This window comes from Notothenia rossii (assembly GCF_949606895.1).
Source record: "Notothenia rossii genome assembly, chromosome: 9".
Taxonomy (NCBI): Eukaryota; Metazoa; Chordata; class Actinopteri; order Perciformes; family Nototheniidae; genus Notothenia; species Notothenia rossii.
In genome coordinates, this window is record NC_136907.1 from 5,954,424 (window position 1) to 6,025,681 (window position 71,258).

General features: G+C 40.1%; 4 protein-coding genes and 1 long non-coding RNA gene across 12 annotated transcripts; 3 read left to right on the forward strand and 2 right to left on the reverse strand.

The window, feature by feature from the left end:
• Nucleotides 1–1,273: 1,273 nt before the first annotated feature.
• On the reverse strand, nt 1,274–6,147 carry gpr119 (G protein-coupled receptor 119). The gene is made up of 3 exons (XM_079652598.1): nt 5,800–6,147; nt 4,877–5,083; nt 1,274–2,403 (listed from the first exon to the last, which is right to left on the reverse strand). Exons 1-3 carry the CDS (start codon nt 6,140–6,142, stop codon nt 1,730–1,732), a joined length of 1,224 nt encoding a protein of 407 aa, XP_079508724.1. The 5' UTR covers nt 6,143–6,147; the 3' UTR covers nt 1,274–1,729.
• A 6,622-nt stretch (nt 6,148–12,769) lies between these two features.
• LOC307017686 (NACHT, LRR and PYD domains-containing protein 12-like) lies at nt 12,770–33,396 on the reverse strand. Of its 7 annotated transcripts, XM_079647378.1 has the most exons (14): nt 32,736–32,765; nt 32,470–32,566; nt 32,166–32,241; nt 30,100–30,195; nt 28,269–28,504; nt 25,913–27,695; nt 24,306–24,479; nt 23,705–23,878; nt 21,322–21,498; nt 20,866–20,906; nt 20,630–20,670; nt 20,210–20,256; nt 19,101–19,225; nt 12,770–16,543 (listed from the first exon to the last, which is right to left on the reverse strand). In XM_079647378.1, exons 3-14 carry the CDS (start codon nt 32,189–32,191, stop codon nt 16,119–16,121), a joined length of 3,345 nt encoding a protein of 1,114 aa, XP_079503504.1. In that variant the 5' UTR covers nt 32,192–32,241; nt 32,470–32,566; nt 32,736–32,765; the 3' UTR covers nt 12,770–16,118. The 7 variants fall into 7 exon arrangements, with proteins under 7 accessions (XP_079503504.1, XP_079503506.1, XP_079503505.1 ...); XM_079647380.1 differs by lacking the exon at nt 32,470–32,566 and having other exon boundaries at nt 30,100–30,215; nt 32,736–33,394; XM_079647379.1 differs by lacking the exon at nt 32,470–32,566 and having other exon boundaries at nt 30,100–30,218; nt 32,736–33,394.
• Nucleotides 33,397–34,486: 1,090 nt separating this feature from the next.
• LOC307020240 lies at nt 34,487–37,076 on the forward strand. Its single transcript, XR_013802814.1, has 3 exons — nt 34,487–35,169; nt 35,889–36,005; nt 36,462–37,076. It is a non-coding gene; the product is annotated as an uncharacterized lncRNA (long non-coding RNA).
• A 567-nt stretch (nt 37,077–37,643) lies between these two features.
• slc25a14 (solute carrier family 25 member 14) lies at nt 37,644–59,913 on the forward strand. 2 transcript variants are annotated; one of them, XM_079650261.1, is made up of 9 exons: nt 37,644–37,787; nt 38,755–38,859; nt 43,161–43,299; nt 44,663–44,757; nt 48,869–48,954; nt 50,329–50,424; nt 51,410–51,534; nt 53,106–53,319; nt 54,069–59,913. In XM_079650261.1, the coding sequence occupies exons 2-9, from the start codon at nt 38,796–38,798 to the stop codon at nt 54,108–54,110; spliced, it is 861 nt and encodes a 286-aa protein (XP_079506387.1). In that variant the 5' UTR covers nt 37,644–37,787; nt 38,755–38,795; the 3' UTR covers nt 54,111–59,913. The 2 variants fall into 2 exon arrangements, with proteins under 2 accessions (XP_079506387.1, XP_079506386.1); XM_079650260.1 differs by lacking the exon at nt 37,644–37,787 and having other exon boundaries at nt 38,542–38,859.
• Nucleotides 59,914–63,310: 3,397 nt separating this feature from the next.
• btg4 (B-cell translocation gene 4) lies at nt 63,311–67,500 on the forward strand. Its single transcript, XM_079650262.1, has 4 exons — nt 63,311–63,817; nt 64,743–64,877; nt 66,444–66,720; nt 66,960–67,500. Exons 1-4 carry the CDS (start codon nt 63,645–63,647, stop codon nt 67,167–67,169), a joined length of 795 nt encoding a protein of 264 aa, XP_079506388.1. The 5' UTR covers nt 63,311–63,644; the 3' UTR covers nt 67,170–67,500.
• The last annotated feature ends 3,758 nt before the right edge of the window (nt 67,501–71,258 follow it).

Sequence of the window (71,258 nt, forward strand, 5' to 3'; positions counted from 1 at the left end):
AGCTATCATCGTCATCCATCAATGTAGTCCTACATCCGGCTACGTATGTGCTACTCTGATATAGAAGGAACATTCAGTATTTTCCCAACAACAACCCTGTGAAACTATTCAACCCTTGCCTCTTCCGTTACTGCCACTGACCTCTGAACCATCAGTAAACAAAAAATACAATGTTCGTACTTTGCTTCCTTCATTAAACCCACTGGATTCCTGACATGGCATCACAGGAAATGCAGAGAGATTTAGGTAAGGTCTAAATTTCAGCAACAACATTGCTTTAGATATAATCAGATTTAGTGTTTAATGAATTGGTGCTTACTTATCATCTTGGAATTATTCGTTATTCTTGCGTCCCAGGAGAGAAGCCTGAAAAGTAAGAGATCAATGGAGTCTCTGGCATAAGGTTCAAATGGGTACTTTAATTAAAATGGCGCGGTAATGTTACAGACAGAAGATGGTTCTGAGAGAACACCTGTGTTCTCCGGTGTCTGCTCGCGAAGGAGAGCGAGCCCAAACACGCACGTCGGCTCGTTCCATACCCTTCGTTGGCCCCTCCTCATGTGCCGGTTGGCGTAGTAGGGGGTCCTCCCGCCTCTGGTCTTCAATGTCCGTTGTTGCGCATAAGAGGATTCAGACATTGTACATTCAATACATAACTAAACACGCCTTTTCTCCTCGTAGCCTATACTCTCTTTCATGACTTTTTATTTATTGCATTTTAACAGCTGTAATCGTTACTTTTAGTAATACTGGAAGTACTTTACGGCAGTTATCATTTACGGTAGACCCGGATGTAGTCATAGATACATACATCTGTAAACAAAACTTATTAAAATAAACTTATTAAAATAAACTGTACCTTCATTTAATATTCATCAATAATAATATCTCGACGTCTATAGATGTAGTGTTAAAATCAGTAGGTTTTGGTGTGCACCACTCCGTGTCATTTTCACTTCTACATTCACATCTCTAGAAAAAGGAATATTAGCCACATGCTAAATGCTAACCGGAGATGAAGGATTTTCAGAATAAAAGCTTGGCATTAAGATTGTGCGAGAACTTCAGTTTTTTTCAGAATAAAACAGCTTTCAAGCTGACGGTATGTTTAAATTAAATTATGCCATAAAAAATTGATTTTAATTTCTAACACTATCTCATATGCTGTATCTCAATTTGATTACTTCTCTTAGTACACTTTTGCAGTGCGTGAATTTCCACCATGTAGCCTACTGTTGTGTCAAATCACAATAGCCGTTGTTAGCTAGCTAGCAGCAATTGTTAATGGTAGCACATCATCACAGACTGCTCAATTAACCCTATCAAAATCACGGCGGATTCCTTTTGGAACCAGTATAGGGGTCTTTTACTTAAATAGTGAAACAAATAATATTTATGTTACTCTTATTTGTATAGGGCTTTATTTCCAAGGGAACCTCAATCACTGCTCGTCTTACAACTTCCTTTAAATAGCCAAAATGGCGTTTTTTAAGTGTGTCATGTGTGCAGCGTCCCACACTCATTTATTTGACTGTTTTGAGAGCACAATCCAGGTTCTTAGAGCATTTTGACATACTTTGCATTGGGACTCACTTACACACTCAAACCAGCAAGCCAAAGAACAGTAGTACTACGCAATTTGAAACACATCAATAGTTTCCATTATCTGAAATTAACAATGACTCTCTGTCTAGCCATGTTTTTGTTGCCACCTTTTCACTGGTTCCTTTCACAATCCGGTGGAGGCAGATAGTGGCACAGTTTGAGCCTTGTCGTTGACTGAAATCGCCCGCAACAACGACGGGTTGAGGTTTTCTCCTGCAGGTGCACCAGCTTGATTCAGCACAGGAGGCTGGGGGTCACATCTCTCTGTGAAACATGGAGGCCTAGCAGCCAACGCCCTAAAGCAGGAACACAAGGAGGCTAACTGCAGTCGCACCTCCCTTTGCCAGAAGGCGTACACCAGGGGGTTGATCAGAGAGTTCGACAGTCCCAACAACCACAAATAATTCTCTAAGACGCCTTTGAGTTGGCAGCTTTCACACAGAAGATGCACAATGCATGCCACAAAGAAGGGGCACCAGAGGACCAAGAAGCAGCCCACCAACACCCCCACTGTCCTCAATGCCTTGACGTGGCTCCAGTAGTGGCTCCTCAGCTGCTGGTTGGGATGGTTCTCGTAATCTTGGCGGTCACCCGTCCTCGAACCGGCCTGCCTAACTTGGCAGATCTGCTTCTGGTGGCTGCAGGCGATTTTCAGGATATCCAGGTAGATGTAAACAAATACAGAGAGCACGGGGAAGAAGCACGCGCTGAACAACATGATTATGCCAATGTGGTTAATGACGGAGAAAAAGGCACAGAAGCCGCCGTAATCCTTCGCCTGGAGCTGCCGCACCATCACTGAGGAACAGAGACAAAAAGATGATTGGCCATGTGACACTTCTCATAGTCAATATGCCACCAGAACATTTGGTAAAAAAAACTTCAAAAACCATTTTTATAATTTCTTCTTTCCAAGTAACCTTTTGCGTCACTTCCAACTTCTTATAAATAGCTTGATTCGGCTCGTTACATGCATACATCAAAATGGGTTGCTAAGTTTAGCTTTACAACACAATGACTTGCTTAGGTTAAGGAAAAGAGGTAACAACAGTTAAACAAGAACCCCTAAATCAATGTTTATACGATAGGCAAAAACAGTGTGCCTGGATGAAAGCCCTGTGCTTATTTGACTCGCCCAACCAACTCTTGAACCTAGATCAGATGCTCTGACTGTCTAAAAACGCTGTTAATGAGTTGACATTGTAGTTATTTGGTGCGTCTCATAAAAACACAATCAGTCTTCAGTAGGGATGTCCCGATCACCTTTTTTTGCTCCCGATCCGATTCCGATCATTTGATTTTAACAATTTGCCGATACCGATTTTTCCCGATCCGATCTTTATGCAATGCATTAAGAGAAAAAAAAGAAAAAAAGCATTCAAGTTGTCCCTTAAGGTTATTTTTTTATTTAAATTGGATATTCTATCCAACATGGATATAGCTTATTTTTTTCACATCAGCATTGGATCAGTTCAGTTGTGCAGCATTGGATCAAAACAAAATAAAGCTTTCAGTACTCGTTAGCTTACTGCTACAATTAGACACTGCGCCCTGCCCACTCTGTTGCCAGATTTGAGAGAAATAAGCAACCAGGTCTATGAAAACAAGCCCCAAAGAAGCAACACATACATGATGTTGTGTAATTTGAAACCAAAACTAAGGCCTCAGGATGACTTTAAGACTTGAACATGGTCCTTTTTGTTTTGTAACATTGAATACAAAAAAAAATAGAAGTATTTATAAAAAGATTTTTTTTTTAAAATCCCAATCCCTGATTTTTTTCTCCCGATTCCGATCCTTTGAAAATCACGTGATCGGCTCCGATCCCCGATCACGTGATCGGATCAGGACATCTCTAGTCTTCAGCAACTCCAAGCCTACAAACACACATCCTAGTCATCATAGTATGACGAAGATGTACTATTTTCTGTCTGTCTTTAATCCCATCAATTCCTATATTTTCTACATCTCACCTGGCAAGAACCCCAGGGTGAGGGAGCTGAAGGAACATATATGTGAATGTATCTTATTCTGTGTAGAAAGCAGCATTACGTGAACAATTGGAATCTGAACGTCTGACGATTATATCAGGAAACACCTTAAAGCCTCTTAACTTAAGCCCCACGGACCCGTATCCAGGGCCGAAATTGCGTCATTTGCAGGAAACAACGTCTAAGGAACCTTCATATTTAATAAACTATGAATGTTTTATATCCATATGACGGAAAAAAAATCATTTAACTGATCTTTTTAATTAATAAATTTTTAAAAACTCAAAATGCTAACAATGACCCTCTGAATTAGCCCAGAGCGAAAAATGCTAACCTATTACTTCACCGAAAATCACTCCTAGCACCCTTATTACTTATCCTAGCTGCACATCCAACACATCCTTTATGATCGTAAGGAGACACAGAATCTATTGGTACCCACCTCAACACTCAAAGATGACAAATTAGCGGAGAAAATAACAAAACCTACATCAAAACATGTCGCGCTAGATAGCCAAAAACGCTAACATGGCTTACCTTGGTCTTTATCTGGTCTTCAATGTCATTCAAACGATAAAAACGATGGTGTAGTTAATCCATAGGTTAATCCAATGTGTCTGTGTCCCTTTGAAATGTTCTGATAATCCATAAGCAATAAAACTGCTTTTCCGTTTCCAGATATCAGAGCAGGGATATTCCTATGCTCTGCAAAAGCTTGCATGTGCAAAGACGCCTAAATCTGTCTAAAAAGGTAACATATCACTTGTTTTGCCTCAATCTTGATACAGGGTACTTATTATCTGTTGTACTTTGGATTCCTAAAGCTTTTAGTCTACTAACCCATCATCCAAAGTTAGTTTTCACTATAAGTAGGCTAAAAAATATATTTTGGACGGAAACTATAATTTATAGTTTTTTACCATGTTCAATCTCAATTTCCTTTGAAATAAAAAAACATCTATATTGATTCTGACTTTTCCACATCCAACTCACAGGTTTATCATTACTTTGAGAATTTTTTTTAATTAATTTAACCCTTTTAGAAGGGAAGATATGGTAATTTGTTCTGTGAATGTCATTTTCGAGCCTGAAACCTGTAAAACAGGCTTGGGGCCTAACAGGTAACCTCTCAAGGTACAGAAAAACAAGCCAATCAGCTGTAGCCGTGAGCAGGAAGTAACACAAAATAAAGTAACTGTGCCTTTTAGAACTACATGCATGATCAGAGTGAGGACGATTTCTTTAATCCCACATACATTTTTATATTTTCTTCATCTCACCTGGCAAGAACCCCAGGGTGAAGGAGCTGATCCAGAGAGCCAGCAGGGACCCGACCGCTGTCCCCTTCCCCGCCAGCTGGGAGTATCTCAGGGGCATCTTGATGGCTGCGTAGCGATCCAGCGAGATGAGGAACATGGACATGATGGATGCTGTGCAGGGCGACGTGACAAAGGCCATTCGCATCAAACACCTGATTTTTCCCTGAGCTGGAGGCAGAGATGGCAAAAGTACACACATCCTTTACTCAAGTAGAAGTACAGATACTTGTGTTTAAAAATACTCTGGTAAAAGTAAAGAAGTGTGGGCTTAGAAATGTAGTTAAAGGTGGGGGAGGTAAGTTTGAGAAACCGGCTCGAGATACACTTTTTGTTATATTCCATGGAATGCTCTTAACATCCCGATAGCAATGAATATCTGAAGTGCTTTGACAATAAATCCATTAAAGAAAAATTCATCTGTGGAAGCCGTAGTACTGTAAAAAGCACGACCAATCATTTTCGCCGGCCCAGCTAAAATAATTGGATGGCCTACCTGCCTGTCAGCCTTCCATCTGTGCACAAACTTATATCGTGCCCTCATTGGTCATGTTCGTGTGTGTTGGAGGAGGGGCTCTCTAAGGAAGTCTGAAGGAAGTGGCAGATTTTTTCCGGCTGTGCATTTTCAAATTCTAGCGCACTCGAGCTGGTTTCTCCAAAATGACCTACCCCACCTTTAAGTCAAAAATACCCATGACTAGCAGCTGTTTTAAAGAGTACCTGACCTCCCTTTATATTAATAGAACAATAATGTCATTGTTAGCTAATGAATGTTTCCAGGCTGAATAACGGCAACATGACAACGTTTTCATTGGTCCCTCTTCTTTAGAGAAGACCAGGAAATGATGGATTCACGGATCGTGTTCAAATCAATAGGTACTTCCCACCTCTGGCTGGAGGCTCTGAGTTTGTTGGAGGATCAGAAGTGACGCTGTTGACGTTGAAGTCCTCGGTGGCGAGGCCGGTGATGGCCACTCCCACCAGGGCATCGGCTAGTGCTAAATTGAGGACGAAGACCCAGCTCTGGCTCCTCTTCTTCAGGAGCAGCTTCAGGAGAGCGGCCGCCACCAGCAGGTTGGTGGAGATGATGAGGCCAGAAGCGATGCTGAGGATGAAACCCATCACTCGAGGCCGCATGATGCTTTCTGTCGGTGGTTCATGGGAGTTCATGCTCTCAGGAGAAATGCTAACGGCCGCCTCAGTGCTCGCATGTCCACTTAAATATGACATTTTCAGGGAGTTACTTTGAAAAGCAAATCTTTGCAATCCAACAATAATTTCCCCGTAGAAGAAGTATTTTAACAGAACTATTTCAATTGGGAGAAATCAAGGTTGTTAACTAAAGCTGCTCAACTATCACATTGTTGATTTTTATTTGACACAAAATTATACCTGAATGTGATGAGGAATCAGATGGCAAAAAAAATGCCCCTACTGTAAGTCATACACACAAAGATATCTCTCTAACAAATAATATTTAACCTTTATCCAAAGAAAAGGTGTGCAGGGATGGTCAAATGTAGTTCCAACATTTCAAGTTTATTAACATAAACGTTGTTACTACCCATCTCCGTCTATTAATAATCTTGAAAAAAACTATTACAATTTAAAATCCATAAAGCTGATATTGTTGCAAATGTGTTATTTGCACAATTAGAAAATAAACTGAGATTTGCACAGATGCTAAAAAACAAATGGTAAGACCTCCTATAAGTGACAACGCCATGCCATGTTTGATCAACAAAAGATGAAAAAGCTGATATTGTCCCGATGCGTTAATCCAATCTCACGTCATGTTTAAGAAAGATAGCCGGTTCTTAAAACATCTGTCCAATTTCACCGGGTGTGGATCCTTTCAATCCTATCATCAAATGCAGAAGGACAGAAACACAAACAGCATTCACAGCTTGTCCAGCTCTTGTCCCCTCCCCTCACACACTCACTCACTCTCACACACACACACACACACACACACACACACACACACACACACACACACACACACACACACACACACACACACACACACACACACACACACACACACACACACACACACACACACACACACACACACACACACTTATCCCAGCCTCCTGACAGGAAGACCTATATTTGTATCATACATTTACTGTATTATTATCCCTGTATCATTTTTTGTCTGCCAAATATTATTTTGTCTAAGGCTTGGTTAGTGTTACTTTAGTTCGTCAAAGAATTCTGAAATCTTTATGAGGCTTTTTGGGGGGTTTTCTTTTCCTTTAGTTTGTTCTATAGGTTTGTGTGCATGAAATCCCTGTGTTCCCTCCAGAGGGAGTTTCTCTCGCACACACTCCCGCCCCTTTGCCCAAAACGCCTCCGCTGGACTCCTTTGTTTTTTTCTGTAAAATAAGACATCAATACGTGTACTCACGCTTCAATTGGCTAGCGCTCCAAAACATTGTACATAATAGGCTGAGGGGCGGGACACCTCTAAGTGGTTGACCAATCATAACAGAGCCGGCCAGCTAACCAATCAGAGCAGACTGGGCTCTGGTTTCAGACAAAGGGTGAAAAGAGGTGCTGCAGCACAGAATGAGAAAAATAAAGAGATTTTTGAACATTAGAGCATGGAGACATGTCCCAGTAGAGACACTACATACTGATATACACCTGAACATCAGCAGGAGAGGACTCTTTAAAGTAGAGACACTACATACTGGTATACACCTGAACATCAGCAGGAGAGGACCCTTTAAAGTAGAGACACTACATACTGATATACACCTGAACATCAGCAGGAGAGGACTCTTTAAAGTAGAGACACTACATACTGATATACACCTGAACATCAGCAGGCGAGGACTCTTTAAAGTAGAGACACTACATACTGATATACACCTGAACATCAGCAGGAGAGGACTCTTTAAAGTAGAGACAGTACATACTGATATACACCTGAACATCAGCAGGAGAGGACTCTTTAAAGTAGAGATACTACATACTGATATACACCTGAACATCAGCAGGAGAGGACTCTTTAAAGTAGAGACACTACATACTGATATACACCTGAACATCAGCAGGAGAGGACTCTTTAAAGTAGAGACACTACATACTGATATACACCTGAACATCAGCAGGCGAGGACTCTTTAAAGTAGAGACACTACATACTGATATACACCTGAACATCAGCAGGAGAGGACTCTTTAAAGTAGAGACACTACATACTGATATACACCTGAACATCAGCAGGAGAGGACTCTTTAAAGTAGAGACACTACATACTGATATACACCTGAACATCAGCAGGAGAGGACTCTTTAAAGTAGAGACACTACATACTGATATACACCTGAACATCAGCAGGAGAGGACTCTTTAAAGTAGAGACACTACATACTGATATACACATGAACATCAGCAGGAGAGGACTCTTTAAAGTAGAGACACTACATACTGATATACACCTGAACATCAGCAGGCGAGGACTCTTTAAAGTCGAGACACTACATACTAATATACACCTGAACATCAGCAGGAGAGGACTCTTTAAAGTAGAGACACTACATACTGATATACACCTGAACATCAGCAGGAGACGACTCTTTAAAGTAGAGATACTACATACTGATATACACCTGAACATCAGCAGGAGAGGACTCTTTAAAGTAGAGACACTACATACTGATATAATAATAATAATAATAATAATAACTTTTATTTATATAGCGCTTTTCAATAACCCAAAGTCGCTTACAAAAAAAATTAAAAGTACAGAAAGGGGGTGAACAGGCAGAAGACAACATATTGGACAAGAAAATTGAACATGAACATTACATGAACAGGCAGAGGACAACACAGGGGGGGAGCAAGCATAGGACAACGAGCAAAAGACAACATAATGGAAAAGAGGAAAGAAAAAGTTGATGAATGTATGAATAAGAGATGCAGCGTGGGGTGAATAAGAGATACAGCGTGGGGTGTGAGTGAAGTCAGTGGGTTGGGGGGTAGGGTAAGTTGAAGGCTTGGGAGAAGAGGTATGTTTTCAGCTGGGTTTTGAAGGTAGACAGTGTGGGAGAGTGGCGGACAGATTGGGGGAGGGAGTTCCAGAGGCGGGGTGCTGATCTGGAGAATGCTCTGTTGCCAAATGTTTTGAGTCTTGATGGTGGTACTGTGAGGGAGAGAGTGGAGGAGGATCGGAGGGCTCGGGGGGGGTTGTAGGGGATGAGGAGGTCAGAGAGGTAGGGGGGGGCTAGGTGGTGAAGGGCTTTATAGGTGAGGAGGAGTGTTTTGAAGATGATGCGTTGTTTGATGGGGAGCCAGTGAAGAGAGCGGAGAACGGGAGTGATGTGTTCACGGGTCCGGGTGTGGGTGAGGAGGCGGGCAGCAGAGTTTTGTACCATTTGGAGTCTATGGAGGGAATGGGAGGAGATGCCAGTGAGGAGGGCGTTGCAATAGTCGAGGCGGGAGGTGATGAAGGCATGGATGAGGGATTCAGCAGCACGGGGGGGGAGGTAGTGTTTGATTTTGGCAATGCGGCGGAGGTGGAAGTAGGAGATCTTGATGATGGAGCTGACATGGGGGTCAAAGGAGAGGGTGGGGTCCAGGATAACGCCAAGATTGCGTGCCAGGGGGGAGGGGGTGATGGTCGATATGAACCTGATATGAACCTGAAAATGAGAATAATACAGTATGTCCTCTTTAATCTAAGAACTTGTGGAATGCCTTTAGACCCCATGTTAAAATCCCCAACTTTACAGCAGAAATATGTTAACAAGCTTGATCCCGATTCAAGACAACTGTACCGGTTGAATCTTTATAGAACTTGTCCGTCTGGTTAAATCATACTATCACAACGGAAACCTATAGGGACGTCATGGAGAACAGGTCCATATATTAAAGTTGTGTAAGTGGCCTTAGCGATAGTAGCCTTGGTGATGTGTGTGCAAAGCATGTCCAGCCTAATTGATTGCTTTGGCTTGCATCCAAGAAATACTGTATATTGCATAATCTTTGTAAGACTTTTCCACAAGGTATCATGCACAATGAATAGATGCAACTTAGACCGGACATTAATCAACAATCTTTTTCTGCAGATATTGCATAAAAAACATAGTGATGTATTCATCATCAGGAGGGATAATATAAGTTGTTTTTGTGCTGCAGAGCTGAAAGAGCTTAGATAAACTCTAACCCTACTGGATGATGTCCCACTCCGGCCCCAGGAGAGACATCTGGCATGATGGGATGATTTTCCACTAAGATTCACACACAAACAGGTCTGCCTAATGACGCTTTCTCGCTGCACACACTCTACACATCACCTGGCATCTCACCAGCTTCATAAAGTGGTTACTGTAAAGCAAATAAATGTGACTGAAAACATCCCAACCTAAACTTAAAGGGGCCCTTTGTGCTCATTTTCAGGTTCATATTAGTATTTAGTGTCTCTACTGTGACATGCTTACATGCTTTAATGTTCAAAAAGCTCTTTATTTTTCTCATACTGCCTGTGCTGCAGCACCTCTTTTCACCCTCTGTCTGAAACCAGAGCCCAGTCTGCTCTGATTGGTTAGCTGGCCGGCTCTGTTGTGATTGGTCAACAATAGAGATGTCAATTGCATGTTTATATCTTGAGAAGTTCTTTATTAATCATGTTAAATTGAGATAATCTGACTATTCGTTGAGTCTTTTATGAATAGTCATAAAAGTCATTAAAGACTCACAGAAACACACACAGAAACTATTGTATTTGTTTTTGTTTTGATTTTTTGTAAAGCGTCTTTGAGCATTAGGAAAAGCGCTATAAAAAAAATGCAATGTATTATTATTATTTTATTAGATCAAGATTTTATATTGTCTAATACAGAATCAGAATCAGGATCAGAATACCTTTATCCTGTTAAGCCCAGGAGGACCCTAATCCGGGTCTGGCGGGTAGCTTTTTCACGAAACTGTGTCTCAGGGCTTCTTAATATTTAAAAGCCTATTAATGTGTCATACCAGATTAACGGGAAGAAACTCAGCTAACTGATGATACGAACAATTTTTACCAAAACAAAACACAAGTCTCATAAAAAGTGTCTAAATGACCCCTGAGCGAAAAAATGCTAACGCACTTGACACAGAACTCAAGGTAAAGATACCCTTATTACTTATTGTAACTGCACATACAAGATATCCGATTAAAGCTGAGATTCCACAGATTATATAGGTATTAGTATCATCACTGAGCAATCAGAACTCGCAGCAGGGGAAGCAAACACAGACATCATAACACGTAGCATTACGGAGCAAACACGGGAGATCGTCTCACCTTAGCTGTTATTCTGATCAAAAGTTGTCTTCAATGACATTAAAACGATAAAAACGCTGCTGAAGGTTAACCCATAGATTAATCCAATGTGTCTGTCACTTTGAAAAAATTATTGATAATCCATAATTCCATTTTTATGTAAAAATCGGAGAATTAAAATTAGCTGCTAATGGTAGCCACCAGAGTGTATCACAGCTTCCGGTTTTGGCTACGCGTCACTCTCACTCCTTATTTGGTTATGTGTGTGTGAATGTGGAACTTCCCCTCGATTCCATTGGCTCTAGCGTAAAAAGAAATGTCAATCATCAAAATCGATGAAGGGGGGCCAGAGATAGGTCAAATCTACCCAAATGAGCCCAGAAGTGGTTTTTTTTGCTAAATCTCTCTAAAACGGTCAAATGTCACTTGTTTTGCATCACTCTTGATACAGGGTACTTATTATATGTTATATTTTGGATTCCTAAAGCTGTTAGTCTACCATCCCATCATCCAAGGGTGGTTTTCACAATAAGTAAAAAAAAAATTGGGCGGACACTATCATTTCCATTTTTTTACTGTGTTCAATCTGAATTTACTTTAAAATAAAAACATCTATATTGATTCTGACACTTCTACAGCCAACTCACAGATGTAACCTTGCTTTGAGAAAAAATATTATTAATTTAACCCTTTTATAAGTGAAGGTATGGTCATTTGTTCTGGGAATGTCATTTTCGAGCCTGAGACCTGAAAAACAGGCTCAGGGCTTAACAGGTTATTAGTCCCACAGAGAGGACATTTAAATTGTTACAGCAGAAAAGAGCCAAAGACAGCTTAATATTACATGCATAAAAAAGTATTAAAGATAAAACAAACTTTACTTTTGAAAAGGAATCTAACTTCTATACAACCAACGTTAATATCTAGGTCGTCTCCGATACCGAGATCCGGTGCTGATATGGCTCCCGAAAACGGCCGTCCTATCTCTAGGACTAAACCCCCAAGAATCTACATGCAAGACCACCGTAATCTTCTTAGGGGGGCAATTACAGCGTGGCCTCTAACACCAGCCGCCCGTTCTATCACTTATTTCAGGCACTAAAGCGTCGGATGCCCGACCACCAGGATAGCAAAACGGAGTGCGTAGTAGGTGTTGGTGGGCTGGTAGAACCCCAGAGCAGTATCTAAACTGCCCCTGGAGGAGAAACCCTGTGTCGTTGGGAAACTCCCTAATGAAGGCAGCTTCAGGACCCACAATCCCTAACCCCCAATTTTGATCCCCAGTTACAGTATACCAATTAAAACAATGCAAATGTAATATCAAACATAGCCAGAGTCAAACATTAATATCACAGCAGTGATATTACCACATCAGCAGAGCACATGTCATATTTCAATATCAATCAAAACCACAGTAACCAATGTGAAACTATAGTTTAACCTTAGCAGGGTTTATATTCCCCTTAAACAATTTCAAATCCAAATTATCAACTAATGTCAGCCTTTTCCAAGGAAGGGTGTTCTTACCTTACTCTAAGACCAAGCATATACCGTCAGAGACCACGAGAGAGACCAGGAATTGAGTCGAAATGTACAAAGTACAAACCCGTTTTATTAAGTTTTTAAGCAAAGATAGAGGATTTACAAGAATCCAAAAAATAACAAAAGAAAGATACAAAATGGTTTTACATGGACACAAGTTCAAAGTACAAAAGCAACAGGTTCACGAGTGAACCCCTAGAGCCAAGACCCAAAATCAAGCCTAATAAAAGTCCCCCCAAGCTCTAAAGCCCCCCCTTGTTTCTCTTAACACATCAGGTGGTTTCCCCTTTTTCTATCTTTGAGGGAGAAGGAGGTCACATATGTTCAACTTTTACTTAATGAACAATTAAAAGTGTAAAGTTAAAATAAAACAAATAAAGACTTATAGTAATAATATGCAATTTTAACAAGAGGGAATATGAACATTATTCATGAAAGCAGAACACATTGTGAATGTCATGTTTACAATCAAGTTTTTTTCTTTAAACATTTCATTTCAAATATGCAAACTTTATACTCTAATTTATTAACAGAGACTTCATTTATTAACAGAGACAATAACAATAGACACAGCTTGTCTCTAAGATTCGCTGGCCCAGGAAGTTGATTCAAATATTTACATAGTCCGTCCGCATCCTGTGCTCATTGTCTTCGTCAACCATTGTAACCGTTGTCAAGGTGTCAAAAACCAACTCAGAATTGTGGTTAGAACTTTTTTTTTTCCCTTCTAGAATGCATAATGTGCATAGGTTAAGAGTTAAGGATGTTCTTTCTAGTTTCATATGTCTGGTTTCACATGTCTGATAAGACATTATTGAGACATACATCCTTTCCATCAAACCAAATTATAGCCAATTTAACAAATGTTATTAATGGTAAGCTTAATAGAGGTAGGTGAGGTCTGTCACAGCCACTTAAACGGCAGATGTGTCAACAATATCTTGAGAAGTTCTTTATTAATCATGTTCAATTGAGATAATCTGACTATTCCTTGAGTCTTTTATGAATAGTCATAGAAGTCATTAAAAAAGACACACAAAAATTATTGTATTGCTTCTGTTCTGATTTTTTGTAAAGCGTCTCAGAGCATTAGGAAAAGCGCTATAAAAATCCCATGTATTATTATTATTATTTTATCAGATCAAGATTTTATATTGTCTAATACAGAATCAGAATACCTTTATTCGTCCCACAGAGGGGACATTTACATTGTTACAGCAGAAAAGAGCCAAAGACAGCTCAATGTTACACAAAGCATGCATAACAAATTATTAAAGATAAAACAAACTTTACTTTAAATACTTTGGTTTTTGAACTAATTCTGCCTAAAATCAGCCTAAAATACACATTCCCTTTGTGCTTCTCAACTATATATTATCAAACATACCCACTAGTGAACAACAGAAGAAGACAGACGGGAATCAAACACTAAAGGGAACAGCAGAAGAAGACATAGGGGAAGTAATCACTAAAGGGAACAGCAGGAGAAGAAAAAGAGGAAGTAAACAGGAACACGGTATGGGCTCTGAGCGTGTTTAAAGACTGGTTAATGGAAAAGAAAGTCGGACAGAGTCGTGCAGTGACGAATCCTAAAACCCAGAAGTGAGTTCGCATTTGACCACTTCCTGTTCCCTCGTCTCAGAGCCAGGCCCAGCTCCAGGATGAAATTACTGAGGGAGCTGTTAAAAAATCCGAGGGGGCGTTTTTTTCTCTCTCACAACAACGAAAAATACTGGCAATGTAATGAATTGACACACCGAGCTTTTTCCTTCTCACTGCTCTCTCTTTGCTTCTTTATTTTTATTCTTTACCCCTTTCATTCTGTTATTTTCCTCTGATCTTTAATAATAGATAGTAGATAGTTGATAGATAGATGGCTGCACTTTGGTTAACAGACTAACATTGATTTCCTCAATTTATAAATGGACAGGCTCTGCAATTATACCATAACCTTTTCTCCTCTATCCCTTAACTCCTTTTCCTATACATATTTACTTACCTCTAGTCAGGTCAGGATTAAAGAAATATTAATCTGGTTGATTTTTTTATTTCCAGGATTGAATGTTCAGACCAAGGCCTAAAACCTGGCATTTCATAAGAAAGTGACTAATATATAAACCAAATGTAATATTGGATCAAACACTACACCAAATGGACAGACGCAGATTAAAATAAAGTCCCCTGGTTTGTCTCTAGAGTCTAACTGCCATGAGAAAAATCAAATCAATGTTCCAAAATCCGCCACTAGATGTCGCTCATTGTACCAATACGGTTGATATAATACATAACATTATTATTCTAGTAAAAGGGCTCGCTTTGGCAAAAACCTGATCCATACAGGCAGCCCTAAATAATAACAAGTAACCATCATGTGTGGTGCTATCTGTAGTTGTCAGTCTTATTTTGTGTTGATGTCAAACAACATGGATTTCAAGTCAATATACGAAAGTAAATTAAGAAATGAAGTGAACAAGCTGATCTTCAAGTTCCTCAAAAACACTGGTCTGAGGACAAGGATTTAATATAAACATTTAATAAATCAACAGTAGGTGGCGATATATGCTCCAAGTGGAAGCGATTCGCCATTAAAGAAAAAAGAAGAAGAATGTAGTAGAAGAAGAAGAAGAAGACGAAGAAGTAGTAGTTGAAGAAGTAGTAGAAGAAGAAAAATATGCTAACGCTACAAAAAGGCACACTGTTTTTGCTGACATGTAAAATTTGATTTCACCTTGCTCTATTTTTTTTAACGCACGTTCAAAAACGGGAACATTTTCGGGAGTTTCAACCGGGTATCAGCCACCGACAACGGGGACTCTGCCCGGAAAACGGGGACGTTTTGGTCACCCATCCGACTGTGTTTACAGCTAAGCACACACGCCAACATTAAGACTACAATCTCACTTGGGGTTGAGGCTTTTTTTACCCGTTGCTTGACTGCTTGCCCACATATCTGATCCAAACATAGTAACGTGTATTGTGGAAAATAATTATTTAAAGTTATTTAATAATTGTGACATTTATTGTACTTTTTGATGGATGAATGATGCTCAAAGTGAGGGGGCACTGTAGTTCCTTTATTGCATAACGTTAGCATTTTGCTTCTGCGATTAGATGTATGATTCGAAAATGATAAAAGTAGGGTAGACATTAGATTAGGATGAGATTATCCGGCTGAACAAAAACGTGCATTTATCAAACAGGTTCGTTTTCCACAGACCTTATTTCCAGCTATTTTTCAAAATCCTATGGAGAAATCCCATTGCTTTTTTGTCGAGGGAACCCATGCTCAGTTTATTTCCGGGTCGGCCTACAAAAATACGTCATCCCTGCACCACTCTATTTAGTCCCTGACACCCATCTCTAGTTACAGGTGCCAACATACTAAACTAGCAGGGGCTGCCCCACTTTCCACAAAGGTCTGTGTAGAGATACTTGTTTTCCTCAATGAGAGCCTTGATCAGAACCCTGCATGCTTCAGTTCCTTTGTTTAGCACCGCGTCCACCACCTCTCGTGCTCTATCAGTTTCGGATTTGGTTGGCATGCTGGCTGACGTCTTTTCAGAATCATTGATCACTCTAGAGTGTAAGAGTTTATCTATAAGGTTATTCAGGATAGGTGAAGTCACTCTTTGAACCAACTCTGGCCGAACTGAGAACAGCCACTGGTCTGCTGTGACTCTACTCTCTGCTGGGTCTCTGCCCTCTGCTGGGTCTCTGTCCTCTGCTGGGTCTCTGTCCTCTGCTGGGTCTCTGTCCTCTGCTAGGTCTCTGTCCTCTGGGACCATTTTCTGGGACATATCCTGCCTTGGACCTGGTAGATAAACAGGGAAAATACTTTTGTTGACCAACAATCACATTAAACAGATCTGTTCAAAATTAAAGTAACTCGACATTCCCAGGGGTGGTTATTCGTTCACTTATTTTATGTAACATTTCCTCATTAAAATGTCTAAAAACTACTACACCTGTGTTATTCATATTTTGTTTAATATGTAAGGTAACAGTACGTTTCATCACGGTCTCCTGTAATGCCGTCGTGTCCACTTAAGCATGAGAAGCTGAAGACTACAACTCCCATGATGCCACGCTGTTTCACCACCACACCACCCTCCAGCTTTACTGTAGATCAGGGGTTTTCAAAGTGTGGGTAGGTGAGCCTCCCCTCAGAGAACATAAGAACAGCCGCGCCCCCCCACCCAATTATTATTGCTGTTATTATTATTATTGTTGTTGTTGCTATAATGCAGGGGTATTCAATTGCATTTCAAAGAGGTCCAGTAAGAGAAAATGTAATTAAATGCTCTGTTTTCGCTGTCTACCTTCCGCCATTTGAAATTACTCCGACTGTTTCTCTCCTCTTGTCTCGTCTCTGTGTGTGTGTGTTTGAATCTATCGTGCTGACTGCACCGATTTGATTGGCTGAGTAGCGTCACCTCCTTAAAACATTAAACAATAACTTTTTAAAACCTTTTTATTTTTATGTTTTAAACATATTGTATAAAACTCCCCCACTACTTGGACTATTCCTTGCACCCCTCTAGAATAAGCCTGAATGGTCTCAACCATATTGCATCAGTAACGTGCACTTGTTATTATAACAAGATCGCAAGGACGCTGGTAGCGATCGGAAAATTGAGTGTTGTTCAGTTTGTGTGTTGTGGAACATGCGTGTCCGTGCATGAAAATATACCACACACCCAATTACAATTGCATGTTCAATTCACTACCCTGGAAGTTAATACAGTTGTTAAAGTTGGAACAGCCTGTGGACAGCCGTTCTTCCTTGCATGTCAGTCGCCGACACCTTCTTACAGAGGACAGGCACATCTAGCTGCAGCACGACCCGTATATTTCCGCACGCCGGTTCTCAAGACATATTTTTTTTAACATTTTCAACATGGTGGATAAATCCTTATATGCTCCCGGTAACACACTGAACGTCAACTTTGCCTCCTTATTACACTCACCCCTACTTTAGTGGGAACAATGAGTCTGCGTCTTTGATGCACAGAGGAATAAACGCAGATCATACTCTGGCTGCAGCCTTTACCGGTACTTGCTTTTGATCAAAGTCAATGTGGAAAACCTGCACTCACACAGGTAGGTGGAGGTGAAGGGAACTCGGTTTCCACAGACAGCCACAAATGGGCAAGTGTCACTTTACTCGTCTTTTTCTCGTTCTTTTGTGTCTCACGCTGCGCCTCCCCTGAAGCTTTCCGCGCCCCCCAGGGGAGGCGCGCCTCGCACTTTGAAAACCGCTGCTGTAGATAACTGCAGAGCCCTCTAGTGGCAGAACCTTACAGGTTGTGTGTTTAACGTAGTAAAGATGCTCCTGCCTTCATCAGTGATGTGGACGACAGACAACAGAACGTCCAGGAGCAACGCTGTGAAGCAAAGAGCTGTTGCATTGCTTCTAAAGCAGGTTCATCATATTGAATCACACCACTTTAGTTCAGAGGTAATGTTAATCTAATGTCATTCACTTTGGAGCCTCACTAGGATGTACCAGTTTATATCATTCATCTTTTATTTGGAATGTTTAATTATTGTTCTGTCCCTGTGATCTTTCTGGATGTGAGCATTTACTGTTATGCGTAACTTTATTCATTATTTTTATTTCCAAGACTGCTGAAATGTTTTTAATCTGCTGCCAGAAGAGCTTGAGTGTGTCCGGTCTCATGTCTGAGTGATTCTCTAGATGTGTGAAGAGTTTTCTAAAGCTTTTAGGGCGTAGAAAGTCTTACTTATAAATGTTGTTGTTTTGTTTTGTTCATGGTTCAGCCAGACTTACAGTGTAAAGATCAGAAAGAGCAACAGATGGATAACAAAGTAAGAATGAATCCAACTGCTAGCTTAGCATATGAGCAGCTTCCTGTTTCAGTGTCAAGTGCACAATGTGTTTCTTTAGCAGAGCTCTTCCTCAAGCAGCACTACAGTAACAAAGAGTTAGCACTGTTAGCAGCTGAGCATGCTGTGAGACTGACAAATCCCATTTTCCATCTCTTTAATATTACAGTGAGTAGACTGCAGAGGGCCCAAATAAAATCTAACTTATCTATTTAACACATTGACTAAATGGACGTTCTAATACTTTAATTCTTCTTCTTTTGGGGACAAAACTATTTGAATGTAAAGAGTCTAAGTCTAAATTATACAATTGCTATCTTTGTTAAATTAGTTTAATAAAGCTGCTTTATAACCTTTGAACGGTAGTGGATAGTATAAGGCGCTATTCATTATATAAGTGTATTTGTTAACACTGCAGATGTCTTTACCATCCTCTGCCTCACTGTGTGGCAGGTGGAGCTGGCAGATGGCAGCTTCATCAGAACTCTTCATATTGAACAGCGGCCCTGCTACCTGCTTACCAGCTATTTGGAGGAGTCTCTCCTTCAAAGGGACCGTCCTGTTCAGCAGCTCCGCTTTCTGAGCTATGACAAACAGCAGGCCAGTCAAAGCACACTGTAACACACCTGGACGAAGAGACCTGAACCTGTAGACACACAAGGGACAAGTTACTACAACAAGCATTCACAGGTGAATGACAGGTGTTCATGTGCAGAGCTGGGAAACTGACCGCTGTGTAAAGACTGATAACATCGAGAGGATCAGTCCGCTCTCTCTCAGCAACATTCAAGACTAATGCCATGCAATCATGAACTCCTCACAGATATCACCACAAGGGTTCCCCTCAAAACGCTTCCTCCTCTTTCTTTTTCTCATGATGGATGCACCAGCAGCATGTATTGCTAACTGTTTTCGTTTCGTTTATATGGTGAATGTAGGTGCCAGGCCCAGAGTCACCACATAGTGCCCGGAACATCCAAGTGTTGCCAACTCATCCCTCTAGCTCAGAGTCCAAGAGGAGCGGGTCAAATGGCCTGCAGAAAACATGACTTCATTGTGGAATCAGTTTGCTGAAGATGACCATATTCTGGAGGTAGCGGTAAAGGAAAAGGCTGATAGTAAGCTGAAAGCAATGACAACGATCATCGTCAGCATTGCAGCTGAACGTCTTGGAGAAGAGGGGGAAGAAAGCCTTCCTCAGCTGATGTGCATCCATTCCTTAGAAGAAGATCAGGATCCTCCATCGGGCTGAAATGATGTTGTGACAGGGCCAGAGAATGTACTGCCTTCATTGCCGACCACTTCAGTTCACCAAGGAGTTACCGAGACAAAAGCGCAGAGGGAAACTGGACGGCCTCGCAGGAAGACCAAGTTCTAACATCTGAAGCAGACATACTGTATATAGGCTCGAACTGGCAAATGCATACCAATTAACTCCACACAAACTGGTGCAGCTCACACTCATGAAACATCATGTCACTAACCAGATTATTCTGAGCGGGCGTGACTCGAAAAGATTGAGAACCACTGCTGTATACCATCTTAAACATAGATGCATTATATTCTGCTGGAATGAGATTGAATGCAATATTTGATGGTGAAAAGCATGACATTAATGTAATAGGATTACCTGTATGAAAATTCATTTGTGTGTTCAGGTGAGAAGGAAACTGAAGCCTGGAAGTATGACGGAAACACAAGTTAGTTATTTTTATAAAAATCAAATACAACTCTTGCTTGATGAACACAAACCACAATTCCAGAACATTGTAAGACAAATGAAAAACATTTTTAAATTCGACTGGATCCTGTCATGGGTTATCAACAGGTTAACATGTGACGTATGGCTGAGTGACCCGGTCTGCCGCTGTAGCCCGGTCACAGCAGTACCAGCCAATCACAGCACATTGGGGCGGGAAATTATAATTTAAGGTTTCTAGATCAATTGCGCGCGTAATAGCGTTTTCCTTGACAGCCCTAATAATAATAATATTTCTTTCAGTGGTGAAATATATATATACTTCACTCTGTACAACTGCTCCGCTCTCACCTTAATGTCTGTCGTCACTTCCTGTTCCACATCGGAGTAACCTGATGGAGAGAAGAGGTAACAGAGAAAAATAATAATTAAACATGAACAAAGAGAAACATTAGCAGCCAAAAATGATTAAAGAGAGCTGTAACAAGATGGAACTCAAATATATTGTTGTTGTACTATAAGGACATTTTAAGATCATATTTTAATGTACAATATCTTGATGAATGGAGGATGGTTTCACTACTCACAGTTCTTCTGTTTCTTGGCTGTGATCGTCTCACCATTGATCCTGTAGGGATGAACACAATCCAACAGTTTTGGACCTAGTTTAAAATAATTGTTCGTTCTTTGAGTTAGTCAGCTTCAGAGTCCTGACTGATCTCATGCTTTACATCCCATCATATCTTCTCTGCAAACACTACGACTGACTGCCACAGCTCTCAGCTGCATGACAGGAAGTAACTGCTCATTAATCTAGAAACTAAAAACCTGACAGGAAACCTTTTCCACTCTTCTGTCAAATCCCATATGTCTGTTAGAAAGTTGCTTACTAACTAAATGTGGCTTTGCATTTTCAGCTTACAATATATTGTTGGTATATATGGTATAAAAAGAGAGAGAGATCTGTTGTGATTCCCCAGTGTGAGAAACACATCCCTTTGTTTAATACAATACTGCTGAACCAGCAGAGACCCCTTACTGACCTGAGAGTCTCCAGTCTGCAGTGTGGACTCTCCAGAAGATCTCTCAGCAGCTCCACTCCTGAATCCTGCAGATTGTTCTGTCTCAGGTCCAGCTTTCTCAGATGGGAGGCCGGGTTGGACTTCAGAGCTGAGGCCAGAGCAGAACAGCTGATCCCTGACAAATTGCAGCTCCTCAGACTGAATAAAGAAAACATGATGTCACTTCCTAAAACAATGTTCCTGTTTGAAATAACTCAAGGTTTAATCAAATTCAAAATACACATCAAAGGAAATACACACGGAGAGAGGGCATGCACATGTTGAGAGATTTTTTTAAAACCATCCGTACGAACAAATTCCAAACTTCATTGCATCTCAACAAAAGGTGTTGATCTGTGGAATAACTGTAATGATGAGCTGAAAGATTGTGCAAGTTTATCTAAACTAAAACTATTATTTAGAAACCAAACCCTGAATGAGCAGGATCTGTGAAGTGATGCTTGTTATTTCTTGTCATTGTAAAACATTTTTATTTTAGGTTGTTTTGTTCAAAACAATAGTTTTTTTAAAACAATGAATTCAATATCACGGATGCTGATGACCTAATCTTTATTTTCAAGAAAAATGTACGCTAGAGGAGGACCAGAAACGTTTTTAAGCTTCTTTTTGCCTCTTTTGAACATTTCATTCATTCATTTCATTTCCATCTTTATTTCGAACAGATTTAAAAAAACAAATAAAAAATAATAAATGTAAAAAACAGAATACCGTAATGTTAGAATAAAGTATTTATCAATATTCATAATAATATTTATATATTCAACAAAAATATTCATAATAATAATAATAATAATAAATCATATGTGTCCGAAAGGGAGCAGGAGGAAGCAAATGCTTATTCATTCCCACCCCTTACTTACTGCTAATCAATGATTATCCTTTAAATAATTTCTGCAAGTTATTCCTACATACATTTACATTTATACATACATATACAATAATTTCTCATCTTCAATCACCTCTCTTCATTCTCATAGTTTTTCAAAAAAGTGTTTCTGTACATCGTTTTAAACTGAATGATGCTTGTGCTTTGTTTGAACTCCTGCTCCAAACCATTCCATAAAGTCACCCCACAGATTGTTATACTCATACTTCTCAGAGTTGTTCTGACCTTGATTTGTTTAAAATGTAGATTTCCTCTCAAATGATACCCACTCTCTCTGTCTATGAACAATGTTTTTAATTTCCTATGAAGTAGATTATGTCTTGCTCTGTACATGATTTGTGCCGTTTTAAATTTAACCAGATCAGTGAACTTCAATATGTGTGACTTCAAAAATAATACATTAGTGTGTTCAAGATATCCAACATTATTGATTACTCTTATAGCCCTTTTTTGTAATGTGCATAACGGCTGTAGGTTGGTTTTGTACGTGTTTCCCCAAATCTCCACACAGTAAATCAGATATGGCAATATTAGTGTGTTATATAGAGTATACAATGAGTTATAGTCCAGAATGTGTCTGGCTTTTCCCAATATTGCTTTTACATGAGTGATATGAGGTTTCCAGCTGATTGTGTGGTCTAGAACCACACCAAGGAACTTAGTTTCATATACTCTTTCTATGTTTATGTTATCTAGTATTAATTGCACCTGTGGATTTGCTTTATGTCACATGACAGAGACTATTTGAGTATTCATTTTTTTGGTTTTTTTGTACCTTGAACGTTTTTTTTTCCCGCTTCTCTTTGTTATAATTATTATAATTATTGTTGTTTGTTTTGTTTCTGACATGTTCAATACATTGACCAAAAAAAAGGATATACAAAATCAGCATACTACCATCTACAAGACATAGCCAGACTGTAAAAACTCCTGTCTCAACAAAACCTTGAGACACTTGTTTATTTACAATGTCTCTTTTTAACTATTTTCTATCTTTTTTATAAATTGTCTTTTTGTTCGACTTATTTTGATTTGATTGTTTTATGTGTTATTGCCAATGTAAAGCACTTTGAATGGCCTTTGTGTCTGATATGTGTTTTATAAATAAACTAACCTTAAACTTAACCTTGTTTAGCCTTTCTGAGGCTATTGCATGGTCAGATGAATGGTGTTATTATTATTTATACATTCATGTAACATTAGAATTAGATTCTGACACCTCAGTTTGTCTTAAAAGCAAAGATGTATACAACATGAGTGCAGTGCAGGGCTGAGGCTAAACAAGCATTCTTACTGAAACAGACCAGGACACCAACAATATGAACAAAGGGCTGAGACTGTAGAGGGTTAAGATACTCCGTGAGGATCAATGTGATATCAGCCTGATGTCTGCAGCTCAGAGTCAACACAACTCTCACATAATCATCTCAGCACAGAAGTTAAAGATGGAGAACTGACCTGAGAGCCTCCAGTCTGCAGTCTGGACTCTCCAGAAGATCACTCAGCAGCTCTACTCCTGAATCCTTCAGCTTGTTGTCTCTCAGGTCCAGATCTCTCAGATGGGAGGGGTTGAACTTCAGAGCTGAGGTCAGAGCAGAACAGCTGATCTCTGTCAACCTGCAGTTCTTCAGTCTGAATAAAGAAAACATGATGTTACTTTAGAAAACAAGGTTCCTGTTAGAAATAACTCAAGGTTTACTAATCTGTTCAGAGCTGAACAATGTTTTAATTTCAGCGAAGATGTAGAAACCAATCCCTGATAATCTGGAACTCTCTGCAGCAGTTTCTCTCATCAGATGTTTAACAACTCCTTGATCTCCCTCACAGCTCCTCAGTACTGACAGCATCTCCACTGACTCATGGATCCCAGGGTGGGTCTGTGGAAGCTCAAAAACTCTCCTTCCCACATTACCTTCTCTGATCTTTGTTATTCTTAACATTTGGATTCCATTTCCATTTGGAAATACAGACAAAAATGAAAGCATTAAAATGTCTTCGGGCAAATTCAGAAAATCATAAATACAAACAGATCTGTATGAACTGCAGTCAGTGAACTGACCTGAGAGTCTCCAGTCTGCAGTTTGGACTCTTTAGTCCAGAACTCAGCAGCTCCACTCCTGATTTCAGCAGAACGTTGTGACTCAGGTCCAGATATCTCAGATGGGAGGGGCCAGACTTCAGAGCTGAAGCCACCACTTCACAGTCAGTCTCTGATAGTCTACAGATAGTAAGTCTATAATAACACATACATTACAACTTGTGTTAGTCTAAAAACAGAGGAAACATTTTATTAACCAGTTAAGCCCTGCGCCTGTTTTTCAGGTCTCAGGCTCGAAAATGACATTCCCAGAACAAATGACCATATCTTCCCTTCTAAAAGGGTTAAATTAATAAATCTTTTTTCTCAAAGTAACAAACCTGTGAGTTGGATGTGGAAAAGTCAGAATCAATATAGATGTTTTTTATTTTTAAAGAAAATTCAGATTGAACATGGTAAAAAACTGTAAATTATAGTGTCCGTCCAAATATTATTTTTTACTTATAGTGAAAACTACCCTTGGATGATGAGTTAGTAGACTAAAAGATTTAGGAATCCAAAGTACAACATATAATAAGTACCCTGTATCAAGATTGATGCAAAAGAAGTGACATTTGACCTTTTTAGAGAGGTTTAGCAAAAATGAACTCCACCTCTGAGGTGATTTGGGTGGAAATGGGGGTTATACCGTTTCTCTAGAACCCATTCGTCAATTTTGGTGATTGACATCTCTTTCTGACCGTTAGAGCCAATAAAATCGAAGGGGAATCTCCCCACTCACACACATGCTAAAACAAAAAGGTGGGGGCTTCGCGCACACAGTTTTACACCAGAGTGAAGCTATTTCTAGCTCTGAAATCTAGAAACGGAAAAGCAGGTTTATTGCTCATGGATTATCAGAAATCATTTCAAAGTGACAGACACATTGGATTAACCTATGGATTAACTTCAGCAGCGTTTTTATCATTTTAATGCCATTGAAGACCACTTTTGATCAGACTACGACACAGGTGAGCCATGTTAGCGTTTTTAGCTACCTAGCGCCATATGTTTTGATGTCTGTTCTTGTTATTATCTCCGCGAGTTCGTATCATTGAGTGATAATGTCTGCACCCATCGATCGATAAAACATTTGTTAAATGAACATGCCCTCAGACACTGTTTCCTGCAAGATGTTGCGGGAGGGCCCAGGTACCGGGGTCTGTCGGGCTTAACAGGTTAACTTACTGAATTTGATGGAACAACTTTTAACATTCTCACGTCAATTTCATTTAATAAGAGATCTTATTTTAAACTCTTAAGCATTGTGGTAAAAACAGATCTGATTTAATATTCAAGAAACTTCAATGATATATTAATAACTGCATTCACTGATAACTGTAAATACTGCTGTGAGAAAACCTCTAAAGTCCTTCATTTGTTTGACATGTCGCCTCCATCACACAAAGAATATGAGGAGAAGACTTTGAAATGTAAAATGTCACATTATTATAAATAAATAGAATAACTAGGATCATTTCATTTCACTCTCAAAGTATTTAAAACATCAAACATTTGTATAGTGTTTATTTGAAGAAACAAAATTCTGATCTACACTTATTTATAAAGTTAATCACATCTGGACTTACACAGCCTTCCTGCAGCTCCTCACAGCCGGGATCAGTCTCCGTCGTCCCTCCTCTGATGTGTTGTACTTCCTCGGGTCCAACTCCTCCAGAACCTCCTCTGACATCTGCAGCGTGTAGGCCAGAGCAGAGCAGTGGAACACAGAGAGTTCCTTCTCTGATTTGTTCTCTGAGTTCAGGAACTCTGTGATCTCCTGATGTACTGAGAGGTCCTTCATCTCTGTCAGACAGTGGAAGATGTTGATGCTCCTTTCAGGAGAGGAAGGACCTCTCATCTTCTTCAGGTTGTTGATGGCTCTCTGGATGATCTTTGGCTGGTTTACTGTGCGACCCAGCAGGCCTCCTAAGAGTCGCTGGTTGGACTCCAGAGAGAGGCCGTGGAGAAAGCGGACAAACAGGTCCAGGTGGCCATTTCTACTTCTGAGGGATTTCTCCATGGCTTTCTTCAGGAAGACATCCAGGGATGAGTAATCCTGATCTCTCTGCAGGAAGTCCTTCAGTACCTCTGTGTCTCTGTTGGTGTAACAATGCAACATGTAGACTGCAGCCAGGAACTCCTGAATGCTCAGATGAACAAAGCAGTAGACTGTTTTCTGGAAGATCACACTCTCTCTTTTGAAGATCTGTGTACAAACTCCTGAGTGCACCGAGGCCTCGGTGACACCAAGACCACAGCGCTGCAGGTCTTCTTGGTAGAACATGATGTCTCCTTTCTCCAGATGTTCAAACGCCAGCCTCCCCAGCTTCAGAAGAAGCTCCCTGTCAGCCTCCGTCAGCTGCTGTGGACTCGTCTCATGTCCCTCTTCATACTTCTGCTTCTTCCTCTTGGTCTGGACCAGCAGGAAGTGTGAGTACATGTCAGTGAGGGTCTTGGGCAGCTCTCCTCTCTGGTCTGTAGTCAACATGTTGTCCAGAACTACAGCAGTGATCCAGCAGAAGACTGGGATCTGACACATGATGTGGAGGCTCCTGGAGCTCTTGATGTGAGAGATGATTCTGCTGGACAGGTCTTCATCACTCGATCTCCTCCTGAAGTACTCCTCCTTCTGGGCGTCAGTGAAGCCTCGTACTTCTGTTACCCTGTCCACACACTCAGGAGGGATCTGATTGGCCGCTGCAGGTCTGGAAGTTATCCAGACGAGAGCCGAGGGAAGCAGCTTCCCCCTGATGAGGTTTGTCAGCAGCACGTTGACTGAGGACTGCTGAGAGACATCAGACACAACCTCATTGTTTCTGAAGTCCAGAGAAAGTCTGCTTTCATCCAGGCCGTCAAAGATGAGCAGCACTTTACAGAGAGCCAGCTGCTCTGCTGTGAGCTTCTGTAAGGTTGGATGGAAAACATGCATCAGCCTGAGAAGACTGTACTGCTCACCTTTGATCACGTTCAGCTCCCTGAAGGAGAGCGGGATCACCAGACTGACATCTTGGTTTCCCAAACCCTCGGCCCAGTCCAGAGTGAACTTCTGCACTGAGAAGCTTTTTCCAACTCCAGCGACTCCGTTGGTCAGGACCGCTCTGATGAGAGTGTGTTGGTCAGGTGAGGCTTTAAAGATGTCCTGGCACTTGATTGGAGTGTCATGGAGGGGCTTCTTCTTGTAAGCTGCCTCCAGCTGCCTCACCTCATGTTGGGTATTAACCTCTTCACTCAGGCCTTGTGTGATGTAGAGCTCAGTGAAGATCCTGTTGAGGAGGGTTTCACTTTGATCAGTTCCTTCAGTCACACGTTCACATCTCCTCCTCAGACTGAGCCTATGTTCATCTAGAACCTCCTGCAGACCACTATCTGCTGGAAGAGAAGAACACATGTGAGAATAAGAAAATGCTTTTAAGAATCTGATGATTAAATAAAAAAAAAAAATGGTTTAAAGTGTCATGATTTTTATAAAACCTAATGTCTATAGTTTACATCACGACACTAAACAAAACGCACATTGTGACGACCCCTCCACACCACGTGGGATGCCGTCTGTTTGTGTGTGTTTGTGGGTGATGGCAGGTTCCAGTGGCTGAGGAGCTGCACCTGCTGGAAGCCTACAAGGGGAGCCAAGCCGGATACGTTGCTCTCTCACTCCTCTGGGCACTCTCTCCATGCCTCTGGGATCTGTTGCTGGTTCCGTTACTTGCTTGCTTATTATGAATAAACTATTATTATATTCATACCCCTCGTCTCGCCTTCCAGCTTTTTATTGCAGCCCAGGAGCCGCGTTGAAACACACATTCAAATGAAAAATCTTGGACATGAAGACTCCAGATGGAACCAACAAATACTAGCTGGCAGATATCTTACGTAAATGTTTGTGCAGGGCTAATGCTTTCCTGAGCGCCCAGGTAAAGATGCTGTATGTGTTCGGCCTCTTACTTTGTACAGTTCTGCTCTGACTGGCTGTCTGCAGTTCAGCCCTGGTTCTGAATCTTTCTTTACACTGGGGACAGGAGGGGTCTCCTAGTGGAGGTTGCTGCTCCCAGTATGAGGTGATGCACTGTCTGCAGAACCAGTGTCCACAGCTGGTAGAGACTGGATCCTTCAGGACGTCCTGACACAGAGCACAGCTGGACAGCTGCTCCTCCACAGGAACAGGACTTTTCTTCTTCCCTCTGTGGGGAGGAACACATCCTTTACAGCACTTTACATTAGTGGAGCTGATTCTCACCAATGGTACAACAAGGTGGAATATAATTACTAAATCACACAGCTTTGTGTCTGGATTAATAACATCAGCTGAATTAATCTGGTACACTACAGCACTATGAACCCAATTTGCATAGATGTGCTGTGAATTAATTTCATTAAACATATGGAAAGGAGGCCGACAAAATAATAATAATATTGATTTGTAAAAAGCCTGAGTTGATGCTTTGTCAGGTCTGTCTGCAACACAACAAGCAAAACACTTTAAATGTTTCCTGAATGGAGATAGCTAGCTTAGCTAGGCTAGGCTAGGCTAACATTGTAGCTGCTCCATCAACACTCAAAATAACTCCATCCAGTCATAAGAACAGCAGCTATTATATTGTTAGTACCACAGACAGTCTCTGGTTTATACAGGTACATGAATAACCCTGATTTAACATGAGGTGCTGTAGAGCTCTGGGTGTTGACGTTCCCTTTTCTGATTCATCTCAGTATGTCAGAGACCACAGGAGCAGGATCTCAACACTGACAGGTTTTTGTAACAGAGCGTCACAAACTTTACACTCAAGTAGTAACTTTTCCAGTTGTGTGAATACACAGGTGATGAATTTCACTTCTTCATTTCCTTCGTGTTGCCAGGTACAAATGTGTGTCTTTGTATTGACTCTACATGTAATCAGTTACATCTGCTAATGCTAAACACAACTAGCTCACCAGGAAATTACTATTATTAATAAACATCTAATACATCTAAAAAACTCATTTGTTGGAAGATTTATATTGTTTCAAATATTATTGTCATTTTAAAAACATTTCATGACACGGATACATTGATGATAATAGCATATTGAAATATCCAAAATATTGTTAACTCTCCTCTTTGTCCTTGTTACTGTACTTTACTGCCTTTATTGATGGGTTGTTGTAATTATAATTCCTTTGTGAAGTTTTACATGTTTGTATTTGATTTGCTCAACACAAAGTTCTAAATGTCGAGTGAGATAATTATTTTACTAGAGTAATTTACTTTGTTCTCTACTGCGTTTCTTTTTGTACTTTACTGCAAATCTTTACTCTAATAGAGTGGTGCAATTTCTCCATAGGATTTTGGAAAATAGCTGGAAATAAGGTCTGTAGTTGACACACATTTAAGAGACGGATCACATTTTGTTCAGTCGGATAATTTCCACATGTCTACTTTCTGAGGGTAGACATCTATCGATTAGATTTATGATTAGAAAAATATAAAAGTAGGGTAGACATGTGGGGATTATCCAAACAAAACCTGATCCTTCTCTTAAATGTGTCTCAACCACAGACCTTATTTCCAGCTATTTTCCTAAATCCTAAGGAGATATTGCATTGCGTTTTTGTCGAGGGAACCGGAAGGTACCCAAAACCTCCGGGTTTTAGGACGCGTCACTGCACCACTCTATCTACTACATTTCTGTACTACACTCTACAGAGTTTCTGTTCGCTCATGTAATAATAAAACAACAGTTCAGATTATCAGATTATTATCAGTCAGGTTAGAGTAGAAACAGAAACAAACTCTTACTTCCTGTCTGAGGGTCCAGGTTCATCCCTGAAGTCTGGAGGTTTCCATTCAGACGGGTCACTCTTCAGAGACAGACAATCACTCATCTTCTCCAGTCTGGAGATAAACCAGTAACACTGCTGGAATTAACACACACACACACACACACACACACACACACACACACACACACACACACACACACACACACACACACACACACACACACACACACACATACACACACACACACACACACACACACACACACACACGCAGATTATAATAACACAATTACATTATGTCAATCTAGACCATCCTAATAATAAAAGTTAGCGCTGAGTCTGCAATGTTCAAAACAACAGAGAGAGCCATAAATCTAGGTGTAGTCATGGACTCTGACCTGAGTTTCAACAGTCACATTAAAACAGTTACTAAATCAGCCTACTATCAACTAAAGAACATATCTAGGATTAAAAGACTAATGTCACAGCAGGATTTAGAAAAACGTGTCCATGCTTTTATCTTCAGTAGGCTGGACTACTGCAATGGTGTCTTCACAGGTCTCACTAAAACATCTATTAGAAAGCTGCAGCTGATTCAGAACACCGCTGCTCGAGTCCTTACCAACACTAAGAAAGAGGATCACATCACTCCTGCTCTGAAGTCTTTACTCTGGTTCCTCACGAACACTAAGAAAGTGGATCACATCACTCCTGTTCTGAAGTCTTTACTCTGGTTCCTCACTAACACTAAGAAAGTGGATCACATCACTCCTGTTCTGAAGTCTTTACTCTGGTTCCTCACTAACACTAAGAAAGTGGATCACATCACTCCTGTTCTGAAGTCTTTACTCTGGTTCCTCACTAACACTAAGAAAGTGGATCACATCACTCCAGTTCTGAAGTCTTTACACTGGTTCCTCACTAACACTAAGAAAGTGGATCACATCACTCCTGTTCTGAAGTCTTTACTCTGGTTCCTCACTAACACTAAGAAAGTGGATCACATCACTCCTGTTCTGAAGTCTTTACTCTGGTTCCTCACTGACACTAAGAAAGTGGATCACATCACTCCTGTTCTGAAGTCTTTACTCTGGTTCCTCACTGACACTAAGAAAGTGGATCACATCACTCCTGTTCTGAAGTCTTTACTCTGGTTCCTCACTAACACTAAGAAAGTGGATCACATCACTCCAGTTCTGAAGTCTTTACTCTGGTTCCTCACTAACACTAAGAAAGTGGATCACATCACTCCTGTTCTGAAGTCTTTACTCTGGTTCCTCACTAACACTAAGAAAGTGGATCACATCACTCCTGTTCTGAAGTCTTTACTCTGGTTCCTCACTAACACTAAGAAAGTGGATCACATCACTCCTGTTCTGAAGTCTTTACTCTGGTTCCTCACTAACACTAAGAAAGTGGATCACATCACTCCTGTTCTGAAGTCTTTACTCTGGTTCCTCACTGACACTAAGAAAGTGGATCACATCACTCCTGTTCTGAAGTCTTTACTCTGGTTCCTCACTGACACTAAGAAAGTGGATCACATCACTCCTGTTCTGAAGTCTTTACTCTGGTTCCTCACTAACACTAAGAAAGTGGATCACATCACTCCTGTTCTGAAGTCTTTACTCTGGTTCCTCACTAACACTAAGAAAGTGGATCACATCACTCCTGTTCTGAAGTCTTTACTCTGGTTCCTCACTAACACTAAGAAAGTGGATCACATCACTCCAGTTCTGAAGTCTTTACACTGGTTCCTCACTAACACTAAGAAAGTGGATCACATCACTCCTGTTCTGAAGTCTTTACTCTGGTTCCTCACTAACACTAAGAAAGTGGATCACATCACTCCTGTTCTGAAGTCTTTACTCTGGTTCCTCACTAACACTAAGAAAGTGGATCACATCACTCCTGTTCTGAAGTCTTTACTCTGGTTCCTCACTGACACTAAGAAAGTGGATCACATCACTCCTGTTCTGAAGTCTTTACACTGGCTTCCTGTGTGTCAAAGAATAGATTTCAAAAATACTGCTGCTGGTTTATAAAGCACTGAATGGTTTAGGCCCAAAATACATTTCTGACCTCCTGCTAAATGATGAACCATCCATATCTCTCAGGTCTTCACGGACTGGTCAGCTTTCTGTCCCCAGAGTCAGAACTAAACATGGAGAAGCAGCGTTCAGTTATTATGCTCCAAATATCGGGAAAAAACGCTTAAACGGTGAGTTTAACACGGTGAGTATCTGCATGTTTTATTATCTTTGCTTTTAAATTAGTGTTTTTAAATGCCATTTCATAATATGTTTCTTAATGCTCTAAATGTCTTTCATTTTTTAAAGCACTTTGAATTGCCTTTTGTTGAAAGCTGCTACATAAATGAACTTGCCTTGCCTAATGATGAACTTTGTTTAAATACAACAAATCAGTCAGACTTCAGACGGGCTGCTCTCCATTTTGACTGTGCTGTTGCATGTTATGTAATTCTGATAAATGAGGAAGCAGGAAATGACAACAGTTCCCAACATTTGAAGACGTCACCTTCGACTAAAGGAAGTATATATTTTTGTTTACAGAATATTTTCTGACATAAAGTATAACAGATTAAATGATTCATGTCTTTAAAACCCAGCAGAGCCTTTCGTTAACACTCACCCTGTTTCGCTCCTGCTGCTCTGTCGAAGTGTGTAATGGCGTCTGGCAGTCTGACTTCATAATTTCACTTTCAACTTCCCTAACTGTCTGCAGCTCCTCCCTTTGTTTCATAATCAGCCTTATCATCTAGATAGGAATATACATGCAGCTAAAAACAAGCAAAACAAACTTATTGAAGATAAAAATCAGATTATATGAGATCTATATATGTGTGTAGCTTTGTCCTGTGAGAACCATGAATCTCTAAAAAGTCAACTTTCCATGAGTTTTTCAGATAAACGGCTTTTTGACGATGCATTTCTGATCCAAGAGGCTTTTAAAGGCATATAGTTTAAAGAGGAGAACTGCCTCAACACATGAATAAATACTTGATCCTAGTTAATCTTAAACATTTAAAATAATCTGCACTCTAAAAACAAATGCTTTGGCTCTACAAAGAAAATCAACGCAACAGTTTGCATCGATGTTTATTGAGTTATGACAACTTCTAATGAAATTGTGTTAAACCAACAAAGTTATTTGAGTTAGGGGAGAAGGCTTTTCCTCTACAAGCAGAGGTGTTTTTAATGACCACTTACTTAATAATTGGTGGCATAAACGCAAGTTTTTAAGTTGATTACTCAAAAGATTAAGTTGTTCCGATTAGTTTTACCACATGATTTAAAAGGAATTTTAAGTTATGTACTTAATTACCATCATTGTGAACACACGTGTTTAAGTTGACAACCATTTATAAATGAAGTCACTTCAAATATATTGTATTCAATTGTTTTTTTTCTTAGCTTTCCGATGTTTTTGCCTTTAAAGAAAGAAATTAATTGATTCCACAACAAAAATATTAGGCAATTCACTTTTTATTTTGAACTGCAGTTGTTTATTTCAACACAAGATGTTTCAATCAGGAGAGAATTCATTTAGTTTGAACATTTATTGACACCATATGATAAGGTGCATGAACACCTGAAATCACAGCTGACTGCAGGAGAGAGGAGAACCATTTTATAGTTTGGCTGCAGCTCGTTGATTGGCTTCTGGAGAATGAGGTGAAATGTAATAGGTTAAAGAGAACGCCTGTGATGAGCTGATTATATGCAGCTGCGGAGTGAATGTATATACACCCAGTCTTCCTGAAAGAACTTGCGCTGAGCTTCATTTAAATCTTGAAAAAAAAGATAAATAACACAAATTTAATTTTCCCCACAAATAATAAATAAACACATTAACCATATTACCATGGGAAACGGGGACACAGCAAATACATGCTGCCATCACATCGAACTTAGAGGCCTTTGCATATTTAAAACCAGTGCCAAATATGTAAAATCTGTAAAGTTTTTGTAAAACTACAGAAACAAACTCTCAATGGCCACCAACCTGCAGATCACACACATCAATTTGACAAAAGATGTAACAAAGATGTTTACACTGCCGACAGTCATTGTTTTAAACAGTATGAACACATTTAACGCAGAATGCTTGCTCATTCATTTGTTTCCCTCGACTACGATGGTTGCCATCGTATGGTCAGATCCTGGGGTTGACCGGTCATGGATGAAGGCGATATTCATGTCCTTTTGAAGCACATTAAATAATAAGTTAGCGCATAAGAGATAATGAATTAGGTAATTTAAAATGTTACAGCAGCAAAGGAAGTAATGAGGCATGTCTCCTCAAGATACACAGACTTTAGTAGACACTTTTAGTAGTTTTAGTTTTTTGATTTTAGTCTCTTTTCTCATTTGAGGTTTTTTTTGTCAGCTTTTTGAGTCTCCTTTTATTCTTTGTGCTTTACTTTTGAAAACCTCTGTGTTGATTTTAAGTCACTTTGTGGTCATTTTGCATTTAGCTGAGTCATTTTGTTGTCTCTGTTGTGGGTTTTTTGTCTCTTTGTAGCCATTATATGTTTTGGAGTTGTTTCATCCTTGTGTCTCTCTTTACTTGTTTACTTTTTCGTTCACTTTGAGTCTCTTGACATTTTGTAAACGAAGGCCATGATTTGAAAATGTGCATTTATATTCAAATAAGTAGTTGATTTTAAGGCATTTGTGTGAAAGATACATTTAAAGTTAAAATAATTGGGTTTACACATCTTCAGACATCACGAAATAGTCCCAGCCGCCAGCCAGCAGAGCAGCTTCAGGTTCAGTGTGAGTTTAACGGTTATTAAAGCAACCTGGGAGAAAAAGACCCCCCCCCCCTTTCCCTATTTCCCTCCTAACAAACCATAGACACACAATGTGGGAATGTTATTCACCCCTGCTAGACCTTTCAGGGCGTTTCAAAACAAAGCGTGGGTCAGCAGTTATTGTGACCGGTGCCCAGCAGCACCCAGGGCCTGTTTACACCTCTGCCATCCACCTGGACCTGGGACCTGTTTCCACGTGTGTGTTTCTGAAGGAGAGTTTAAAGAGTTCTTCTCAACAGGATTGTTAAGGTGAGGATGTTGAAAGGGATGTTTGGAGGAGCTGCCGTGTCCCATGTGGCCTGCAGCTGAGCTTCAGTTATATCAGAGACCTCGGGGTTGTGTTTATTTATTGAAAAACAACTTAACCTGTTAAGAAAGATTTGTATTTCCATTTTTGCCAAGTTTCCAATGCATGTTACAGCTCTAATCAAATCGCTTTTTTGGTTTTCTATATTGAGAACTTAAGTACTATCTTAGCCAATGTTCCTATCAAGCTGAACCGTCAAAACACTGCAGACCTTTTGATTTGTCAGAGACAATCACCATCGGGGCATCAAGGGTCCTCGTGCACTATTCCAGGGTTTTTAGACAGCAAACTACTGCCAATAGTGACTGCATTTTTTAAAATCTGCCGAATAAAAAAAAATGGCAGATATCAAAACCAGCATTGCGCCTTTGTTTTTGTGATTGGATCTTTTCTAAGAAGAAAAACAAATATTAACTTCCATGGTTCTTTAAGCAGAGCCTCAACATGTCCTGTAAATATGGCCCAAGACTAAATAATAATACAAATAATGTATTTATACTTCTGAAATGTAGATTGTTTTACTTTTAGGCCAGGATCTTGGAATACAAAAAGTGTGTTGTTATTCTGCTTTGTGGAAGTGTAAGTTTGTGTTTTCACCGAAATACATTTCCTGTTGATGGTGGTGGACATTTGAAATGTAATTGCATTTGTGTATTTCAAGACTGAAGATGTCCTTAAAGAAACGGCTGCTGTCCATGTTGTTGTGCTGTGTTTACTGCGTGGCCTCGCTCTTCCGCCTCCACCCAAACCGCAGCAACTGCTTCTCCCACGGAGCTCGGTGAGTTTGTGTCTTACACAGGTTCTGAGTTTTTACTGGGTGTTTTTCCAGTATTCTTATTTTTTCCCTCTGCTGCACTTTCCCTTAGAGGATCATTCTGAGATGTTTAAACTTGGACTCTATTTTCCCAAGTGTGTGTCTAGTTGACTAATGGGGACAATGATAGTTAAAAAAAATACCAGAATTTCATTTTGTAGCCAGTTACATTTGGCGGTTTTCCTGCCTTGTTGTGACCAAGAATCATTTTCACAACTGAGACATGACTGAAGGAATTTAGCCAAAACGGCAATTTGGACTATTTTACACAAATGTCTAATAGGATATAAGTGATGCTTCTTTGGAAAGGCAAGCTTGAAAACTGCAACGTGGAGGAATAAAAGTGTGATGGGCTGATTGTTGTTCTTTCTAACCACGTCCCTCTTTATTTCTCATTCTTGTTTTTCTTGATTTTCTCAGGAATATTGTGTCAGTCGTCCAGCAGCTTTACCAGCGTGTCATTCGGCTGCTGCGCACCACTCTCTAATCCACAGCGCCACTGTCTGGATTCATAACAATAATGTGGGACCTGTCATTGGACACCGGTCACTGTCGCTGTCATTAAGCATGTACTTCAGTAGTGCTGATGAAAAGAAGAAGAACCAGAGGAAGAGGAATGGCATCACTCCACGTTTTTCCACACATGAAGTATCCACCAACTCTTAATTGGGCTTCAACTGCCCTGCATTACTTTGACAATATCTGAAAATGTTTTTTTACTGAAGATTAACATTGTAGGCAGATGCTGTGTGAGATGGTTATGAGGTGGACAGGACAGTCATATTTTAAATGCATTTTGAGGGTTTTATGTGAGCTTCTACAAAGAATTTTAACAAGAGACACTATTGTTGAATTTTTTTATCAAAATGTTATGTTTTGATATGCAAATGTGACATTATTTTAATTTGCATATATTTCCAGAACCTAAATCTGAAGATTGGATGGAGACAGGTTCAACATTTTGGATTCAATTTATTGACATATTGGAGTCAGACATTTTAAGGGGAATTTGTGTAACCTCTTTGCATCACTATTCACCAGGCATTAACCCCTCCACACATGGGTTATAATAAAAATCTTTACAATAGAAAAAATGTAGGTGACATGATTGATGACATTACTCCAAAATCTTATTTCTCCTTAAGTATGTAAGGAAATACAGCAGGTCTCAATATATAAACAGATTCAAAACAATAAAAACATACATTTTCTTAAAAAGCGTCTTTGTCGTTTTTACAACATCTAATGTTTAACTATATATTTACAGAAGATAGGATTAAGATGTTTTTCATGTTATAGAAAGATTATATTTACTTTCATCTCTGGTAAAATGACATAGGGACAACACATTAACAAACCCATTACCGCTAGAAACTAACAAACTGTGTCTCCTCACAGTGCATGAGGTAGCAACAAATATATTTGAAATGTCTTGCAAAATGCAAACTAGTTTTTTAGATTAAATTATTCCTAAAAAAAACAGCAAGACTAATGGTTTTCCCACTACAGAATATCCACACTACTCACTCAGTCCAGTAGGTGGCAGTAATTCACCTCTATGCTAGTTTGCCAATCCCAAATTAACACCATAGAAGAAGAAGCTTGATTTGACATTAGCTAAAACTGAGAAGCTAACAGCAGACGATAAGTTTTCTGCTTGTAAAAGTCATGCCACGTATACGTGGGCCTCTTTAGTCATGGGAAACCAAGTGGAATAGCCCTTTTCGGATTGTATCTACACTCCAGGTACGTGACATGTTAGCTTTATTCAACGGTAACTAGTCGCTAACTCGTTATCAAACTGGCTGTTAATCTCCACAAGTGTTAGCCGACCGTTAGCCTAGCAGTTTCAAACTAACCGTCAAAAACAGACGTTACGACAGTATTTTCATTTTTTACATTTTTAATCATTACTTGAATTGTTGTGTTATCCTCCACAAAAACAAATCTAATTTAGAAAACACATTTCTCCCTGATTTCCTACTTATTTAGGGTTAATAAAAACATCTTGCAATTTAAACCTTATTTTAATTGTATTACATGTTTAAATCATTACTAAAAATAGTGTTTTAGATATTAACAATAAGGTAGGGTCTGTCTTGATCATATGCAAATAATATATATATTTTTTTGTTTTACTTTTTTTATTCAAGATATATGAACATCCTATTATTTGTGTATAAGAAGTTCATAGTAGATATATAAAGCAATGAAACAATTGCATAAGTAAATAAAAAAAATATTTCAGATTAAATATTTGTTGAATGCACAATTTGTCAGTTTCGATTGACTTTTTATTCATAATTGTTTTTAATGGTGGTACTATATTGTTTTAGTTCTTAGTTAAAATGTTAAAATGTGGTTTGAAGTCAACCCAAAATAACAATATAGAACTAAATGTAATTCTCGTGACACTGTTGCTGTCACAGACCAATCCCTGCCCTCCCACGGCGCACCAGCCAATCGGATCGCGTTATTCTTGATTGACAGCTCTCGCGGCCAATAGCAACCCGTACAACAAATATGACCACTCTCTCCGCGGTGTTGGGCTCAGCGGGCATCTCTTTCCGGCGCAGTACGGTGGGGATGCTGATGCTGAGGAGCCTCGTTCATCTGTAGCATTATTAGAACTCATCGTGTATAACCATGTTGTATTGTCTGAAGTTGCAGCACTGTGTTGACCTCTTTGTGGGCCTCCTGCTCTTGTTTTTAGCGGGTCTGCAGCAGGTGGAGGCAGAATCTGAATCTGCAGAGATGTCCAACCTGAACTGGAAACCGTTCATCTACGGAGGAATGGCCTCGATTGTCGCAGAATTCGGTAGGCTACGTGATGGTGATGCACCACAACATGCAGATACTCACCGTCCTCTGTTATGCTGGTTTAAACGTTTGTGTTTTATGGCAGTGCATGTGCTATGCAAATAGTCCTTGCATTTATGTTTATTTGCAGGCATAGGAGAAACACACTTTAAAAATGTGTATGAACTGGTTTTGCTTTAGGCAAGGCAAGGCAAGTTTATTTATATAGCACCTTTCGACACAAGGCAATTCAAAGTGCTTTAGAAAAAATAAAAGATATTAAGAAAATGGCATTTAAAAAGCAAAGATAATAAAATAAACATTAAAAGACAAAATACATGAATAAAAGTTACAGTGCAGTTTAAGATGTGAATAGTTCAATTAAAAGCAGCGTCAAAAAGAAAAGTCTTTAGCCTGGATTTAAAAGTAGTCAGAGTTGCAGCGGACCTGCAGGTCTCTGGGAGTTTGTTCCAGATATTTGGAGCATAATAACTGAACGTTGCTTCTCCATGTTTAGTTCTGACTCTGGGGACAGAAAGCTGACCAGTCCCTGAAGACCTGAGAGATCTGGATGGTTCATCATTTAGCAGGAGATCAGAAATGTATTTTGGGCCTAAACCATTCAGTGCTTTATAAACCAGCAGCAGTATTTTGAAATCTATTCTCTGACACACAGGAAGCCAGAGTAAAGACTTCAGAACAGGAGCGATGTGATCCTCTTTCTTAGTGTTAGTGAGGACTCGAGCAGCAGCGTTCTGAATCAGCTGCAGCTTTCTAATAGATGTTTTAGTGAGACCTGTGAAGACACTATTGCAGTAGTCCAGTCTACTGAAGATAAAAGCATGGACAAGTTTTTCCAAATCCTGCTGTGACATTAGTCTTTTAATCCTAGATAGTTCTTTAGGTGATAGTAGGCTGATTTAGTAACTGCTTTAATGTGACTGTTGAAACTCAGGTCAGAGTCCAGACTTCTGGCTTTATCTGTTGTTTTGAACATTGCCGACTGAAGCTCAGCGCTAACTTTTATTATTAGGATGGTCTAGATTGACATCATGTACTAAGGTACTTTATCACAAACAAGGAATTTGTTTTGGTCCATAACAATAAATGTCAAAGCAAGTATTGCATAAATCCAGAAATGTATAGAAGAGAATCACAATTGAAGTGTTAAAATGAAAGGGTTGGGCAGCTCTTGAACACAGTATTTGTGATTCCCTGGTGCAAAACATTAAACAAATGAATATTACTAACAACAAGAGGCAAAAACGGGTACAAAACAAGTTTAAAAGACAAGCTAGCTACAGCAAAATATCAATAGAAAATATGAAGCCAATTATAGAAATACAGGCAGTGTGAATAAATGTAAATGCAATAAACAACAAAGGCAGTCTTAAGTTCCCAAAGGATATTCATGCAGCAAGTAAATAATGTGGCACACTTCAAAAAGACATGAAGTGCACAACAATGTTTTCGTTTTTTAAAGCTGCGTAAAGAGAGAATAGAATAATTTAATGTCATTATACTTGTACCATGAAAGAAAGCCTGCTTGTGCTGGAGTGTGTTTTTCCTCTACTGCTGTGCATTCTTACAAGCATGTTCTCCTTATTGGTGAGTGCTCCTTTGCAATTGAATGCCATGGCAGTACATGTTCTATGCAAATAGCAATTTAAATCACTTGTATTTGCAGCCATAGGAAAATCCTGCATCAGCATAAAGGTGAGCGATGTTAGCGCTGGTGGCAAAAGGAAGCCAGAAACATATCAAAGTTCTCTGGTGCACTATTTATGTGTCGTCCTGCAACTTGAGATGTCAAAGTTAGAAAGCAGTCGTGTTGTACAGACACATCCAGACCGCTTTTTTTTTTTTTTTTAAAGTTGCACTAGTTGCAAGTTGGAATGTTTTTCATTATCAATTTAATCAGAAGGGATATTTTGCTACTGAATTCAATTAAATATCAGAAAAAACGTGTGGCCTTATTTTTTCAAGACAACTTAAAGGTCTCCTATTATACTTTTTCTCATCAATATATTATTGGTCTCAGATATATACAGAGCCTGTCTCTGATTGGCTGAAATACCAAACCGATCATTGCAGCATTACCCATAATCCCCTCTGTTTCAGCCCTGTTTCCAAAGTGCTGATTCTCTGTCTGTTACTTTAGATGAAAATAAGGAGCCCCTCCCCACGCCCCTCTGAGAGAGATTTGGTTAAAAATAACTAAATGGTGCTCTAGGAGGAGATTCAGGTGATAGGGGGGGGGGGGGGGGGGTTACCTTGGTTGCTGATTGGCTAATGGTTACACAAGACAAAACATCGTTATGACATCATAAAGTGGCCAAAATCTGATCAGCTCATTTTCAGACAGGTTTTTATAGAAATGGATCAAAAAGAGAGAGAATCTTTGTTCCTGAAACTTTCAGAGTGTCTTTACACAGAGGGGACACATGTTGATGTAGAAGAGACATGAAGAAGAGGGGACACATGTTGATGTAGAAGAGACATGAAGAAGAGGGGACATGTTGATGTAGAAGAGACATGGAGAAGAGGGGACACATGTTGATGTAGAAGAGACATGAAGAAGAGGGGACACATGTTGATGTAGAAGAGACATGAAGAAGAGGGGACACATGTTGATGTAGAAGAGACATGAAGAAGAGGGACACATGTTGATGTAGAAGAGACATGAAGAAGAGGGGACACATGTTGATGTAGCAGAGACATGAAGAAGAGGGGAAACATGTTGATGTAGAAGAGACATGAAGAAGAGGGGACACATGTTGATGTAGAAGAGACATGAAGAAGAGGGGACATGTTGATGTAGAAGAGACATGGAGAAGAGGGGACACATGTTGATGTAGAAGAGACATGAAGAAGAGGGGACACATGTTGATGTAGAAGAGACATGGAGAAGAGGGGACACATGTTGATGTAGCAGAGAAATGAAGAAGAGGGGACACATGTTGATGTAGAAGAGACATGAAGAAGAGGGGACACATGTTGATGTAGAAGAGACATGAAGAAGAGGGGACACATGTTGATGTAGAAGAGACATGAAGAAGAGGGGACATGTTGATGTAGAAGAGACATGGAGAAGAGGGGACACATGTTGATGTAGAAGAGACATGAAGAAGAGGGGACACATGTTGATGTAGAAGAGACATGGAGAAGAGGGGACACATGTTGATGTAGCAGAGACATGAAGAAGAGGGGAAACATGTTGATGTAGAAGAGACATGAAGAAGAGGGGACACATGTTGATGTAGAAGAGACATGAAGAAGAGGGGACATGTTGATGTAGAAGAGACATGAAGAAGAGGGGAAACATGTTGATGTAGAAGAGACATGAAGAAGAGGGGACACATGTTGATGTAGAAGAGACATGAAGAAGAGGGGACACATGTTGATGTAGAAGAGACATGAAGAAGAGGGGACACATGTTGATGTAGAAGAGATATGAAGAAGAGGGGACATGTTGATGTAGAAGAGACATGGAGAAGAGGGGACACATGTTGATGTAGAAGAGACATGAAGAAGAGGGGACACATGTTGATGTAGAAGAGACATGAAGAAGAGGGGACACATGTTGATGTAGATGAGACATGGAGAAGAGGGGACACATGTTGATGTAGAAGAGACATGGAGAAGAGGGGACACATGTTGATATAGAAGAGACATGGAGAAGAGGGGACACATGTTGATGTAGAAGAGACATGAAGAAGAGGGGACACATGTTGATGTAGAAGAGACATGAAGAAGAGGGGACACATGTTGATGGAGAAGAGACATGAAGAAGAGGGGACACATGTTGATGTAGAAGAGACATGGAGAAGAGGGGACACATGTTGATATAGAAGAGACATGGAGAAGAGGGGACACATGTTGATGTAGAAGAGACATGAAGAAGAGGGGACACATGTTGATGGAGAAGAGACATGAAGAAGAGGGGACACATGTTGATGTAGAAGAGACATGGAGAAGAGGGGACACATGTTGATGTAGAAGAGACATGAAGAAGAGGGGACACATGTTGATGTAGAAGAGACATGAAGAAGAGGGGACACATGTTGATGGAGAAGAGACATGAAGAAGAGGGGACACATGTTGATGTAGAAGAGACATGGAGAAGAGGGGACACATGTTGATATAGAAGAGACATGGAGAAGAGGGGACACATGTTGATGTAGAAGAGACATGAAGAAGAGGGGACACATGTTGATGTAGAAGAGACATGAAGAAGTGGATTTTGCATAATAGGTGGCCTTTAAGTATTTCTATAAAGCTTTTTCTATATTAATTCGTCCTAATATTTGTAATCCTCAGGGACGTTTCCCATTGACCTGACTAAGACCCGGCTACAGGTCCAGGGTCAGTCTCAGTACACGGAGATTCGCTACAGAGGCATGTGCCACGCCCTCTTCAAGATCGGCAAAGAGGAGGGCCTAAAAGCGCTCTACTCTGGGTAAGAAGGATGCCTTTCTCATTTTCATGTTTTGTAGGCTCTTTGTTAACACCCAGTTTGGTCCTCCTGCTCATTTGAGGCTACGGGAAATAGGATGTTATGGTCGAGAGAAAGACCGTTTGACAATGTTCCTATGTAGATGCTCTGCTGCCTTAATTAGGAAAACATCTTCTCCGTTACCCATAATCCCCTTTTTGTTTTGTACTGCCCTGACAATATAAAAGTACTGATGTTTGTAAAGGATATAAATATATGTCACAATCAGGTGAGTTCTTTTATCAAGTCAACACACAGGTGGAGACGAATTCATTAGCTCTACTCCAAATACCTTTCTAGTTATAAGTAAGATGGAAAGTATTTTTATGCATGAGAGTTATAACTAGTTTAGTACCGTTGTGTTGATGTAGAGAGGTATTAAACACACCTAGGTACTAGTGATAAAGCATGAACTGCATAAAGGGATTTCCTGTGAGCACAACATGGATCATCCCCGCACATCTTCTCTGTGCCACTTTAGCAGATAGCTCCTCATCTGCTTAACGAAACTCATGGTAGCTTTAAGGGTGAATTCTTAGCAAAGAAAACATCAGGATTTTGGCAGCCTCTTAATACCACGATGTCTTGCTGTTCCCGGGGAGCGACCCCTTTCGGTTAAGCTCAATGTGCTGTAAAGTCAATCTGGTTACTTGCCCCGTGCTCCATACTGATGGAAGCAGCACGTGCTCATTATGATGTGCAGAAAAAAGCTTTGCCCACAGAGCTGTTACACTTTGTGGGTGGGTGAACTGTGATACTGCTTTGAAAGAGCCCGCTGGGAGAGGAAATGCATATTTCATTTTGAAAGCGGGAGCTTCGCTTTGACTTTAAAAGACGTGGGGAATGATTCAAGTACTAATATTACATCAATCCCTTGATTTCACTCTACTCGATACGACTGAAATGTATTTGATTTGCATCCGAGGTCACATGAACACTGTTATCAGAATACCTTTCTTAGTCCAGCAGAGGGGAAATGTACGTTGTTACAGCAGAAAAAGAGCCACAGACAGCTTAATGTTACATGCATTAAAAAGTATTAAAGTTATAATACAAATGTACAAAATACACATCCTGTAACAGTTCTTAGAATTTAGCAGCCAGGTATATATTGCACAGTCATTAACGGCATATATATATACATAGCACATAGTTGGTTGGTGTTTAACAGCAGGGGGTGTTATAGTCTGTGTTGTGGTGTGTGTGTGTGTGGGGGGGGGGGGGGGGGGGGGAGTAAATGAGAAGCACTGCCTGTTCTTCTGCACTTGTCTTTAGTTCGCCTCCAGGGTACAGAGAGATGAACATGTTTCACCTCTCATCTTTGCAGGATTTCTCCAGCTCTGTTGAGACAAGCCTCTTACGGGACAATCAAGATAGGGACCTACAACTCTCTGAAGAGGCTGTTTGTCACTCATCCTGAAGGTAAGGGTTTCCTGCCTCTTCTAGCTTCCTTACAAAACTCTCTTACAATCGTTTATCATAAGGCTAAAACATTTTAATGTATATTCTTGTATTATCTTTAAAGGTGGGGTCATTTATTTCAGAAACTCTTTTTGTTATATTCCATGGAATGCTCTTAACATCCCAAATACATAAGAAATATTAGAGTAATTATTGTGTAATCATATGTGCAGAACATCTTAATTAAAAGTGGTAAAGCTGTGCAGTTTTAGAACTTGAAGCATTTTCAGGGGGTCTGCGGGGTCTTAAAAAGTATTAAACTGCATTTTCCAAGGTATTGCATTTTGCAGCTGGTTTGACCCAGCCCTTTGTATATTTTTCTGTATGTGGTCCTCGGTGAAAGAAGTTTGGACCCCTCTGATATAAACCTAATTGCCACTCGTTTTCTCAGTATTTTTTAGGCAGAATAGATTTTATTTTACAGGGAATCCGCGGGGTCTTAAAAAGTATTAAAAGTTGACATTTTGTAGCTTGTTTTCAATAAGTATATAAATGGTCCAAAGAGGTTGTATTCTACAGTGTGCCTGAATGTAATCATTGCGTAGGTGTGTAGTGTGATTCTGTGTAGTTTATTTATGGCATCCCGTTGGATTTGACGTCATCTGAACAGGACATCGCACGCTCACTGCTTGATAGCGCGAAGCTCCGTTTACTCCGGTTGCTAAGCAACATCGTTATGGGGAAATGCAAGTCTGCTTCCAAATGGTTGGAAGATAAGGAGGAAGGACAATCAATACTGTATATAGTCAATGTGAGATAAAGTGTGTTGCCAAGGTAACCGGTTAGAACTCAAAGTGGCGATGAGGTCTTAAAATGTATGGGAAGGGTCTTAAAAAAGGTCTTAAAAGGTTTTACATGACCCTGATTTTGCAGATATGTTCCAAATTGTCTGGTTCATTTATAAAGAAAATCTTTAACATACAAGCTTTGGTTTTCCACCGAGCTTATTGTTTTATAATCAAAAATCCTATTGACTTTTTGTAGAGCAGTGCGATGCTAACTTTAGGGTCAGGTTCCAAAACGCGTCATGTCCCCTGCAGCAGTCATACTGTCTGTGCCTTAAAGCTGCACGCTACTCATCCTCTAAAAACAAAGGGTTTTATGTGTCGTGACGACCTGTGTTGAAGTGCTGTGCACAGACTGCGTGTGTTAACCTGCCGGCACTCATTTGCAAGCTAAATAAGAGACAAAGAGCTTCCAGTAAGGAGGGGAGTGATGGAGAGCGAAGGGTGGACACAGAAAGAGAAGCAGAGGGGGGGGGGGGGGCATACAGCAGCTGTAAGTGCTTCCCCCCCCCCCTCCTGTCCAACATCCATCTCATATGGAACGCACAATTCAATATATTAAATTAAACAGGATACACGCAAATCTCTCATCATTCAAAAAAACAAAGCGTCAGCGTGGTTTCTGTTCAGCTAGAAGCTTTAAATCAGTCACTGTTGAAATGTTATTGTATATTAAATAAATTATAGGATTTTCTATCATAAACGATAAACAAAGAATATTGGCCAATGGTACATGTTGTTTTTTAAATTGTGTTTTACAGAGCTACACGGAGCATCGTCTGTGGCACTACCTTTTTTTGATGTAGGTCAAAAATATACTCTAGATGTGATTTAACTTTATTTACACTACACATGATTTAGAATGTGGTTACAGGAAAGGGAAAATGTGGAAGATATGGACTTATACAAATGAAATATACTTCACTTGAGGGAGAAGATCAGTATGATTAGTTACAGCCCTATATATGAGAATCTTTACTGTGGAGTTTTGGGTTTCCTTGAATAACAGCTTCATAATCAGCAGAGTTTTAAACAGCATTAGATTTATTGCCATTTACTTGCATTAATAAACACAAGACATTTAAATATACAAAAATAAAATATCTAAATTTAAAATAGGATAGCTGTGCCATTTTAGAAGTTGTAGCATTGTGCAGACATTTGCAAAATTGTCCAATAAATCTGAAGGATACAAAAGTATAAGAATTGTTAATTTCTTAAGTGCAGTAAATCAGGCACTTACCAGGGTTCCCACGGGGTCTTACATTTGATCCAAAAGATAAGAAAGGCCTGTGGTGATTTAGGAGAACTTAAAAATGATGGGATTTGAAAGGTACTTCTATTTCCATCACGTCTAAATGTGTTTTGGGGGAAATGTCCGGGCTGCAAAGTAACCAGAACGGTAATAGCCTTTCAGTTCCCCCCGGATGATAGCTCTTGACACACACACACACACACACACACACACACACACACACACACACACACACACACACGGTTAGGCAGTTCTGTTCTGTGTGCTGTTATGTTCAGTCAAAGTCTTATGTTGAACGTGAATACAGTTACTTTGTAAGTCATGATGGGACGTAGTTCTTCTTTCATTGCAATTCTCCTTCATACTTTCTTGCCGTGAAATAGGTCTTTAATTCTATTCAAAGTGGTCTTAAAAAGTCTTACATTTGAGTTGTTGAAACCTGTGGGAAGCCTGACTTACTTGTCCCATAACAACCCTAACCGCGTGCACAATAAGGACAAGTTGTAAACAATAACAGGCTCAGTTGAGTTGCTCTGACCTCATCCTCTGTGCAGAGCATTTATCAAAGGTTGTCCGGCGCCGTTGAGACTGACAGGAAGTCGGAACCAAGGCTCCGTCTCTTCCTATGTGACCTCCGTCTGCTTTATTTATTTGTCATTTCCCATTGACTCGTTCCTTCTTTATACGACTCCTCTTTTCACTGTCTCTATCCTAACCCCCCCACCCCTCTTCCTTCCACTTTGCCCTCTGCTCCTTTCAATATTTGATGACCAATTAGAGTACATCAGACAGATACAATTAATAATAGAGTAGATTAAGGTATGAGAATCAAATAATAACCACTCCTTTTACCAGTAACACTCTTAAAGGGGAACTATCGTGCAAAATGCACTTTGTGATGTCTTTTATACATAAATATGTGTCCCCGGTGTGTCAGGGAACTCACGCAGCGTCAGAAAATAAAACCCTCTCACTTTTCCTCCGTACCCAAATCTCCAAAAACGGGGGAACAACGGAGCTGATCCAGATTTGCGTCCGATATGACGTAATATCTGAAATGTGGACCCACGGCCCTATCAGAAACGTTGCTATCAGAAACATTGCCCGACTGTTTTGGACGTAATATGGTCGGTGTTTACATTAGCATCGCTAACACTCAGAGCTAACCTGCACTGGAGAGCATGTGTGTGAAGAAGCAGGAAATAAAAAGGAACTCACCTTGTGGTATAACCGGCAAGAGAGAAAGCCTTTGAGCTCCATACTGTTTCAGAAATAATCCTTGATAATCCATGATATGGCGTTTCATCACGGCAGTATTTAGTTTAGACAGTAGCTGCCGGGTCCCGCATGAGCTCAGCCCCCTCCTTCTTTTGTTTTTTAAAGCTTTATCCCCAAATCAGCACTTTAGAAACAGGAAGTGAAATAGAGGGATATGAGGCATGGCTAGAATGGGTGATCTGTTTGGTATTTTGAGCAAAACACTTCCTAGATATGTTTTTTATATATTCTTATATATCTGAGACCTATGCTATTACCTACAAATATCATGATAGGTGACCTTTAACATACGTCTGGTGTCATTAGAGCAAAGTATTTCGCATGCAGTTTAATCTAAGTATTGATTTTATTATACATTTGTCCTGCTGCTCAGTCAGCTTTTTCAAATATCTGCACCAACGAACCAGAGCAAAATGTGCTTTCAGTGAACTCATTGAACAATAATGAATCGTAATGTTATGTGAAAAGTAGGGTTGATTAGGGTTGATTTAAGGGGAATTGGGAAGTAGAGTGTTTTAAATTACTTCACCTTTTTTAATGTGTGTGTCTTGTTAAAAAACAAAGCCCTTCTTTTGTTTCTGTTTCATGTTTACCTTCCCCCTCTTCCTCGCTGGTTTGAATGTTTGTTTTGATGCAGGTTTAGGTTTGCCGTGTGGTTGTGTTGGAATCTAACGCCACAAAAAATGGGCAGCGTCCGCTCAGATATTTGGGTTTCTGTGTAAATGAATATCATTTCTTGTCTCTGTCCTGCCAGATGAGACGATGATCATCAACGTTTTCTGTGGCGTCGTGTCCGGAGTGCTGTCCTCGTCTCTGGCAAACCCCACTGACGTCCTCAAGGTGATTAATAACATTTTTTTGACACGTTTTTTGCTGTGTTCACTCCAAAAAGCAAAGTGTTCAACTGTTTGCCTCATCATTTGTATGATTACTTTACTGCAGCGGTATGAACAAAATATCACTCAAATTGATTGATTTCATTGCAAAAAACAGATCAGAAAGTTGCCGAATTAACTGCACCATGATGCAGAGTTATTACATGTACTGCATTATATTTTTTTTATTTTGAATGTCAACTGCTGTCTGAACTTTATGATATCCTTTTACATAAATAAAGAGTATTTCACCACACATTTGTGGATACAAATAAATAAAACCACCACTTCATTTGTGTCCCATCAATGTTGAAACAAAACCTAAACTCTTGTATGATTTAAAAAAAAAAATATTTCAATTAATTAAAATAATCCAATGGCCTCCTCCCTACTGCTATCTACCGTCATACTCCTTAAACCACTGAGGCAAGTGCTGGGTTGTAAGTGATGGTGTAAACATATATTTTTTAGGGCTGTCAAGTTAACGCGCTAATAACGCGTTATCGCAAAAAATAATTAACGCCACTAATTATTTTAACGCGATTAACGCATGTGCATTTTTTGTCCTCGGCCGCCCCGTAGTTTCAGAGCGCATCGAGTTTAAAATACCATCTACAAGCTGATGCTGACAGCCCCGCTCCTGCCGCCCGCTTGCGGCAGACCACACTTGAAAGTGTGCGAGGGAGATGCCTGGACACGTCTACGAGCAGCAAACTTTCAACAATGATCGCTAAATGGGTGGCGAGTGGCGACAGCTTGCAGGCCAATTCACATTGTGGAGGAGGAGGGGCTGCGTGATATAGTTTGGGTCGCATCCAACGACTGCACTTATGAATTGCCTTCCAGAGCCCCACCACTGTGTCGAAAATACACAACTTGTATGAAGTCCAAACAGCGAAAGTAGAAGAGGATTTAAGAAGACTATTGGACTTCACTCAGTAAGGAAAGTTACCTCGGGGTCACAGCGCATTAGTTTGACCCACAGTGGGAACTTCAGTCTCAGGCTTTGACAGAACACACACACACACACACACACACACACACACACACACACACACACACACACACACACACAGTAATATTGTATTGTATGAGAGAGTTTCCAGGTTGTTGTGTTTAATATTCATGATAATATTTGTCATTGATCAAATGATAATAAACAAACATTTGCATAAAGCATATTTGTCCACTCATATGTTGATAAGAGTGTTCACAACTTGAAAAATATCCCTCTAAAGTACATTTAGAACAGATAAAAAATGTGCGATTAATCGCGATTAAATATTTTAATCGACTGACAGCTCTAATTTTTTCGTTTGTTTGTCTGTTTTTGTTCCAGATCAGGATGCAGGCGCAGGGCAGTCTGCTCCAGGGCAGCATGATGTCCAACTTCATGAACATCTACCAGACAGAGGGCACCAGAGGCCTGTGGAGAGTGAGTGCGTGTGTGTATGAGAGAGAGAGAGAGAGAGTGTGTGTGTGTGTGTGTGTGTGTGTGTGTGTGTGTGTGTGTGTGTGTGTGAAGGAGTAGAGGGTACTGTGTTGTGGAATGCAGCCGAAAAAAACGCCACATTTCTGATGCTGAAAACGCTTTTTCTAATATTTTACATGGAAAAAAACCAATAGGAGATTAATTTTCTATGACTAATTGATGCAGGCTTTCTTTTTTCCAAGATTACGGCCCATTCCTTCTTTGCGAGAAATACATTTCAATTGAAAATATATGGTAATGTTCACAACGTGTTTTCATTGCCCCCCCAGTAGCCAAAAAGATCTGTTCCATTGTAAGAAATACCAATGCTTTAGGTACATTTGAACATACTTACTCTTGATAACTGGACTTAAAATCACACTAGGGCTGTACCCGAATATCTGAATATTCGGTCGTTGGCCTACTATTCGGGTTTCAATTTCGTTATTGGTTTTTTGATTTTATTTATTGAAATCTCCAATATCAACGTAAGAGCTTGTGCCTCTTCGGGGGGTGCTAACACTTAACCATAAACGTTATCGTTTACTTTTTCCGTCTTTATATGTAGATATGTCTTTTTCTCTGCAACGAAAGTAACAAAGACAATGCAATATCCTTTTCAATTTCAAAGAACACAAATTGGGTTAATTACATTACATTAACAAATAACTATAAAACAACAGTACTGTAGAATAACTAAATGAATGCCGTGATTAAACTGAAATACACGTGTTGAAGCGGTTCGCTGCTGATGACTTATTTCTAGTCTTTTAATGTCTCTAATGGCCAATGCCATGTCTTTTTATATTTCTGCAACGCAAACATTTAAAAAATTGTGATCAATAAAGTACTTATCTTATATAAATTGAATTCTCCAAAATGATCTTATACGTTGTTTAATTGTGTGACAGTAAGATTTATTTCCTGTGTCGCCTCTCCTCCTCCTCAGGGTGTCATCCCCACGGCGCAGCGAGCGGCCATCGTGGTCGGGGTGGAGCTTCCTGTGTACGATATCACGAAGAAGCACCTCCTCAAGTCTGGCGCCATGGGAGACACCATTCTGACACACTTCATGTACGTTTATTAATTGTTTAACAGCTCAGGGATGGCGACCCTTTATAATCACACAGATATTGCAATAATAAGCCGTATCATATAGAACAGGGGTGTCCAAACTACAAACGCGGACCATTTTGAATCGGCCCTCAGCTAATTCAAAAAATTGAATATGGCCCATAAATGAAACATGTGCTCGTCTTATATTGTACTTCTTAAATATAAATGTAAACATAAATTACACAGTAGTATTCATGTGTTTAATAATGGCGCATTTCCACTGCAGGGCCTCGCTCGGCTTAATACGGTATGGCTAGGCCTCGTTAGGCCTCGTTAGACCAGGCTCACTTTATGCTGCGTTTCCATTACAGTTTAGGAACTGGGGCAGTAACTATAGTAACGCAGTGTAGGCGGAGCCGTGACGTCATCTTCAATGAGAAACACCAAACCAACATCAGCCGTTAGCTGTTAGCACTCAGAGCTCACAGCTCCTCATATCTGTTCAGAAACTAGACACAAGTTAAACAAGTCCAAACCACAGCCTGTCTGTGTCATGGAGAATACAGTCGCTGCTTTATTTATGTCTGTAGGCCGTTGTTGTGAGTGTGGACGGACGGAGCATATACTGCGTTAGCTTAGCCAAATCTCCATTCAGAAAACACACATTTTAAAAGGTGTTTCTCCTGCCGTCTGTCTGCAGACTCGTCAAAGCATTAATTCGTGGTTTTTACTAACCAGTATCAGTATGTTGTTACTTCGGCATCATTTAGAAACGTGTATTACAATTAAATCACGGTCAAATATGTTCATCTTGTTGTAGTTGCCAGTGATTCTCCCACTAGTTTTGCAAACTCAGCCCGACTCAGCCCGGTTGTTGGCCCGGAAAAAACCTCGATTTTGGAGAGCCAGAAAACTGTGGAAAAGTACCCGCTAGCCGGAACTACACCAAGTGGAAATGCAACCAAAAACGGGCCGGGCACGGCACGCTCAAACCTTGCTCCACGCTGTCGTGGAAATGCGCCATAAGACCACTTTTCAAATAAATCTAGTCAATTAAAGTTGGAAACATTTTATAACATATCTTAGTTGATAAGGAAAAAAGCCCAATAACTTATTTAGATAACAAGCTTGAAATCTACTCTTCCTATTTTTCCTTATTATAATCAATCTGAAGCTTCTGTTTCAAGGGATGAGCTGCCAACACTCGCATCATTTACCTACACTTGATTGATTTGGCTAACTTATAACTGAACTTATGAGACACTATACCTCTAGTGAGCGGCCCAGCCCTTTGTATATTTTTCTGTATGTGGCCCTCGGTGAAAGAAGTTTGGACCCCCCTGATATAAACCTAATTGCCACTCGTTTTGTCAGTATTTCTCAATCAATACTGTATATAGTCAATGTGAGGTAAAGTGTGTCGCCAATGTAACCGGTTAGAACTCAAAGTGGCGATGAGGTCTTAAAATGTACGGAAAGGGTCTTAAAAGGTTTTACATTTAACTTCAGGATTCCTGCATATACCCTATTTTATGAAACTCCTCCTTTGGTCCTCTTTAACCTTGTGTAATTTCTGGTTGTGTGTACAGTGCGAGTTTCACGTGTGGCCTGGCGGGGGCGCTGGCCTCCAACCCCGTGGACGTGGTTCGGACCCGAATGATGAACCAGCGAGTTTCGTCGGGAGCCCCGATGTACAAAGGTACTCTGGACGGACTGATGCTGACGTGGAAGAATGAGGGCTTCTTCGCCCTCTATAAGGGCTTCTGGCCCAACTGGCTGCGACTCGGGCCCTGGAACATCATCGTATCCTTAAAAGAAGTTTAATCAGGGCGGGGGAAAACACGGAAAGGATTTCTGGGATATTATTTTGGAGACAGTGGAGGTTTAATCCCAAAAGTTAAGTGGCGTAGAAATACGGGGAACTTTGTTTTACAATGTCCAACTCCATAAAAATAAATGAAATAGGATCTGAACTATTTAAAAGGTGTTGATAGCCAGGGACGTGCACAGACATTTTGTGGAGGGTAGAGAGAGCATCGGAACTTCACAGTTTAATCTCCTGACCTGATATTTTTATTTTGTATTCAATCAATATATTTTTGGAAAGGGAAACTCTGCCCAAACATCAATAGATATATATTCTTTCTTTTTTTTTTTTTTTTTTAAAGGGGGCGAAAAGGGCACTTTCTCTGAAGGAAGAAAAAGGGCAGGGGCTCAAGCCCACTTTGATGTCTATGTGCACGTGCCTGCTGATAGCCATTTCTTTTTTACAAAAATGCCCTTACTCAAGCACATAACAATATAAGCATAGATAAAAATAAATGTTGAAAAGTTGTTTTGTCAGTCCAACAGATATTCACTTAAAAAGGCGGAAAAAAATTACTCTCCCTTTTTGAAAGGCTTAACAAATATTTCAAAATAGTTGCCCATTATCTTTTTAGTCCAGAGTTATAAGCATTAGTCGAGGTTGCTCATATTTCAGAGCTTATTTCAGCCTGTTCACTGTTGTAATTATGAGTCATGAAACGTTCCTTAACTCACTTCTCTCTCAGTTCTTCATCACCTTCGAGCAGCTGAAGACGCTCCCGTTTTAAGTGACAGGAAGTGGGACTGGCTCTGTTTAGACTGTGTCGGGCAGAAGTGTGAGCTCGGCAGCACCTGCAGGTTGACCACACTCTCTGCAAAGCATACCAATGATACAGTACAACACTACTCATCTGCCCATCAAACGCTCATCCAAATCTTATGTTCTGTTTTTGCAATGGGTTTAATTTATTCGAACTGGTTCTGTTTTTGTACAGTTTTTAAGGAGTGTGATTTATCGCTCTCATCCTCCTTCGACACTCCCCTGGCAGCTAAGAGTTAGTTGTAGCAGAAGTTTGAAATAGGAAAGACTAGGTTTTTGTTTTTTTTGTTTAACACTGTGGAAAAGGTGAGAGGAAGCCTTTCTTAAAAAAAAACAAGACTCCAACACAGGTCTAGAAATTTTAAATCTGTGAAGTACGCCAGGTTTGGCATGCAATTTGTGGAGGAAAAATAATGTGAAATTTAAAATGGGACTGGTATTTACATGGAAAGCAGTCGGAAAATGAGTCTGATTCCACTTAAAGGTCCCATCATGTCATGGCCATTTCTACTGATCATAATTCCATTGTTGAGGTCTACTAGAATAGATTTACAATTTCAATTTTCCAAACTCACATTGGTTTCTCACACAGCATCTCTGTATACTATGTGTATTCACTCTCTGTCCTACACGCCTTGTTGGAGCTCCTGCCCCGCCCCCCCCCTTGTGAGCCCAGTGTGCTCTGATTGGTCAGCTCGCCCACTCTGTTCTGATGAGTCCACCACCGTTACAGCGGAACATCAGTGTTTATGTGCTACAATGGCGTTAGCAACCAGAAAATGACACCAGTAGATGAGAATGCTGCGTGGGGTCTGGGTGCCGTGTTGGCGGGATGTAGCACGGCTCGCTGCTGTGTGGAGCGGACAGTGTGAGCTGGGTTCATTTCCTGGTTGCTGCGTGAGGTCTGCGAGACTCTGCGGAACTCAGCCTGAGCACACACACTCACAGCCAGGCTATATGTGTGCTCAGGCTGAGTTCCGCGAAGCTGCTCCGTCACTAAAATCAGTAGGGCTGTACCTGAATATTCGGTCGTTGGCCTACTATTCGGTTTTCAATTTCGTTATTCGGATATTCGCTGCTGTTGCCAAATTGAATTTATTGAAATCTCCAGTATCAACGATAAGAGCTTGTGCCTCTTCGGGGGTGCTAACACTTAACCATAAACGTTGTCGTTTACTTTCTCCGTCTTTATATGTTGATATTACTTTTTCTCCGTTAATCTCCGTCACGTTGTTTCCATAGCAACAACAACAACTTCCTGTCAACAGCGCTAACTCTCCTTCAAAATAAAAGCATGTCCATACAAAATAGGAAGCCAAGCCAAATGACACTTAAGACATATACAACAGCAACGAAAGCAACAAACACAATGCAATATCCTTTTAAATTTCAAAGAACACAAATTGGGTTATTAACAAATAACTATAAAACAGCAATACTGTAGAATAACAAAATGAATGCTGTGAATAAACCAAAATACACGTGTTGAAGTGCGTGCCGAATATCCGCTGCTGGTTACTACCGAATATCCGGAGCCCGAAAAATTGTATTTGGGCTAAAAATCTCCAATAGACATGGGTGGCTACAGGCTGAAGGCTAACCTTTGCTCTGCTTGTTTCTGTGGTAGCTTCACATCCAGATGTACGATGACTCAATTATTACATCTGGAAACCAGTAAAGAGATGTGTGGATTCAAACCGGGAGAAGGCTCATGTATGACTGTCAGAGAACGCTGGCTGTGTGGTAAACATGTGGGATAATGTAGGAACACAACCAAACGATTATAGCACAAATCGTTTTAGACTTTTTAATAAGGACATTTTACACAGTATACTTTTAAGGAGCATCTAAGGTTTTACTTGAAACAATCTGAAAACCTGAACCAAAGCCTCAAAATACCACTTGTTGTTATTTTTACTATTATTATTATTATTATTATTAATATTATTATTATTTTTATTATTTCACAACCAAATTAATTTGTGTGTTACTCAGTTCGAGAAGTACTCTCACATTCTGCTGCTGTATTGGAAGCTAATTTCATTCCAAACCCACAAGACCATGTAACTCAATTCAATCTTTGAAATGTCACTCACACATGTCCAGATGAATGCATGCATGGATAGGAAGGTGGCAGCTGGCGGTGACAGAACATGCTCAATGTGTTTTCTAACTAGCTGGGATAAATGAATGAGCAGATAGTCTGAATCACATTTTGTTTAAAGCCGAACCTCTTGGCTGAAAAGCGTCATCATTCGGGGTTGATAAGATATTTGTGAATCACGTTCTCAAATAAACTCCAACTACTTAAAACAAACCAAATGCATTTAAACAACGTGTATTTGTTATTCTTTATGTGGATCCAAAACTAATACACGTTTGTTTGACTTGCGCAGTACAGGAGTGCAGCCTTTTCTTTACTCAACCAGAACTACTGAACTTTTTAAAGTCATATTTAAGGACTTTTGTTTTTATTTTGGAAACTGTTGGTTATGCTCTGTTTCAGGTTGCCGGTGGGACTTATTTTCTGTGGCTTTAAAGCTTGTTATCCAATGGGAGAAGTCCTTTTTTAACGGTATTTTAATGTATCTTTTTTTAAATACGTAGAAGGGTGATATTCAGAGAAAAAAAACAGAAATTCCAACTTTAAAATTGTTAATAGACATGAAAGAAAAGGTTGTTTTCTGAGATCAAATCCTACATTTACGAGGAAAAATCTGAACTTAACTTTGATTAGTCGCTAAATTATGAGAAAAGGTATCCTTTTTAGTTTTTTGTCTAGTTCGATCCAATAAGTGTCGAAATGTCAAACCTTTAAAGCTTCCCTCATGGTCCTGTGATTGTGTTTGCAACATCAAGTTGTCATTTTGTCAACAATCATTTTTGAACCATCTCGACAATATTAGTTTTTTTTGTGTTTGCTGTGAATTTATGATATTATTTAAAGTTCCCCTATTATACTGTTTTTCATCAATATATGGGTCTCAGATATTTCCAGAGCCTGTCTCTGAGGGGGGGGGGGGGGGTTACCTTGGTTGCTGATTGGCTAATGGTTACTCAAGACAAAACATTGTTATGACATCATAAAGTGGCCAAAATCTGATCAGCTCATTTTCAGACAGGATTTTATAGAAATGGATCAAAAAGAGAGAGAATCTTTGTTCCTGAAACTTTCAGAGTCTCTTTCCACAGAGGGGACACATGTTGATGTAGAAGAGACATGGAGAAGAGGGGACACATGTTGATGTAGAAGAGACATGAAGAAGAGGGGACACATGTTGATGTAGAAGAGACATGAAGAAGAGGGGACACATGTTGATGTAGAAGAGACATGAAGAAGAGGGGACACATGTTGATGTAGAAGAGACATGAAGAAGAGGGGACACATGTTGATGTAGAAGAGACATGAAGAAGAGGGGACACATGTTGATGTAGAAGAGACATGAGGAAGAGGGGACACATGTTGATGAAGAAGAGGGGACACATGTTGATGTAGAAGAGACATGAGGAAGTGGATTTTGCACAATAGGTGACCTTTAGAAAAGTTCAGCATTTTATGTTGATCCAATTTGACCTTAGAGTGAGTCTTCTATTTCTACACAAAGTATTACATCCTCACGTTGGCGTGATCTTTGTTATTTAATCATTTTTAAACTCCTGACTCCTTCCCTTCTTTATAACCTTGGTGAACGATGTGTTACCTCTGACGTTACATCATCAGTGACTACGTTTACACGCCTCTTTCAGAACAAGGTTTTGTTTGCATGTCACTGGTCGGAGTTTGCTCCAGAAAAGGCTAGAAAGAGGCCCTTCAATGAAAATAATGTTAGCTGCTAAATGAAATAACACTGCTCTGTGGCCCAACTCCTACAAGGCTGGTTTTATAAGAACCTGTGTTTTAGAATAAAACAGGAACTCACATGGAACTTTTGTTTAGCTCCTTAAATTAGCGAATGATGAATGTAAAGCACTTTATTTGTATGAAGGAGAGCTTGTGATTGATGAGAGCCAGTGTAATCAGACGTTAGACTCAGTGGACTTTTCAGTATATTGTACTTTTTGTTGATTATTTAATGCTTTTATATTCCTTTAACTCACTTATCTACACTTTCTCTTCAGACACTTTCTCTTCAGACATTCTTCATAAATCTGCTTGTGACTTTAAATTTGTTTTTATTTATTTTTCCTGGCAATAGCCGTTTTTCTCTGTCTGATGTCAAACAACAACAGCAATCCCTGGAGCCACACGAGGACGATAACGCAAACGGACCGCAATCGTCTTCCGTCCACACGCAACAGGCACCAGACACGTGTCCGTTCACACGAGGCTGCTCGAAAGCGCTGCAGACGCTGTAGTACATATGCCAGGCCTGTAAGTGGCGCTGTAGTCCTGCCACAAAAGCAGCGAAGAACACTTCCCGCGCATGGTTGCCATGGTAGCCCTTCTGTTTATTTTCCGCTGTGTACGTTCTCCCTCCCCGCGGCAAGCGTTTGCTCCTGCTGTAATTCTCTCCGGTAGTCCACCAGCAGATGACAAACACCCACCTCTCCGCCTCTTCCAAGGAACGAGGGGACCGTGCGGCAGAGTTTCAGTTATTGAGTTTCTTGCACCGGTCAACATGTCCGTTAAAGTTGAAATCTTCCGGACACAATTAGAAAAGTGAGGTCAGAGGTCTTCTTTGTTATTTATTGAGCTTTAAAACAAATGAATAACGACTCTATATAATAATATAAGAATAATAAACGGAGCCTCTCTTTTCCTCCCCCTCTTCTGACAGCCCAGCAGCTGATCTCTGAGCAGGAGAGGCGCGGCTATTGCTTCAACGTTATCAGGAAATGATCGTATAGGCGTAAACACGGTTTGGCCCCCTGAGCGTTTCGTTTGCAGATCTACCCACCTTGGGACCCGTTATCGTTTTCTGCGTTTCCGTGTCGGCCTCGTGTGGCCGAACCGTCTATCTGATAGTGAACTGTAGCAGATACGACTGTTATTGTCCTCGTGTGGCCCGGGCCTTTACACTTGATTAAATGAAAAAAAGAATTGCCATTCATTTTAGATGTTGGCCTCATTCCTCTTGATCACATTAAGTTTTGAAAAAAAAAAATGTTTTCAATGACTTCTAAATGATTTCTTACTTTAAAGACCAAAATGCACCCTGAACTCCAGAAGGGTTTTTAAAGAGTGATTCTATCAAAATGCCAAGAGGCTTATTGAGTCCTTTTTTATTCTGCTGTCATAAATACTTTTTATTTATTAGAAAATCTGTGTGGCAGTGTGACAAGAGGAGAAACTCTATTTGTATATCTCCATTTGTTTGCACTTTTTCATTTTCTGGCGTGGCGTTGGTCAGTGACGTCAGCACTGCTGGAGAGGGTTTAGTTGTGGCAGCAGGAGACTCTTCGATCAGTGCCGCAGTGTATGAGTTTTCGGACTGTCAACGACAAATGTCTCCTTAGCCTTTCTGCCTCCTGTGGATGTTTGAGCCGGCGTGGATGTCTTTCTACACCACTTAGGACGCCATCCCGACTTGTTTGAACAATGGTGTGTGTTTGCTGTCTGTACCCTTCACACTTGTTCACGGGATGAATTTCGATGGTGGAGGTTTTAAGTTATTTTCTTTTTCTTTGACTGAATGGGACCAGCTTTATATTCAATGTTCACTCCAATAAAAGATATGCTGTGATTGTTTCTGTATCAGTTTGTGGTGTCTTGCTCATTCATTCGAGCTGGTACAATATACCTTTTCTTGATTAAAAAAACATTTCAATCATGTGTTTTCAGTGTGATGTCTTCGTGTCACCACCGGGTGGAGCTGTTGCATCTAAGAAAGATGTTTGTTTTTACCTAAATGAGAGACTGAATAAATATAAATAATAATAAAGCTGACACATTATGTCTTTGGGTACCACTAAAGGAATCTATAAATACTTTATTATTATTAATTAAGAATGTGGGGTTTTCCCACCAGACACATATCAGACGGAGCAGATGAACAGGGAAAAACAATTGTATTATGAGAGTATGACCTTTTTTATTTTCAGAAATATAAGTAGTAAACATTACATTGCAAAGAGATAACACACAATAAACAGTTGATTGAACACTTATTAAATCATAGCTTACTGGATAATATCGACTAAATATCTTTCATAGAGTTATTAGTAATTATCAAACAAGGCCAATGCGTTAAACAATCTCATAAAGAAGCCGATAATCGCTTAAAGCCAATTTCCTTCTGCAGTGAATTATTGTTCACGGCTTTTCTTTTTAGCTGAAATAACCAACAATAACCCGGTTCGAATCCCAAACCAGGCAAACATGTCCCCCCCCCCTCCCCTGGCTCAACTCCAAAAACTCCTAAAAAAAAACATTGGGAACATCTGCAGGACCCAGATCAGTGGTGTCCAAACTATGGCCCGTTGTCTATTTTTCATTGGCCCTCAGCAACTTCTAAAAGTAAAATGTAAAATGGCCCTGAATGAAACGTGCTTGTCTTTCATTGTACTTCTTAAATATATATGTAAACATATATTACACAATAGTATTCATGTGTTAATAAACCCACTTTTTTAATACATACATTACAACAACAAAATCTTTATAAATTAAAGACCAATAACTTATTTGCACAGTAAGCTTGAAATATCCCCTTCATAGTTCCCCTTATTATAATCAATCTGAGGGATGAGCTGCCAACACTTTGTACTCAAATAAATGAAACCCTATGGAGAGATGTGATGGCTGTTTCTCAAAGCATTTTCAACATAATTTACCTACAATACACCTACTTTCTATAAATAAAAAATAAAATTGCCACCCCTGCCCTAGATGTTCTCACTGTGATGGGATCATCTACAGGGAGTCAAGACCGAAGCAGCCCACAGAGGAGAAGAACCTCACGAACACGTTCTTCTTCGGAGCAGGCACCGTCAGACAAGTCTTCAACGCCCGGATAACCAGAGCGTTATCAGCGGGATCCTGTGACTCCAGGACTTCCTGAAGCGCCTCTGCTGAGCCAAAAAGCTGACACAGGTTTCCAAACAGAGCCTTGCAGATCTTATGAACAGTCTTAGGGTCTGGGCCGATAACTACGTCAGCACACCTGATCTCCCCCAGCATCTTATCACTCAGATTCTTGATGATTCGGATGAAATCTGCTCTTGGCAGCCATTTCCTGGTCTTGTTTGTGGTACACAATAACAACTCTACAAGCATCAGGAGGATCAGTCTGTGCGTGAACTCATCATATGGCTCTGAACCACATGTGGTGCCTTCACTGTATGCCTCAGATGATGTAAGGGTGAACGTTTCCTCAGATTGGTCCTGCGTGTCTCTTTCATCAGAGCTCATATTGTTTATTTCAGATTCTGTATATTCTGAACTGTGATCTGAGCAATTGCAACTATGACCACCACTGGTATTCCAGCTGAGTAAGTCATCACACCACCGTGTTGCTGTTTCCTCTTCAAGATCTGTACGCCGACCCTCAGTGACCTCCGCCAATATTTTCATGACCTGTGAGTTGTTGGTAATATATGTAACTTCACAGCGCCCGTGCTCTAAGACGCGCCGGGCCTTTCCCTCTCCGTTGTTTATGTTCACCACTGCACTGATGCTCGAGGTGCATTGACAGTCCAACGTGTTCATGCATGTTAGTGTTGAGGTTAATAGAGTAAGCATGGAGTTGAGGGTGGTGAAATATATGCAGTTACACTGAGGGGTTTGAGTCGAAGGCATAGGGCGGGAGTCCATTATCCCAGATATGCGAGAGTTGACTTTACACGTCACCATTCTTGCAACTAGCTCGATGAAATCATCTAAACTGTCGCACTGAAACGTTTGCGGGAATTTAAAAACATTAGCGAACATCTTTGGAAGGATTTGTTGAAGGTTAACCAGGATATCAGTCTCATCTAAACCAAAGAAAAAATGTCTGGGGTTTACAAGAGTGTGTATCTGGGGGGCCTTCCTGTGCCAGTCAGAAACAACCGGCCTAATTTCTTCCATGAGAATGTAGATACACACATCAACAACATGCTGACACATGTCAACCATCAGAGACAAACCACGCTCGTCATACACGCCAGACTCCACAGCGTGCCAGTGCTTTTTTACCAAAGTCTTTAAATAATGGTTGATGATTATGTGGCATTGTCTAATCGGAGGGGGTTTTATAACAGCAAACACTTCGATATTTAAATAAGCCATGCTGTTTTTCTGCTAATCTCTATTAAGAAGCTCCTTTCTTCTGTTTGGGTTGTCAACTAGCTACTGTCAACGGTCAAAGTGAACTATGTTTGTCTGTGTTCTGTGGGGTCACCCTCACGGAATGTTCAACACATCAGAGCGAAATGTTGTGACGTCATCGGGGGCGGGGCCGAGCCTCTGACGGCATCATCGAACGTGTTGTCGTGACGTCATCGGGGGCGGGGCATTCTATTCGTCTCTATGCAAATCTGACTGCTGTTAGCATGAGCCACCTAGCTTATAGGTTAGCTCGGTTAGCTCCAGTCAGGGTAGCTGTTTGGCTACAGGGACACAACAAGTAACTGTTAAATATTTGTGGATAGGAAATGCATGTTGTTCGTCTTTAAATACAGTCATTGTACTATGCGCAGATTTATATGTTAAAAAAAATACTTTAGATTATGCATTTTTAAGTTTTGTTTCTGCAATTGTTGTATTTATTTTTTAAAGTTCAGCAATATGATCATATACAAAATAAATGTAAGGTCCGAGAGGTCTGACAGTATATTTCTTACATCATAGTAGATTTGTTGAATTTAATAACAGATAAATCCTTTTTCAAAATCTTTGTTTTTATTAAATTATAGGAAAAAGTCTGATATATTACACATATATATTTAAGAGTGTAAATCTCCCTGGGCAAAGTAACCCTTTCTTAATGTTCTTTGATGGGATTTTACAAATAAATATAGGCCTGTGTAATTCTGTACAAAAAGTGGTCCAATAATATTTTCATTCAAACAATGTTTTAACTGTTTGTAACTTTAATGTATCGATCACTCAACTCACTATCACACTCATTCACTCACACACACACACACACACACACACACACACACACACAAATTAAGTCAACCAGCTTCAGGTGTGTGAGCTCGTCACACAGCTGAACTATTTTATTTAACCTCATGGGAAACCAAGGAGGGAGTGACTCTTTTTAGTGTTTGATGTGTGTGAGGCCACCACTACTGAACCAGCTGCTGCTTCACACAGAGATTAAGATATATGTGGATATATATTATATTATTTTATTGGCGTAAAAGCATCAGAAGCTGAGTTCTCTCGCTCCAGCAGCAAATATGTTTGCTTAACTTGTCCGGCTTCCAGTTTGTCGTCTTGTTAGTTTTATGTTTTTCTATGACAGTAGGATCACCCTACACATGTTTTATTCTCTGTAGAGGTTTTTTTTAACAGTACAGTTTTGAGTCTACTGTGTCAGGTTTTTGCTAAGCTAAGAGGTCAGAAGGTGTAACCATGAAGGAGGAGATTGCTGCTGCAGTTTTCTTTGTTGCTCGGCTGGTGAAGAGGTATGGTGGTGTGGATAATGAAGGCAGGGAGGGCTTTGCTGCGGCCCTCACCTCAGCTCTGTTTGAAAACTACAAGAACCACTGGCACCCCAACGCACCTACGAAGGGACAGGCCTACAGGTAAATGCTTTTAAGAAAGGACTATTAAACAAACTTAAGAATCTACATACTTGATCAGACTTAATTTAATTGTCTTGATAAATTAAAACCGCCAACAAACCCCTGCTCAATTCTGATCATTAACATCCTACTCAATCAGTCGCACAGGGTCGCTAACACCACTTTAGATGAGACATTACCACGTCATTTTGCTGACTTTATAACTTGTTTTTACTAATTTTGCTACTGTTAAACTATACTCTTGCATATATGTATAAAAGGTAACTTGTTCTTTTTAAATGGTGGCAGCTAACCCGTTGGAACTAGAGCTAAACATTATTCATTGTCAACCGAAGACAATAGTATGGAGAGCAAAAAAGATGTATTAATAAATATGTAAATGGCTGTTTGGATTAAACTGGGGAAAAATGCAAATGCTGCAATGTTTTAAAGATGAATGCAAGCAAAGAAACTTTTATTCAATAGGAAATAAATACCATACATTAAGCTTTACATGTTTGTACACTTGCATGTTTTTATTGCTGTAGGACTTCTTCCTCATTGACACACAAATGCATAAAGTATGTCAACAATGTAGAAATAAATGTATTGCATTTTTTATTTCTGTCCGGTTTAGTTATTTACATGAATATTTTTCCATCTATTTATTCCAAGTAATTAACTCCTTTCACTTAATACCCCCAACTTCAGAATCAGAATACCTTCATCAGTCGCACAGAGGGGACACTTCCATTGTTACAGCAGAAAGGAGCCAGCTTAATGTTAACTAAGACGCATTCATAAATAAATACTAACGATACAAAAGATTATAATAAAAAGTTTACAAAAAACACATCCTGTAACAGTTCTGAGGATTCATCAGCCAGGTATATATTGCATACTTCATATTGCTGCAGCAGGGTTGTGTTCTATGCTATGTTTTCAGGTGTCTCCGTATGAATGTGCGGATGCATGACCCCGTGCTGCAACTGGCCTGTGAACGCAGCGCTGTCCGGCACCAGGACCTGGGCCTCCCTCAGGAGATGACTGTGTGGGTCGACCCTGGAGAGGTGTCCTGCAGGTAAGGCTGCTAAAATCACTTGGTAGATGATTGGAAAGACTTTATATATAGGTTTTAAATGATTTAGTGTGCACCAAAAACTGTAGCTCTTCAGTGACTAAGTGGAGTCCATTGGAAAAGCTTGATACAGAATCAGTTTAAAATTATTAGTTTGCACCAAAAACTGCAGCTTTTCATTGCCAATTCTCATTAGCTGGGTGATTATTACTTACTGTTTCACACTGCTGCTAGTCTTATAACTAGGAGAATTGTCTGTTACCTTTTTTAGAGTTATGTTACTGAGGCTTGGACAACACTCTTGATCCCCAAAATGTCCCTTTACATGACTGTTACTAAAGACTGGTGCTCATGCACAACCTTAAGTTGATGCTGTGTTATGAAACTTAATTTTTATAAATGATAACATTTTAAAAGTCTGTTAACTTTTTAGTGGTCTGTTATTGAGGCTAGGTTAATCATTTTTAGTAGTCTGTTATTGAGGCTATAGCTAACCCTTTTCAGTGGTATGTTATTGAGGCTAACCCTTTTCAGTGGTCTGTTATTGATGCTAACCCTTTTTAGTGGTCTGTTATTGAGGCTAACCCTTTTTAGTGGTCTGTTATTGATGCTAACCCTTTTCAGTGGTCTATTATTGAGGCTAACCCTTTTTAGTGGTCTGTTATTGATGCTAACCCTTTTTAGTGGTCTGTTATTGAGGCTAACCCTTTTCAGTGGTCTGTTATTGATGCTAACCCTTTTTAGTGGTCTGTTATTGAGGCTAGGCTAACCCTTTAGTTGTCTGTTATTGAGGCTAACCCTTTTTAGGGGTATATTATTGAGGCGAGGCTAACTATTTTTAGTGGTCTGTTATTGAGGCTAGCCCTTTTTTAGTGGTATGTTATTGAGGCTAGAATAACCCTTTTTATCCCTTTTTTACATGACTGGTGCTCATGGGTAATGAAACTTGCTTTTTATAAATGGTAAAAACATGTTTTTGGCATAGGCTGTATGAATGAAGTGGATGTAGCCTTGAAGTCTGAAAAGGAACTGCGTTAAACCTGCATTCTTTCTAATGGCCACTAAGGGGTGACTCCATTTACAAATAAGCATTTAAGTCTTTAAAGTGAACCGACTACATCTCACTTGATTTGACCTTTTGACGAGTTTATGGTCTCAATCTCTTGTTTCAAATCCTTTTCAATTCACCGTTTAGTTTATTTTGTAAATTATATTCTTTTTAATAGTAAAATTGACAAATATAGGGTATGCTTTTGAGGCATAGCGATCCATATATCACCCCAGCTCTAACCTCTTGTTCAAATATTGTCTCATTACCCTAGATCTAATTTGCTTTCGACTAATTTATGGTCTCAATATTTAGTTTGACGTGTTCTCCAATACAGCAAGTTACCATTTAAAAGTGGACAAAAATGTAGGCTTTGCTAAAGGTCAGGGCTACATTTTGATAATGTTAGAGGCAAAGCAATCGATAGACAGCTCCAGCATTTTCGCTAAAATATTGGCCCTTCTGGTACCCAAATAACCTAAATTGACAAGGCCAAAAACCAAAACGTTTCCTCTCTGCAGGTACGGTGAACAAGGCACCCCATTCTGCGTGTCCATGGTGGACAGCCGTCGACGTATGGACAAGGAATTTTCCCGCCGAATCCACGATGCCGTTGAGCGGGCGAGCCTGGACATCCATTCGGGAAGCTCTTCGGACGAGGAGGATTGCAGCAAAAACAACAGCATGAGCAGCATGAGCAGCAGCAACCAATCATCTCTCAGCTCGATCTCAATCCCAACCATCAACCCAGAGCCCAAAAGCATCCCGACCGTCAGCAACCCCAACAGCGTCTACCGGGTAGGATTAAAATCACAAAGGGTCATTTATTATAATTTTATATTTCTTATTGAAGTGTCTTCTAGCCTTGGCTATCACAAACCTGAAGACATTTCCAAAATTGGGCAAACCATTTGAAAGAAAGCATATACTCAAGTGTTGAGGTATTGTACTTGGCACTATCATATATTTGGTAGCCATTTGATTCACATGTTTTACTGTCTTCTGCTGACCTCTAACCCTCTGCTCCTCTTCCTCAGTTCAGCGAGTTTGCTCCAGCCGCCCCTCAGACCTGGCTGAGGGAGAAGAGGAAGGCCTTTGCTGGGGATGCGTTCCCTCCTCTTCCTCCCCCAGCCGGAGCTCCACCTTCCCAGTTCCCCTACCAGAAAAGCTTCAAGAACCATCGAGCCACGTTCACCTTCGCTGGGCCTCGTGTGGACAAGTACCACTGGGTCAGCAAGTCCCGATAATGTGAGCCTTCGACCTAGAACCAGAATCGGGTTACTGCTCTGCCGACATGATGCCGGGTCAAAGCAACATATATAGATATATATAGACCTGTATGCAGCAAAAAAGGACAGTTTATGCATCTTTAAAAAGGTTTATTATCAATGAGTGTTAATGATTTAAATTAATGTTTAAGTGTTTTTACTCTTTTGAAAATATTGAAGTATTTTAAATGATTCCCCCTTCTAAATGTGTTTTTAAACTGAAATTAAAGTAAGTGTGAATAAAGTAACATTGAACTGTCAATTGAAAAGAAATAAATGACTAAATCTCAGCTCTGCTGGTTCATCTAAACCCGTTTCCTCTAATTTTATTTTTCTGCTCATCTTTTTTAAAGGGGTCATATTGCAGGTGTATATCAGCATGTAGTGTCTCTACTTTAAAGAGTCCTCTCCTGCTGATGTTCAGGTGTATATCAGTATGTAGTGTCTCTACTTTAAAGAGTCCTCTCCTGCTGATGTTTAGGTGTATATCAGTATGTAGTGTCTCTACTTTAAAGAGTCCTCTCCTGCTGATGTTCAGGTGTATATCAGTATGTAGTGTCTCTACTTTAAAGAGACCTCTCCTGCTGATGTTCATGTGTATATCAGTATGTAGTGTCTCTACTTTAAAGAGTCCTCTCCTACTGATGTTCAGGTGTATATCAGTATGTAGTGTCTCTACATGTCTCCATGCTTTAATGTTCAAAAAGCTCTTTATTCTCATACTGCCTGTGAGGCAGCACCTTCTTTCACCCTCTGTCTGAAACCAGAGCCCAGTCTGCTCTGGTTAGCTGGCCAGCTCTGTGATTGGTCAACCCCTTAGAGATGTCCCGCCCCTTAGCCTATCACGTGCAATGTGTTGGAGCGCTAGCCAATAGAAGAGCAAAAGTTACATACTCCCTCTGGAGGGAACTTTGGGATTTTAGCCTTTGCAGATGTGTATATGAACAAAGACCTGTATTACACACAACAGGAAAGGGGAACCCCCCCCCCATCCCCACAAATCAAAATGGGCCCTCTTTAACAGCTCAGTCCGAAAGCTATAGTGTGGTGGTGGTTGTACTACCAGTAGTTAATGATTGGTGTGTAGAAACAATCAGCTAACAACAGCACTGCCTACACAGCAACCCCAATAACATTCACCCTCAGGGCGCAGACGACATGCTGGGTGAGACCTGAAGCTTATGTCAGAGTGAAGAGAAATGTTAAATATAAATACACAACTAAGCAAACAGGATAATTGTCTAGGAATCATTTTGGCAAACAATAATTTTGCTTTCTGGATATTGTTTTGTATTTGAATATCATTGTTATGCTTTACAATGCGTCTTTTGTTTGCCATGATTTGAAAGACAACAGGTCTACTAGTTTTTTGTTTCCAAACAAGGTATGATGGTCCAGCAAACTTTGCATTTATGTACTCTACTGGAATCTCTCTCCATCTCTGTATCATTTAATTATCAAAACTGATCCAAACAATGGAATGTAAAGAGAGCAATCCTATGACGGGTCCTACCTGCGGTCGCTGCTGTTGCACCGTTCTGTTTGCAAGTGCCCACTGAAACACAACCGTCTCCCCAGCTACATCTTACTGTGTGTGTGTGGGTGTGAGTGTGTGTGTGTGTGGGCGTGTGTGTGTGTGTGAGAGAGTGAGTGAGAGTGAGTGAGTGGGCGTGTGTGTGTATGTGGGCGTGTGTGTGTGTCTGTGAGAGAGTGTGAGTGAGTGTGTGTGTGTGTGTGTGTGTGTGTGTGTGTGTGTGTGTGCCCATGTCTCAGGTCATGCCTCGACTTGCCCTGGCAGGTATGTTGCTGGGATGAAACCGCCAGTGGGGGCCGTAAACACTGACGCTGTGACAGTTTTGTGTGTTTTAACTGCATTTAATAATTGTTGCCCCATATTAGACAGTGAAGGGACTGCATTCAGAAAAAGTTTCTGGCAGTTTCTCACACAGTCAGACTGAGGCGAAGGCTGCCACGCAAGGCACCACCTGCTCAAGAAACTAACATTCACACATCTCTCCATTTTGACTGCAAGGGCTGGGAATTGAACCACCAACCTTCCAGTCGCCCAGCTATTACTCTGTCTTTCTCTAAGAATATAGGCTCTGCAGATTGGTTCAACATCATGTGCAATAAAACGTATCTGTGATTACTGTAATTTGACACGTTGCACAAGGCATTGTATTTATTCATTGTATATCTGTATATTGTCACTTATAATGTTTGGGTTTTTGTTACCTGCCCATTATAAATGTGTATTGTTGCTAACCTACAGCATGTTTACATCTATGCTCATTAATATGCACCTTATCAAAATAATAAAAAATGGAAATAAAAGTTTTCAAAATCATGTGCATCTTTACTTATTGCTTGCTCAATATCATTGCTAAACATACCTTTATTTGACTAAATCCATCTTACTTTAACTGTTTTTCTCTTGCTCACCACTGCTATATTTATGACTCTATTTGTGTTGTTTGCGTAACAGTCTCTTGCGCAAACATTTCCCAGGATTCATTTGTTTTTTATTGTACCCTAGTTGATCTTTTAAAGCATGTACTCAGTAATGAAAAGAAGGTGATCCCTCCTATCCATTGTATCCGCTTTAGAGCAGGAGTGTCAAACTCCTTTTAGTCACACACGCATTGCACTGTAGGCCTACATACTGTACAGAGAAACATGATCTCAAGTGGGGCGGAGCAGGAAAACCATTACATAATACCCTATAAATAAAACCCTGAAATGTTTCTCTTTCTTAAAGTGTAAACAAGGTTCAAGATGTTTATTGTCCCTCCGGTTGAAAGTAAAATTGTGTGAACTGCTTTTGCCAGGGTACTCCGTGAAGACAAACAGTCAGTATGCAAAATGAACTTAATAATAAAATAAAAGGTGCAGTAAAAGTATCTACTAAAGAAAAAACAATTAAAATATTGCATTCAAGAGGACTCCAAAAGGATTGCTGTTTTTATTTATTTTCTCTGTCTCAGTTGTTTTTTCAACTTTGTGTAGTTTTTGCTATTACAAGTCTGAAAGTGGCTATGATTTTTATATTCCTTAAACACTGAAAGGCACATTGGCTTCTTTAAAAGTGAGAAGAAATGGAAACGGATCAATTTCTCATGAACAACACAAAAAGTCTTCTCTATGCTTGCCAGTGTTATGTCAACTAGTCTGTATGTCAAGCACATGGTATTTATAATCCAGCATCAGGCCTGTTACTCTCATTGGGACTGCACAAACCACAGTGGACACAGAAAAGGTAGAGTAATAACTGCTCTGCAATTTTCACACTTTGCAAAGTGAAAGGCCGGTTCTGATGCTAGCCCGCCTGCTTTAGAGCCACCAAGTAGTTGACCAGAAGTACCTCTCCTCTCCGTCTCTCTCCCCCGCCCCCCCCGACCTCTCCACTCTGCCTCCCACCACCCCCCCGTGCCCCAAATGGACCTGGACTTTAACCCCCCCCCCCCGCACACACATACACAACCTTCCCTCATCCAGCACCAGTCACTTTTCTACCGATCTCCGCTGCTACTGTACTGAAACTGTTCTTTGTACATAATTTCTCTTTTGCGCTAAAGAATACTGCATTAATGTAATTTGCTAATTTCATGTTCTGTGGATTGTGTCCTTTTTAAATATTAACTAGTACTTATTACTTTTTATACCCCGTTTATCCAGGCCCTTTTTGTATCTTGTTTTATGTCATACTGTGGGACTGCGAGAAACGGTATTTCAAGATTTCTGTATGTATACACACATGTCGAACTGTTGACAATAAAGCTGACATTGACTAATGCATTGCAGACTGTAAATGTAAAGGTGGCAACCCCAGTTAGATTGTTAGACACATGGGATGGACAACCCCCAACCCAACCCCCTTTCTGAATTTGGACATTTGCCTTGAATTTGCATACGTATTTGGCCAGTTGATAATGATTGAACCCCCGATGCTTTGTGTTACTGTTGTCGTTCTTGCAATTCGTGTTGGTTTTAGTGAAGTAAAAAAAAAACAGTTTTATACATTGTGGACTTTGATGTATGTTATGATTCAACAACACTTAAGGAGGTACT

Excerpts from the sequence above, each read along its gene's own strand:
- gpr119 (XM_079652598.1), bottom strand. The coding sequence starts at position 6,142 with ATGTCATATTTAAGTGGACATGCGAGCACTGAGGCGGCCGTTAGCATT. Across the intron at positions 5,084-5,799 it reads CTCAGAGCCTCCAGCCAGAG|CTCAGGGAAAAATCAGGTGT; the intron begins GTGGGAAGTACC and ends CTCTGCCTCCAG. Across the intron at positions 2,404-4,876 it reads CACCCTGGGGTTCTTGCCAG|TGATGGTGCGGCAGCTCCAG; the intron begins GTGAGATGAAGA and ends TCTGTTCCTCAG.
- btg4 (XM_079650262.1), top strand. The coding sequence starts at position 63,645 with ATGAAGGAGGAGATTGCTGCTGCAGTTTTCTTTGTTGCTCGGCTGGTG. Across the intron at positions 63,818-64,742 it reads ACGAAGGGACAGGCCTACAG|GTGTCTCCGTATGAATGTGC; the intron begins GTAAATGCTTTT and ends CTATGTTTTCAG. Across the intron at positions 66,721-66,959 it reads ACCCCAACAGCGTCTACCGG|TTCAGCGAGTTTGCTCCAGC; the intron begins GTAGGATTAAAA and ends CCTCTTCCTCAG.
- LOC307017686 (XM_079647376.1), bottom strand. The coding sequence starts at position 32,861 with ATGATAAGGCTGATTATGAAACAAAGGGAGGAGCTGCAGACAGTTAGG. Across the intron at positions 21,499-23,704 it reads TGCAGACTGGAGGCTCTCAG|TCTGAGGAGCTGCAATTTGT; the intron begins GTCAGTTCTCCA and ends TTCTTTATTCAG. Across the intron at positions 19,226-20,209 it reads ACAAATGAATTTTCATACAG|GTTCAGGTCTCTTCGTCCAG; the intron begins GTAATCCTATTA and ends GTGTGTCTACAG.
- slc25a14 (XM_079650260.1), top strand. The coding sequence starts at position 38,688 with ATGTTGTATTGTCTGAAGTTGCAGCACTGTGTTGACCTCTTTGTGGGC. Across the intron at positions 48,955-50,328 it reads ACCCCACTGACGTCCTCAAG|ATCAGGATGCAGGCGCAGGG; the intron begins GTGATTAATAAC and ends TTTTTGTTCCAG. Across the intron at positions 51,535-53,105 it reads ACCATTCTGACACACTTCAT|TGCGAGTTTCACGTGTGGCC; the intron begins GTACGTTTATTA and ends TTGTGTGTACAG.